The following is a 64,026-nucleotide window of genomic DNA, read 5'->3' as shown; positions in this document are numbered from 1 at the left end:
CATCAAAAGGATTTTTGTCCCACGCGTGATGCTGAAGAGATCAGTTGCTCTTCAAGACTGCAGCAAGCTACAGGCTAAATTAATTAAGAGTTCAAAAGAGAACATAAGAACATAAGAACATAAGAACAGCCCCACTGGATCAGGCCATAGGCCCATCTAGTCCAGCTTCCTGTATCTCACAGCGGCCCACCAAATGCCCCAGGGAGCACACCAGATAACAAGAGACCTCATCCTGGTGCTCTCCCCTACATCTGGCATTCTGACTTAACCCATTCCTAAAATCAGGAGGTTGCGCATACACATCATGGCTTGTACCCCATAATGGATTTTTCCTCCAGAAACTCGTCCAATCCCCTTTTAAAGGCGTCTAGGCTAGACGCCAGCACCACATCCTGTGGCAAGGAGTTCCACAGACCGACCACGCGCTGAGTAAAGAAATATTTTCTTTTGTCTGTCCTAACCCGCCCAACACTCAATTTTAGTGGATGTCCCCTGGTTCTGGTATTATGTGAGAGTGTAAAGAGCATCTCCCTATCCACTCTGTCCATCCCCTGCATAATTTTGTCTCAATCATGTCCCCCCTCAAGCGTCTCTTTTCTAGGCTGAAGAGGCCCAAACGCCGTAGCCTTTCCTCATAAGGAAGAAGAACTTGAAATTTTAGGTAGCACAGAAGCACCATACTTCATACCATGAACTGGAAAGCCAATGAATTTTGTAGAGTTGAAATGCAAGGCTCCTTCAAAGATTTGGTTTTTGCATTCACAGAATTATTAATAATGGCAATTATTAGAAAGTTCCAGTTCATTTCAGAGCACTTAGCTAAAACTGGAGTGAGCAGCATCAGCACTAGTCTAGGATACAGTACCACCGCAGCTGTCCCTGACCCAGCCCAGAAAGGTGTGGCTTCCATTTAGTCCTCTACGCTTGTTTTGTTGGCACAGTTGGTTTAAGCAGCATGCTTTGGAAGACCTGTGTGGAGAAGATCACTGCCAGGCTTGTGGTTATAAAGAAAGGAAAACACTTTATTGAAGGAACTGCATAACTGGATAGAAGAGTGAAAGGGACAGAGACCTTGTTTATCTAGCTGAGGGGAGGAGGAGGGAGAGAGAGATAGAAGGAAGTCAGCTTGACAATAGCTATCTGCATACTAAAGAGAACTAACTGGAAAGAAAAAAAAACAAGACAGGAAACCCCTCATGGCCCCTCCAACTAGCACACTTTCCTCCAACAGAGCAGAGGATACAGACCACATTTGACAGACAATCACAGCACATCAACCCTAGGACTAAGGCCCTAACAGGACGTAGCAGTAGGCGCCCTGTGTCACATGCCAGCCCAGTGACTGGCCCATGCAGTGCTCCTTCCTTCCAATAGGCCCCTGTGCTGCAGCAGCCCAGCCAGTTGTTCCTATTTGCAGTGATTCATGGTGTTAAATGCTGGATGAGCAGTTCTTTGCCTGTCTCCTGCTGTGGCTGGGTGGTTAGAGAGCAGGTTAGTGGAGTAGCTGGTGTGGGTTCTGGATCTGACTCCACCGCTTCTTTTTATCCCTCCTGTGGGTGTTTCTGGCAATTCAGGCAACAGGTGAAACAGGTGTTTCTGGCAATTCATGCAACAGCCTGCACCTAGAAGGGTGCAGGCTGTGGCAACTCATGAATTTCACATGGTTGTCCTTTTCCAAGCAAGCTTTCTTTCCACCCTTGCTATGCTCTGATAAAAAATGTATTCTTGGGATGAGTGGGATGAGAGGACTTAAATGCTGAGCAACTCTTTCCTTTTGCCCCTTTGCTTCAGATGCCATTGTCACTCCTGTAGGAGGTGAGGATACTGTGGCGTCCTTGTGTTATGTTGTACCTGGGGCATCTCCCCATGGTTGGAGATAGTGCCTGTTGCTATGTTGTTCTGGCAGAAGGGTGACCCCTCTTCCCAGCACAGACCACTCATTAGTCCTGCTCCAGCCCCTGCCACCTGCTCAGTTCACCATGGTGGCACTTCTCTAGCCACCACTGCTGAAGTTGATTGGATGTGATGATTGGCTCTGGAACATCATACCAATTATGTACCAATATCAGAATGCTGCTCTGTGGATAACAGGCTGTGTCTTTGTTCCATGGGCTCTGGAGGTGTTACTGGGAAGGGCTGCACCAACACTGCTTTGCCAGGACAGACTTGTTTGCACTGGCTGTTGTTGTGCTGGTGTTCGTGCACAGTCAGCAAGACCAGGGCAGGCTTAGGATAAGACAGATATCATACCAGTGTGCATTGGTACAACATCCAAATAGGATTAGGCCACAGATGCTATCAGCTAATGCTAGGAAAAAATAATATCCAGGAACAGCTTCAGTCTGAGTTGGTGGCCTAATGCAGCAGCAGGAAAAAATGCAGGCTTCCTGTGCTTGATCAGGCTGTTGCCACTAATCAACATGAAACCTGTCCATTTTTTGATCCAGCTTTACCACAGTGATGGTTAATTTTAGCTGCTGCCAAGCTTTTCTTTCTCCTGACTTTTTCTTTCTGTCTGCCTCTTTCTAACTAGGTCATCTCTTCTTTTGTTTCTTCCAGCTTCAGGGTGTGCAAGAGATTCGCACTTAGCTGTGCCCTAGAATTTTTTGGTAGTTTAGAAATCATAAACACATCTTCCCATTCGCAATTAGGCAGCACCTGAGCTCATTGCTCCCCCTACTGGCAAAAGTGTGAAAGAAAACAATGATGACATTTTCACACATGGTGACAACCTTTTTCATCTTGTGGCACACTGACAAGGCACTAAAATTGTCAAGGCACACCATCACGTTTTTGACAATTGACAAGGCACACCATGCTGCCAGTGTGGGGCTCACATCCCCATTGGCCCTACTTCATTGGATTGGTTGGCACTGAATCCAACACTTAATGGACCAAAATTAAGGGCTCCCTAGAAGAGTCTCTTTGTCTATTGCTCCAAGGCTGAGAATTCCAAATGAATGCTGCACATGAATGCAATGGTCTCATTGTAATTGCTTGTTTCATCTGAAATGTTTCATTCTGAGTTCTTGCTGACTAAAATTTTTGGTAAGGAGAAGCATGGCAACAAGAGGGCAGGAATGATCACGTGAGAACAGTCAGAACAAACAGGCAGGGGATGAGAACTAGATGCCAGAAACTGGTGCCCCTATTGCCCTGTTAGAGCCTTTTGCAGAAGTCAGTCCTTCTTGATAAAGCATATGTTTTGCATACATGTTTTCCCAAGTTCAATCCTTGCATTGCTGACTAAAAAACAAACAAAATTGCTATATAGGGTTGGGAGAGACGTTGCCCACATACCCAGGGGCATTGCTGCCACTCAGAGCAGATCATAGCTAACTATGTAGGCAAAAGCAAATCCACTTCTGCACATTTTAAAAATATTGCCACAAGCCTGAGGACTAGAAAGCTGAAACCAAAATTGCTCCCAGATCCTCAGATGCATGCAGAATGATGCTTGCAAGAATTGCAAAATAGATAAACCCAAAAGAGCCACAGTGAGTTAGAATGTCCTTCTCACCCTTCAGGTCCAGTGCAAAACCACTGATCTGAGAGCTCTGCAAACTGACTTGGAGACACGCTCTGAACTGAGAGTATGAAACATTGGAAATTGGTGCCAGGGAAGGGCTGACAAAACCGAATTGCAGCCTTGCTCTTACCCATGCAAACTTACTGCTAGTCCAGGGCAAACAAGAGTTTCTCAGCTAGGTCTGTGCAAGGTCATGAGTGTGGGGGAAATGACCTTGGGCAGGAGCACCTGCTCCCATTTCATAACCTGGAACAAGACGTTTGAGGGTGTGTGTGTGGAGACTGACGGCACCTTTACTGCTGCTTCTCCTCATCACCTGCTCCCTGTGTGCACATGCCTTGCAGGAACCATGCTGTTCCATGGACTTTTACCCTCCTGTGCAAACAGGCAGAAGCCTGACAGAGTTTCGGTTGGAATGCCATCCTCACAATACATAGGAACTGCCATGGAGCCAATGAATCTTTTTCTGTTAGTGGTAGCAACTGTGCAAGTCTTTCCCTTCCTGGCTTTTCAGTATAAGCTTCTTCTAACACCTGCTCGGTATATGAATTGCCTCCATTTCCTCTGCTAACCCAGAATCCTCATATGCTCACACAAGCACATGGAGAGGCCTTCCTGTGGTTTGTGAGGGTGAGTCATGATAAAACACAAGCTCACCTAGCTCCACTGGGAGAAAGATTCAAGAAGTGAGCAAAATTATATGACAGGACCTTTCCAGCTACAGCCACTGGCCTTTGAAACTCCACACCCCTGGAGGCCTGCCAGCTCTCACTAAAGCTAATCTTGGAGATCTTTTTTCTAACACAATTTAATGTTGAAAATTGCTGGAGGCTCTGTTAAAATCTCCAGGATTCCTTTTAGTAGTCACACGGAGATTGATGCTGATCCCTGGAGACTCCAGGCCCATCCTGAAGTGAACTTTCACCGGCTGGCAAAGTCTTTTTTTTCTGTTTAGGCAGGTGTTTCGGTTAAATTAACACTCCCATATGAGTTTGCTTTCCTTGCTTCTCAGTGAGTCTTTCGGTTCTCAGTTGGTTATTGGGTTTGGGGGTGACTGTTCTGGATTGTTTTATGACTTTTGTTTATTGTGATTATGGTAGAAGTGTTTGTTTCCAGCGAGTAAGATAGGATTCCAGCCTATGTCTTACTGAACGGGCTTACTTCTGTAAGATAAATAACAGTTTTCAAACACCTCCAACTATGGCATAACCTGATCTTTATTAGGACATTAGCATGCAGAGAGACAGAGCACTCTTTCCTGCCAAGAATCTCACCCAAAACTATTTGTCTCCAAAGCAGCTGTTTGCAAAGGGTTGTTTGGGTGGACAAAAAGAAGTGGGGAGCAATTTCCATGGAAGCATAGCATTGGGGGAAGGATTACTCATCCTTGCATACGCTGCAATCCTGATTTCTTCTTTTATTTATAGAGGAGACACTTAAGGCCATGCCTCTTAAAAGCACAACTGGGTGACAATCGTGTTTGTCTCTCACTGTTCTCCTCTGAACACATGTAAGCTAAGGCACAGGCAATTGGTGCCAAAACAGGTGAGGTGCCAAAACAAAGGGTCCACTGAAGCCTCTGCTACAGGGCTGGCCCATCCAGGAGGCCAACTAAAATGGTTGCCTCAGGCAGCAGATTGGTTGGGGGAAGCAGAAGTGGGGAGGAGTGTATGTATTCAATGTTCCATCTCACCACTCTCCTCTCCTCCCCACTTCCTCTTCTGCTCCATCCCCCTTCCTTTTCCAAGCCAGGGAGTGGGAGGAGGAGAGGCTGACATATCACCAGATAAGAGGGGGTAGCATTTAACATGCTGACCTCAGGCACCAGGAGGTTGGTTCACTGGTACAGGTGCAGCCGATTTATACACGGATTTTTTATACATGGATTTGACTCATGAATGGCCCCTGCAAATGAGAAGGAATGTGCTGATCCCTGGAGAAGGGGAAAAATGCATCCCTTTAAAATCAGTTTAAAAAACTGAACAGTCCTTTAACAATAGCCTTGTTATTGAGAGAGAGAGGGCAGCTGGCTGACAATCCATCAATCCTTCTCTCTCCAGTCTACCCCTCCCTTCCCCCTGAGCACCTGAAAGAACATGATCACCTTGCATTGGTGAAGGGAGGGGCTGAGTGAAGCGCCTTTGTAAGTGCTTGGAGGAGGACTGATTGATGGATTGTCTTCTTACTGACTCTTATCTTACATCACAAAGGTCAGCAAGGCTGTTTTTAAATTACCAGAGCAAAGAAACTTTGTTTTTTAAATTGATTTGCTATAGTGCATTTTTTGCCATCCACATGAGTGGTTGGAATGGAACCCACGCAAATAATGAGGCTCAACCTGTATTTATAATGGGAGAAAAAAGGATAACAAATGCCTTCCCTTACCTCTTGGCTTATATGGGTAAAGGATGGAGCCACTGTTGCTGACCCTCCAGCCGTTGTTCAGTTCACAATATGACTCCTGTTAAAAACCAGGTTTTCAAAGGCTCAGCCTTTGAAGCCATTGTTAGTGAGAAACCAGGCCCTTTCTGGTACAACTCTATCAGTAGCCCTGGCAATGAGAGGCGCCAAGCGGATCATGGCAATGCTGGGAGAGCTCAATTATCATGTGGGCTGCCCTGTCAGCAGTCACTTCCACTGAGGCCTCACATGCCAATCCGATCAACATCTCCCCCCCCCCCCATGCAACTGTGCATCCTGCAGGGGAGGAGATACAGCCTTGAGGTCTCCTCCAGGTAAGGGAACATTGTGAGAAATATTTTTGGGCTGCTAGTGAAATATGAGCTACATATCTTTCAGGTTACATATCTCCCGTATCAGGGTGAACCTCCACTAAGCCAGTGGGTCTACTCAGACCTGCACCAGTGATTGCTAGCACATGATCAAATGGATCTGGGTAGGTGGATCAAGGTCAAGAAGGGGGATGGGATACTGGCAGAGCTGCTGCCACCAATAACCACCCCTTCCTGCCCTCAATTGCCTCCATCCCTACCCAGGTCCCCATCCGGTTCCTCTACCTCCCCGACCCCTTTCACTCCCCTGCCAGCCTGCCCCCACACCAGCTTAACAGCACTGGGACTCCTGCAGTGGCCACGATTACCCAACCACCACCACTCATCATTTGTGGAGGTGACCAGGCTGCACTCTATGGCACAGCACATTTTGCAGCTGCTGTGAAGTGTGCTGCACTTCCAGAACACACATTCCAGTGACACAGCTGCCAGATAAGACTGGGCTGCTAGTGGAATATGAGCTACATATTTTTCAGGTTACCCTTGAGAAAGACAAGGGCATTAACATATGCCCTTAGACAAATTTCTCAGTGTGCTTCCTACTGACCCTGATTCTTTTCAGTAAGGTCCTTTGAAAAAAGTTTCAAAGGCAGCACCTGAGCACTCCTGCTGATGATATCATCCCACCACTGCTTTGCCTCAATCCTCCTCAACGAGACACCTGGCTATGCTTAGACAAATGGATAATCTAGCTCAGAGTCATCTCTTTGGAAGCCGCTAACAAATACTAACTGCATGGATAATTTAGAAAATAGTTATTCTAGAATGATTCAGCTATCCCCTTGTTATTCATTTCCATTTTTTAGAATCTAAAGTTTAAGAGGACCTTGAGAGTTAAGATGAATTATCTGACCTACCAGGGAGTGATGAAAAATGTTCATTTTATTAGCTCCTTTGGCGTTAGGATCCAGTGTCACACTGCAATGAGTCTCACAAGTTCATTGCACATTGTGTGAAAAATCTGCTGCTGCTGCTGCTTTTAAACCTACTTTCGGTTTATTTTATCAGGTGCTACATTTGGAAAAGAATCACAGTTCCCGGAATTCATAGGTGTCTTCCACAGATGCTGAAGAAACTTCTTCTTTGCATTTGAAGTTCACTTTACTCTGTAGGATGGTATGGGGAGCTCTTTATGACCAAGGTACTCTTAACACTGAGGGCAGCTGAGGAAAGCAGCAGCAGGGAGGGTTTGTTTCCAAATCGAGGGCCAAAGACCAAGGCCAGCTAACCAGAAACTATCTAATCTTAGTTTATGACTGTCCACGGCTGACAAGCCTCCCCATCCAAGAAGGACAAACAGAAAGAAGGTGTAAGATAGCAAGTGGGACAGCTGGCACTGGTGTCTATGGAAACACAAAGGAAATTTGTGAACACTTCAAGCACTGTGCATCTTGCTCACTCTCCTGTTTTCTGTGTTGCCTTGCATGATTGTTCTGTCACTCATAGTCACTCTGCCTCTACCTACTGAACAACATGCAGGTCGTGCTTCTTGTAGATGCTGCATGGAGTTGTGATGTCACTTGAAGGGGAGCAGAAGGGGGGAGGTCAAGGCTGAATGGCTATGAGGCAGTCACAATTCACTTCAGTGTTTTATTTTTCAGTCACATGATAGGTAGATCTAACCTGGCGCACACCTTGAGTGGGAGCAGCTGGCAGCCATTTCATAAACTCAGTGGGATATAACAAGGCTGTAGTATGTTGGAGGGCACAATCCTAACCAACTTGCCAGCACTGAGGTAAGCGCAGTGTAACTCCAAGGCAAGGGAACAAACATTCCCTTACCTTGAGGAGGCCTCCGTGACTACCCCCCAACTGCAGGATGCAGCACATGCCCCACTGGCACAGCTATGCCAATGCTGGAAAGTTAGTTAGGATTGTGCCCTAAGACTCCCAAGATGGAGATAGGGCAATTAGTTTCAGAAGGGATGGGGTAGAGGAAGTAGTTTAGCACAGGGGAAGGCTTGTTAGTTCACAATATTGTAGTGGTGAGAATAGCTGTGTACAGAGCTGCCTTACACTAAGTCAGACCACTTGGCCATCAAGCTCAGTACTCTTAAGTCTCACAGGTTTCAAATGGACCTTTCAAAGCCTTACCTAGAAATAATGGGGATTGAACCTGGGCCCTTCTGCAACTATGGTTTCCAAAGTTCCCTTTTACACAGCAGCTGTTCATCCAGCCATGCCCTCTGTTTCATCTGGTTACCGCAATCCTAACCGGCACTTCTGCCGGCATAGGAGCCCCAGGAGGGTCGCAAACGTGCCATAAAGCAAGTTTGTGCCTCTGTGGGAGGAAGCTGTGTCAACGCATCTAGATGCGCCGATGCACGGAGGCCAGCAGAAGCCTTTGTGGCGGCTTCCTCACCATCGCTTGTGCCAGCGCACCCGTGCCGACACAAGTGGCGAAGGTAGGTGCGGGGGGCGTGGAGGAGGCAGGAGGGAGATGTTTCTGGACAGGGGGAGGGCAGGCAATGGGCGGCCCCGGGGGCGGGCGTGCGGGGAGCCAGGGGCGGGCTGGAACCTGGCAGTTATGCCAGATCCCAACCCCTGTCCCTGGGGAGAACGGAGCGGCTTCAAGCCGCTCCGCTCTCCTCGGACTTGCGCCACCTCCAGAGGTGGCGAAGGTCTGAGGAGACCCATTGGGGCAAGCAGCCCTTACCCAGGGGTAAGGGGAAGAGCTTCCGCTTGCCTCTGGCTGAGCAGCTGCAGCCAACGAACCTGCGTTGCATGCAGCGCAAGCCTCCTGGCTTGCCTGCTCCAGCACAGGTTTGGATTGTGCCCTTAGTGATTGAGGGGGTGAAAAGGTCCACCATGACCCTGTAATGACCCAAAGGGACCACTTTAGACCACAGCCTGCTGGAGGGAGAAAAGAAGGAGTGCAGTGGTGCTATAAAACATGTCACACAGAGTGACAACACTTTGAGATTTGAAAACAATGACACTTGAATCAACATAATATCAGAAGATGTGACACAGATTTAGTGAGCTGGCTAAGAAGACTCCTTGAGGCTCATCAACCCCCTAACCCAGCATTTCTCAAACTGTGGGTTGTGACCCACTAACCTCATCATTAACTGAATCAGACATTGTGACTAAGACCATGCATCATGACGTAAAGCACAATGTCCTAGAAATGGAAGCAGATATGGTGGAAGGAGGGATTTTGAATGTCAATTCAAAAACCGTCTTATAAGACCATGAGAAAAGGCTAAGCAAGTCTTTAATAGGGCTGCTCCTGATACTGAAATAGGTGATGATGGCAGCAGATTTGGCCAATACTCCGATCATGTTTAAAAACTCAAGCATATACCAAGCAAGGCAATTCACTGGTCCAGACCAATTACATATTCTGCCTCCACCCAGTTGCAAATCACAATAGCTACTCTCCAGACCAAGCATTCTGTAGGTCCCTTACCCTCAAATTCAAACTGAAAAATTCATAAAACTTACCATATTGTAGGAAAGGATGGAACAATAACAAATATCTAAAACATAATTTTTATTTTTAAAGAGGCTTTAAAATCTTTTCTATACAAAAACTCTTATCCTGAGTTGTAATAATGAAGAAATATAAACATCAGTGTTTTTGCCACTAAGTACTACCGATATCTTCGTATCTTATTATAAGGTGGGAAGAACTATTAGTTCAAAGCCAAATATACAGCAGAGGTGGGGGCTGAAAGAATATAGGTTTGACCCAACAGTTGTCCAAGGTCTTCATCACGGAGACAATAGCTTCATCTCTATCTCCCCCAACCTTCTCTCTTGCCTTCTAGATTACAAGATGGCATCTTACTCCAAGATATAGTTTGAGAGTAGTCATTATATTCACAAGGAGAGATAAGGAAAACAGATGAAGTTTGTAGCAAGTCAAGGGGTGCCAAAGAGGCAAAAACAGATATTTCCCTGCTATGAGAACATCATTTGTGCAGTCAACAAGGACATACGCGTTCGAGAGTCCCTTCTCATTTCTTTCCATTTACTAGTAGCTGCTCCACTGATATAAGCCTGGTGAAGGGAAATCCTATGCATGTTATTCAGAACCCACTTGGTTCCTATCAGGCAAATATGCACAGGATTACAAACTCAGCCTCCTTCAGTTTCTTGCCCAGTCAGCTATAGCTGGCCTATTGCCTTCTATAGCTTCCTGTTTTACTCTAATCCAGTGTTTCTCAAACTGTGGGTCGGAACCCACTAGGTGGGTTGCGAGCCAATTTTGGGTGGGTCTCCATTAATTTCAATATTTTATTTTTAATATTAGACTTGATGCTACCATGGTATGTGACTGCATTTGAGGAAATGTTACAGATTTGTACTTTTAACAAGCTACTATGTATATCCTTTTAACAATGATAATAAATGGAACTTACTCCTGGGTAAGTGTGGGTAGCATTGCAGCCTAGGATTGTTAAAAATTGCCCTACTTGATGATGTCACTTCCGGTGGGTCCTGAGAGATTATCATTCTAAAAAGTGGGTCCCGGTGCTAAATGTGTGAGAAACACTGCTCTAATCTAGTTCAGAGCACAATCCTAACATGGAGCTCGAGCAGTCCCTGTGTCAGCAGAAAGTGTCACAAAAGTGCCGTAAAGCAGTCTGCGACACCTGGCAAGTAAACAGTGTTGGTGGAGTGGCCTGCAAAGCCCCACCAGTGCTGCATCCAGCCTGATGGCCGCCTGTGCAGAAAAGTAAGGCACCAAGCAGTAGAGGGACTGGGAGAGGGTGGAGAGTGGGTGGATCAGAAGTGGTGTTTCTGGGAGGGGGAGGACGGAATGAGGGTGGATTGGACCTGGGAGAGGGCCTCCTCCACCATATCCCAATCCAGGCCAGTTGGCATTGAGGACCGGCAAAATGACTGGCATAGGTCCAAGGAGAGCCATAGGTGATTGAGCAGCCTACCACAGGTTAAGTAGTTTACTTACCTCCTGCAGGCTGTCTGAAGCTTCCCACCATAGCATGCAATGCAACCTCTGTTGGTGTGGCTACTATAATGTGGTGGGGGCACAGGATTGGGCAGTCAGTATATCATGGTTTAAATGCTGTTGCTGAAGTTGTGTGTTACTTTTTCTTATGTGTGTGTATTTTAACAGCATGTTAGAGCAGAAGCATAGAAATGTTTATTTTATTAAGCTCTAGTGGTGGTCTAGTTCAGTTCCTGGTAGGTGAGACAACAGAAATCAGGTCCCCAGCAACTTGCAGGCTCATATTTGTCTCAATTCTCCATATTATGTCTTTAGTTGGATTACCAATTAACTCAGACAGGGATTTTGTTTCTTTATTTTTGCCTCTTGACTTCTTTTTCTAAGCCTGTACCTACTCATGTCAGACCATTTTCCGGTGGTTTTCAACTTGTCAAGAGCTGGAACCCAACCTCAAGCTCAGCCTGCAACATGTAACCTTCCTTCGAGAGCTAGGTGGTAGGAGGGGTAGGCAAGTGAATGGCCAGGCTGCTGCAGTTTCTCTTCCACCTCCTTTTCCTCTTTTTCCATTGTCTGGTGCAGTATGCATTCTGTCCCTTCTTTCCTTCCAGACCCACTGGAAGGAGAGGAGGGGCAATGAATGACATGGCAACAGTATGTATTCAGGTGGAGGGAAAGGTGGAGGGAGGCCTGAGGGCTGGTAGTGGCCAAAGTCAGATACTGGCAAATGATTCTGAAACACTTCCAAAGTACCCTGGTTCTCTGCTTCTTTTCCCTCAAGCATTCATGTTTGCATATTCCCCCTTTAAATATTTTCAGACGGCAACAAATCCTTCCTTGCAGTAAAATAATAATAACTAAGCTTTTATACCTAGGAACGAGTTTATGAAACCTGTCCAATGGTACTGTACAAAATACCCACTGGCTGTACAGGAAGTGGCTTCATTAGTTCACTGTGTTACTCCCTAGAGTCTGCCAGCCAGTTTGATACTCCTGGTTAATCCACATGTTTCTGCGTAAGTTTATTTGTGGATCACGTAGAAGGGCAGGACTTAAGGCATGTATTCTTCCTTGATAGTCAGTGGTGATGAGGAGATCAGATTGGTGGTACTGCTGCAGATGCCTCCAATTGGACCAGGGGTGACAACTGCAGGTGGGGTGGGTGTGGTGGTACTGGCAGGTTGTGTTTGCTGTTGCATTTTCTTCTTGTTCACCTTCCTCTCCTTGGCTCTTCGATTCTGGAACCAGATTTTTACCTGTAAAGACAAGTTGTAGAAGGTGGAAGAGACCAAGCAAAAGAAAAGGAAGACAGGCACGCACGTGCGCACACAAGAGTGGCCCCAAAAAAGAGAAGTGTGAGAAGGAGGATTGGAATTGAGCATGCAAGATTCAAGAGAAAGGAGACAGAACAAAGGTGAAAGTGATATAGAAATTGTTAGAATTCATTAAGTTGGTTCCTTTCTCCCAATCTCCACCTTTTCTTTAAACTACCTATTCAAGCACAATGCTGTCCTACAGTTCCTTTTGCCCATGTCAGATTATGATTCCATATAAGACCTTAGAAGAAATCCTGCTTGTTATTGAGACCTACCAGAAATCCAGGCAAGTAATGCTATAAAGCACTCATCACCTGCCCACTTTTTTCTTGCTTCTATCTTCAATTCTTTGGTTCATTGGAAGATCCATCAGTACAAAAGACAATTGTGTCGCTATCTGTCCTAACAGCTTGATCTTATGCACATTTACAGAAACTCCCACTGTGTTCAATTGGGCTTCCTCCGAAATAAATGTGTATAAGCAAGCAAACCTTTCATTTTACACTAGCATTTCTGCCTGCGTTCCCCCTGTACTAATGTTTTCAGAAACGTGATGGTTTGTGATCATGCTGCTCTGTTAATCATGAAGACCCTGCAGCACCAACCTGTCGCTCAGTGAGTCCTAATGTTGCAGCCAGCTCTGCTTTCCGTCGGATGGTGATGTAGCGGCTGTAGTGAAACTCCTTCTCCAATTCCAAGCGCTGATGGTCTGTATACACAACACGGTACTTGTCTTTTGTTCTTGTCTTTCCTAATAAAAGGCAACATATAGAATTAGCAGAGTGGATGTGGAATATCTGAGACAGGTAGTGCAATGTATCACAATAGAAGGGTAGTGGGTTGAAACCAGAAAAGGGGTGGTTTCAGCAGTGGGAGAACTGCTGATATCCTATCCCCTTTTTTGGCTTCATTCCCCTGACCCAAGTTCACTCATACTTGCATCAGCTTTTTTGCTGGTGCCTAGTAAAGTAGACCCATCAGGGCAGTGGAGGCTTGGCCCTGGGCAGGGGAACAAATGTTCCCTTTCCTCAAAAGACTCCAGAACCCAAACTCCCTTGTAGGATTCAGTGGGCACCCTGTTGGCACTGTTGCATCAACACTAGGAGAATTAGGTCGGATTGGGCTGCCCATATCTTTATCATTGGCATTAGAAGCAATGTTATTTCCAAGATTCTTACAGAATCTATAGTTGCCACAATCCCTCCCTGCCCCAGAGATTCTGAGGATCTACTTTTACCAGATTGGTTTACTAGATGAGAACTCAGATAATTTGCATCTGTAGATTTTTCAGAGGTACATTTCTAGAATTTTGTGAGGCATTAAAGATGTTTTAATGAAAATTTATTTTCATTTTCTAAAATCATTTTAATTTTCATATTATGCAAGTAAAACATTTTCATATGCTGTTAAATATTTTTACACTTTTAAAATCCAGGAATAGCGTTTACATTTTTAAAAGTATTTCACTTTTTAAAAAAATAAACTCCCTATAAGAGCACAAATGGAGAAGTATTTTTTGTTTTAAAATGATTGTGAAGGCCCATGCTAACTGTCCATTTGCCCAGTGGTGGGCCGGGGGAGCAGGGGGGCAAAAGCCCCAGGACTGTCACACCCCCTCCACTGCCACCTCCGCACCACTTGCCCATTGGAGCCATTCCGCGGGCAGATGAAGCTCCACGTGATGCTCCGCAGCATGCAAAAAGCCTTCTGAGGCTTCTAGCACAATCTTATTGTACTTCCGGTTTCATTGGAAAACTAGAACTCTTTAAGATCATGCCGGAAGCCTCAGAAGGCTTTTCATGTGCTATGGAGCGTCACACAAGGCTCTGTTATGCCTGGGTAAGTATCCCCTGGGGGGGCAGCATGATGGGGGGGTGGTATGTTGCCTCCGGGCACCATGGGGGCAGGTCCATTACTGCATTTGCCAACATTCCAAAATCTGCCAGTCTCATCAAAATTCAAGAGTAGAAGAACAACGACTACACAGAACTGAGGAAATCTCATTCCTACTTATTTCCAGAGCTATATTCAATTTTATAAAACCCTATGTGGATAAGGATTGAGGTCCCCCACCTCCTGGGTGCGTGTGCCCTTTCCTTCCATCCAAACAGCAGGAACCATCTAAGATTCTAGCTCCCCTCTGATACAAACAGCGGTAATTGTACCTTATTAGTGCTCTGTGTTCTTGCTTTTTCATGTAAAGATTATAGCTTTTCTATACAGTCAAGCAGTGTATACCCCCAGTACATTTTATCCATAGTTGGATACACTTTCCTCTATTATTTTTGCTATCATCTTGCAGAAAACACAAGAGTGTTGTGCTGCACAACTGTCAGCTGTTACAAAGTATTTTTAATTTTCATGTATTTTTTTTAAGACAAAAAATCTAACCCACAAGAGACTCAAGGTGGTTTACAATAATCAGTTAAAACAACAGAAAAAAAACAATAAAAGGTAAAACCGGTAGCAAGAAAACAGACACAGAAAGTGAGAAAACAATCAGAGGAAATCATAATTAGGGGAAATCAGAGGTGAGCTGCTGAAGCCAAATTTTAAGCCTGCACTGAAACAGAGACAGAGATAAAAACCAACTGCACTGCAGGAAGCAGGTACTGCCACATACTAAGAGTTATTATAGAGAAATGCAATTCTGTGTGTCACCACCAGTCAAACCCCAAAAGGTAGCAGAACACATCTTTTATCCTTTTAACAAAATGTATACAAGTATTTTTATAAAATAAACTGTTATTGAAACAATAACAGTTATTAAAAACAAGTACTACCTTTATGTTTCACCCACCATCTGTTGGCAGGCTTCTTCAGAAGCCAATGTAACTCTGCTGACTAATGCTTTACAGCCCAATCCTGAGTTGCCTGGCGCGCAGGGCTGCAGCGGCACCGAAAATGGTTGTCGCCATTCTGGGAAGCTGCCGTGGCTCCTTGGGAGAAGGGGACCCAAAGGTCGGTGGTGAATTAAGAAACTCCATGTTGGGCGGTGAGCCTAACACGGAGGCTCTGGATCCAATGGAGATTTGCTCCACCGGTCCCACCTCCTTCCCTCCCCCGGCAGGCCTCTTTCCTGTCCTCTCCCTGCCTCCCTCCTCCCTGGAACACCTCATTCCTGTCTTCCCCCATGCCTGCACTTACTTCTCCACTGCTTGGTGGTCCGCACAACCGCTGAGCAGCAGAGCTCTGGTGGCCACTGGTGGTAGCCCAGCACCAGCCAGCACTGGGCTACCACCAGCACTCACAGTAAGCCAGTGCGCACCGTTCAGGATTGGGTCCTTACTTCCTTCACCAACTCTTGCTCCTAACAGTTATTTTTATTTTTACTAACAATATCATTTATTTTTATTTTTACTAACTGATAAAAATACTAATAACTAATAAAACTAATATAATAACTAATAAAAATACTAACAAATATTTTTATTTTTATAAATCAAACATTTTTTTTTATTTTTACAAAATAAAAAGATTCACCCCAAGGGTGTGGAACATATTAATACAAGAAAACTCAAAACAAATTTAGATCTTGTTTGACCATTTCGGTCTTATTTGAGGTGTTTTGTTTTGTTTTGCCTAAGCTGCTTTTCTTGTTGACCCAGGTAATTCATGATCAAGAATATTTGCCATTATATCATCAAATTGTTTCCATTTTCATTCTTGGCTTTACTACAAAACCCTGGAAAAACAGCTGGACCTTTTCTAGTTACTTAATTTGGAGCAAGGCCTTTGTTTATTTGAGGTCACTGACACAAATTCTAGGTTTATGTCAATTTAATGTAGTATCCAGAAGGAAACAAAAATATCTTTGAAACATATAGCAAAGAAAACACCATGTGTATAAAATTTTATTGTACTGATGACTCTTACAGTCCAATCCTAAAAGCAGTGGTGTTGCCAGGTACAGTGGCGCCAAAGCAACTACCAGTGTGTCCTGTGGCCCCGCGGCAGCTGCCAGAGATCTCCTAGGGCAGGGGTGCTCACACTTTTTTGGCTCGAGAGCTACTTTGAAACCCAGCAAGGCCCGGAGATCTACCAGGGGGGAAGGAAGCGTCTGACAGACACCCCCTTTAATGAATGGAGCCCCTGCTGGAGTCTAGTCAGTTTCGTCAGTTTTGTTGCTGCATGCCTGAAGAGCAGCTAAAGTGTCAGTTTCAGTGTCAGTTTAGTGTCAGCTAAATATGTCTAGTCACTAGATGAAACTGACATATTAACAGTTTGGAGAGACAGGGCTCCGCGATCTACTCATTTTGCCTCGCAATCTACCGGTAGATCGCGATCCACCTATTGAGCACCCCTATCCTAGGGCTTTTGTCCCCTTCCACAAGGAAAAGCTTTAAGCCTCACAATGGGACTTCTCAAGCCTGCACCAACTATTTTGCCAGTGCAGACTTGAGAGACTCTATGTCAGAACTTCTGGCCCAACCCGGAGTTCAGGATCCGGCGGAGCAGAGCTCTACTGGTACTGTCCTTCTTCTACCCCAGTTCCTCCCCTCCATCCACGAGGTCCTCACCACTGCCCAGAGTTCTTACCTAGCTCCAGGTGGTGTCCAGGTGATGTCCAGGTGATGGCATTGGGCTCAGCACCGACGTGGTGCTCAGCTGACACCGGCATTGACTCAGCACAGGTGTCACAGGCATGCCTTATGGCACATTTGCAACACCCAGCTCCGGTGTTATGATTGTACCACTGTTACTAAAGAGCTCAGGCTTGGGCTCCCAGGCAGTACTGTACTGTTACATATAATAGTAACAAGATGGCATACTAGAACTAGTAGTTAAAAAAACAAGAATCAAGGAAGTACTGGGAAATGTGACCCAGACAAAGCTTCAACTGCACATTTGGGAAATAAATAGGTATCTTTTTAAAATGTGCAGAAACTGATCAGTACTCACATGACTGTACTCCTTCAGATTTTGTGGGGAAGATGCCCCATGTGGAGAAAAGTGTTCCAAGTGTAACAAAAAGGCCTCAAATCATCCCAGAGATAAGCTTGTACCACTCTAGGGCAGGAGATCCAGTCCTCTTTAAAAAATAAATAAATAAATAAATAAACCCATGTGGTGAATACCAAAAAAAGCTTCAATAGCTTGATGTCATAGACTTTTTTTTTTGCTGACAAGCTGCAAGCAAGACAATGCTAAGTAGTTTCAAGTTCTATCGATACTAATGGGGAAAGGTGCCACTGAAATCAACTTAAAACCGATTGACCTGGCAGGGCTTTGTTGTTGCTGTTTTTGGTCCTATGAATTCAGTTAAAAAAATGAATTAATGCTACTTAGCCTCCTCACTGTCTCCAACATGACACTTCAAGTTTGTTTCTACATGAAAGCTATGTTTTTATATTAGGAAATAAAATAAAATCTGAGGGTTTCATCTGAATTCTTATAAATCATGTTCTGTTTCACTTCTGCCCTGCATTCTGTTTTACAAACAGATACTGAATTCAGTGTATGCTTTCTGTGGTACCAACATAGCAGCAATTAAGAACTCAATTCTGTTAAAGAGTTGTGATGGTGCAGTGGTTGCTGCACTGGCGCTGGGTGTCATAAAAGCACCACAAAGCATTTTTTGATACTGCATGAGTAAGCAGCATGGCATCTTCTCTAGTGGTTATTGTTGGTGTCTCTTCTGCATCTTTTTTAGATTGTAAGCCTTTTGAGGACAGGGAACCATTTATTTATTTGGCAATGTTAACTGCTGTGTGTGTGTTAGACCTCATGCTACAAACATAGATATGGTCAGTGGTGTTTCAAGGGGGGCAAATGGCTCCAGAAGCAGTACCACCTTCATCTCCACCGCCGCCTCCTAGCCTCCATCCAGGTCCCTTCAGAAATCTGGGGAAACCACCTTCTGAAGCCCTTCTGGAAGGCCTTAAAGAACCCCAGTTTTCAGTCAAGAACTGGAAGTGGTGTTTAAAGGCCCTCTGGAGGCCTCCAAAGGCCCTGGAATGGCAGGGGGACTGCACTCAACAGGGGGCGACCATGCAGGCCTGGCCCCAAGTGGCATAGGAGCCAGGATTGGCTGTGGATATGGTGATGATTATCTTATCAAAAGATAAGGACTATGTTTATCCGATCTGATTATTTCTAAGCATAATTCTCCATGAAGCTAATATCCTACTGTTTTTGATGGAACATCTGTTCAAACGAACGTGCACAGAATTTCTGCTAAGAATATTACAGAACAAGCACAACATATCCAACAGTTGCATCTTGGCTTCACTATTTTAATGCAAACAAAATACAGGTTCGCTTTATGATGTGTAACCAAAACACACGAATCATCCTGAGATCAGGCAAATTAAAGCCAGAGAGCGTGCAGAATCAACGGTTGTTCGTAAACTCAGAGTTTATATGAGAGATACATAAAGCGTATCTGGTAAATGGAAATGTCCACATGAGATGCAGGGATAAATGAATTTTTAATGGTACATGCAAATAGTACAGTGTTAGCTATATTCACTGGGATCTTCCATTTACATAGGAAAGATCAGACCAAAGGCTCGGCAGCATCCTATTTCCCACAGTGGCTCACCAACTGCCTTGAGAAAATCCTCGAGAAAGACATGCCCCACTCTGCCCTCTGTGCTCCTGCAGTTTGTATTCAGAGATATTTCACCACTGAACCTGAAGGATGTGCATATAAATATCATGACTAGCAGTCATTGATAGATCTGTTCTCCATGGTTTTGTTCAACCTCTTTTTAAAGCCAGTCAGGCATGTGGCCACCACCACATCTTGTGGCAATGATTTCCATAAATAAATTGTGTGGTGTACGAAGAATGCCTTTTTCAGCCCAATCTGAATAGGGCTTTACACTGCAGCAACTCTAGTTCCTGCAGTGCAGGACCCTTTACAGATGTTGCAAAGCGTTACATGCTGTCCCAGTGGCATAGCTAGTGAGGGGCAGGGGGGCAGTCTGCCCCAGGTACCAGCCTTGGGGGGGGTGACACTACAAATTACTCAACATTGCTAACAGCGCAGAGGTTACAAGTAACCCCATCATGCTATATACCGTTGGATGCGGAATTTCCAACTGAATGAAATTCAGGAATTGTAAAAAACCAGAGGAAATTATCTCCTTTCCATCAAAAGTTATAGCCAAAAAACTGGAAACAAAAATGCATGGAGCCCTATGGAAAGAGAAACCGAGCCATATTGTGCTTTTACTTGCGAGTAGTCCATTGGAAAGGGCAGGCTGAGAGGAATCCAACGACAGCAGAATGGTTCCTATCCAATTAAAGCTTCCCCAAAAAAACACCCAAGAAGGAAGTCCCTCCCTCCAAGCAGATGGATGTGTTCAGCCCTATGGAAAGCTGAATTCAAAAGTAAGTCACTTGGTCACATTTACTCATGAGTAAGCAAATGTGCCTTGGCTGCTAGTCAAGTCAGGCAAAGGGGAATGCAAGGCTGGCTGCATGGTCCCAATCTGATGAAAGTGGAGCTCAACAAATGCTCCAGAAGGCAGCACCCCCCCCCCCAAAGAATAAAACAGAGGCTTGAGCTGGTGAGGTGGGCATTGGGGAGGGCTGAAAATCTCACTGATTTTGTGTGTGTGTGGGGGGGGGGGTGTTATTGCAGGCAGGCTACAGAAGAAATTCACTTGGTGAAACGATTGGATTCCCCTTATTTAATTATCTGTTTTTCTTTAATTTATTTATAATTATTAATTTTATTTTGCTTGATGATGTCACTTCCAGCCATGACACCACTTCCGGAGGATCCTGGACAGATTGTCATTCTAAAAAGTGGGTCCCAGTGTTAAAAGTTTGAGAACCATGGTCTTAACTCAAAATAGGCCAATGAGACATCCTGGGGGGGGGGGGGTGACATCCTAGTGACCAAAATTCTTGAAATTGTGGCTTTTAGGAATAATACGATCATGTTATATACCATGTGATGCAGAATTTCATCCATTGCTTGTGGGGAAATATTCACTGCATTTATTTTCTGGCCATGATTATTATTTCATGTCATGACTATACTATCGCTGTCTCACCTACCTCGCAGGGTTGTTGTGAGGACAAAATAAGGGGAGGAACCATGTACACCACCCTGAGCTGCTTAGAGGAAGGGTGGTATAAAAATGTGAATTAATTAATTAAAAAAAGTCAAATAATATAATTAATTAATTATGTTGTATGGGGTGACAAAAATTTATGGGCCCTGGGTATCAAATAACCTAGCTACACCTCTGTGCCGTCCCATGCAGTCTGGCCGCTGCCGAAGCCAGCAGCAGGTGGCAGTGAGAACAGGGCTTAGGAGGGAGGCAAGCAGTTCGAGGCTGGTAAGGGGCGGTAGCAGCGCTACCTATCCCCCTTCCTTGTCTCGATCCACCTTCCTGAGTCAATGGACTTGCGCTAGCTGTATAGCTGGCACAGGTCTGAGTACACCTATTCAGGCAGCAAGGTCTTACTCTGAGGCAAGAGAACAAATGTTCCCTTATTTTAAGGAGGCCTTTGTGGCCTGAAACTCATCTGCTGGTGCAGCTGCATCAGAGCACAAAGGTAGGATTGGGCTGCCCACTGTTTAACCATCTAGACCAGGGGTGTCAAACATAAGGCCCGGGGGGCCAGATGCCGCCCCTAGAAGTTTTTGATTTGGCCCTCAGGCTCTCGGCTGCTGAGCAGTGTATTGCCATTCTGGTTTTGCCATCCAGAAAAACCTTTGAGTAATGGAAGTTGCATAACAAGAAAATAAGTTATTCATCTTTTGAGTCCAGCATTGTGGAATGCTGCAAGCAGCCTAATAGATTTGCTAGCATTGAAGACCAATTAATGTTAAGAGCCCTCAAAAGAACTGAACCAAGTTCTATGGGCAACATGACATTCACCTCAGCTGTTCCACTTGGGTCCCTGCAGACAAGTTATGAGTCATGCACAATAGGACTCTTGTTTATAGCACAGCAGGAGACAAAAAGGCAAATGAAGCAGCAGATACATTCTGCAGCAGTTCTTGCATTTAACTTCTTACAGCCCTTCATCATTACATTTGCATCCTATTAGTCAAGTGTGAGCACCATATGAAAGTTTGGCTCTCGTCCACAAATAAATACACCCTTTTCAGAATGTCAGGAGGGACAAGGTAAGATATCAGTCATCATCCTTTGGAATAGGAATCATTCAATTTGTTTTCCAGCAAAACACAAAGTAGAGCAGATGCCCATGAGCTGTCTTTTCCTTAACTTTTGCCAATGGAGCTTGGAACTGAAACAGAAACCCAGTGGGTGAGAAATTCCAAGCATTTGCTCATTAATTTTAATGCCCTGGATCAACATCAGTTGTCAATGAAAACTAAGGGTTGGCAGTGAAATTGCTGGTCTCCAACTGCTCACCAGATGTGGAAGCAGCAATAAGTAATGAGAATCATGGTTCTGGCCGTACTAATATATACTGTAGCGGAGGTGGACCAAATTATACTCTCAACAAAAATATGAAGAAACATTTTACAAGAACCAGGTTACTGCTTTGTAAGGCCGAATCCTATCCTCAAGTTACGCCAGCATATCTCCATGTACACCGGCACAACAACACCCCACCCACGGACAGATATGCCATGGTCACCAGTGCAATGCCAGAAAAACACTGTGCCGTCATGGCTCCGATCTCAGTTGGGCTCTAGTGCAACTCTGATGGTGGAAAGGCCAAAAGAGGAAGGAGATTGGGGCACGAAGGAGGGATGTTGGAGGAGCATGACACAGAGGAAGAGGAGTCAACAAACCCCACATTGTAACCCCCTTCGAACAACGGGCATGCCTCCAACGCAGGAAAACGTGATGCCAAGACAGAGCTGGCACAGGTAGGAGTAACCCCCTAAGGAACAACAGAGAAAGGAAAAACAGCAGAAAATTTTCACATCCTGCAATCCCCTTACTCAGCCCACTTCCATATCATGGAGCTTAGGATACAGACTACTACACAGCAAATCATCGCACACCAATCCCAACACTACAGTTACTTCCAGAAAGACTACAGCTCAGATGATCAGACATGCAGCATGAGGCTGGGAACTTTGGGGATGGGACCCATGGGAAAGGCTACTGGAGCACAAAGGATCCAGGTTCAAATCCCCCCTCAGTCATGAATTTCCTGGGTGACCTTGGGCCAGTCACTTTCTGTCAGCCTCACCTACCTCACAGGGTTGTTGTGAGGACAAAAGGAGGGGAGCAGCTGTGTACACCGCCCTGAGCTCTTTGGAAGAAGGGCAGTATGAAAAATGTGAATAAATAAATACCTCAACAGGGGAAGCAAGCACAATGCACCCCACACAAGTAATCAAGGGGTGGGGGCAGGAATTCCATGCTGAAATGTGAAAATCCAGTCCTTTTTACTTGATTTGTTCCACACGTGACCTACTTTTAGTTCAAAGATCTCTTGATTTGTAAAGCTTTTCTATTCCATTATATGAGTTGGTCCTTGAAGGTTCACTAGAGAACAAATGGCTCCAGCCTTGTGCAGCTGCTGTGGCACCCTCTGCTTCTTAGCAAGGAAATCATTCTTATTAACAGGACTTGTTCACAGAAGCAGTGGGGTTCAGGAACTCTCTGCAACTAATCCAAGTTATAAGGATCACACAGATGGAAAGGCATCATTTCAGAACAGATCTATGGATACATTTCTGGTATGGTACTCATGATTGTGGCAGCACTTTCGGGGAGAGCTACTACAATCATAGTTTTTCTATGACATGAACATTACAAACATATCCTTCAATGTCTTTATCCTCACAGAAGCCATTTCTATCTGTGAACAGCTCACAGTTAAGCTGCACTCCATGAAGCCAAGGGGGACAAGTGGCTCTTAAGAATGATATGTACGGTAACCATATGTGGCTCTTCCCCCCCCCCCCTTTGTATTTATCACAGTAAGGAGGCAGGTCCTGACACAAGACATGGAGAGATTTAAAATGAGACCAAAAAAGTGAAGAAATTGAAACCATGCAGACCTTTTAGCCAGAAGGAACAGAAGGCACAAAAGTTTAAAAAAAAAAAAGTGTCAAACTCACTCTATAATATACTACTCGTATAACTAATAATAATACATTATATTTATATAGTACTTTTAGTACTCCAAATTGTAACATACATGGTAAAAGTTGCAATATCCATCATCTCCAGAGCTGATGAGATGCTGCATATCATATTTTTCCAGATATGAGAGTGTCTCCATTGCTGTAGCTGTCAGTTTCACTTGGGATATTTATTGTCAATTTTCTGTAATTGCCAGCAGCATTGCACACAAACAGATAGTAGGGGCTGGTGAGATCACTTACAGCCCAATCCTGAGCTGCCCGGGGCACCCAGCTTCTGTGGTACCAAGAACGGCTGCTGCTGGATCCTGTGCACCTCGGGCAACCACAGGCAGCACCTTCTACCCACCCTCTCTTCGTCCTCCCCGCCCCTGCTTACCGTGAAACCATCGAGCAGCAGAGGCTGGGTGCCTGCCCCACACCATTCCAACGCTAGCCCAGCGCCGGCTGGTGCTGGGCTAGCACACGCAGTAGCCCAGCGGTTATGCTCACAAATGTGCCTTATGTTACATTTGCGACAATGCATGGCGGCACGAAGCTGCGGTGCCAAGCCCAGGATTGCGCTCTGAGCCAGTTAATAGAGTTTTCCAGATCATTAAGTGTTTGCTATTGCAACTTTGACTGTATTTGGACACAATCCTAACCAACTTTCCAGCACTGGCATAGCTGTGCTAGTGGGGCATGTGCTGCAATCCTGCAGTTGGGGGGCAATCATGGAGACCTCCTCAAGGTAAGGGAATGTTTGTTCCCTTACATCGGAGTTGCATTACCCTTATATCGGTGCTGGAAAGTGGGTTAGAATGGTGCCCTTGTCACAATATGTTGGGAAAAAAAAATTTTGTTTTATTCATAAATATCAGTCTTCCTATGCCTTGTTTACTTTTATTTAAAACAGTATTTTTTTCAACAGGAAATTTCATGCCTTTCTTTTTACCTTATTACAGCTATCTGTGCTGAGAGAGGTCATCTACCATTAGCAAATACTTGAGAGGTGTAATAGGCATGTACAATTTGCTGTTCTACAGCTGGGCTTAATTCCAAGCCAGGAAGTAAAACTATATTATTGCCGGTCAGGAAAGCTTAAGGGAGTTTGTCTGCGGTTTTCAAACTCACAGGGAGTTTGAATCCCGCAGTAAGTCTTTGCGGGGGCGGGGGGAGGCAGCAGCACAATCCCCAGGATCGTGCCGCTCAGAGGGGCTGCTGGGGCTTGGTGCACTTGCCCGAGGCTCCTGCAGCCCCCCGGGAGTGCGGGGAGCCCTGCACGACCTTCGACAGGGCTCCCCGGGTCAGGGAAGGTGACAGCGGAGCGATCGCACCCTGCTCCACTAAACCGGAAGCAGTGCGCAATTGCCCCCACTTCCTTTTTTGACCAGGCTGCAGGGACTGGGGTGCAACCTCCAGTCCCTGCAGCAGCCGTCCCTGGCTGCGGGGAGCCGGGCGCGAGCGCCTGCAGGGTTCCTCGGGTCAGGGAAAGTGAGAGTGGGGCGATCACGCTCCGCCTCCAACAGAGTTTGTAATAGGCTATCAGTACTCACAATATGCCATTTTATGCATTGAAGCTATTTTGTGCAGCATACGTAAAAAGAGGGGCAGTGAAATAATCAACATTCTTAATATTAGCAAGGCAATTATGATGGAGCTGACCAATTTCAATCACTCCTCAAAGTGATTGACCGGAATAGGAAATGGAGTTCCACTATGCACACACCACTTGAAATAAGCCTCACTGAACTCACGACAGGCATAGGATATGGAGGAAGCTGCAGCATGACACTTTAGGATATGTATTTTCTCAGAACAGAGGACTCCATCTTTTTAGGGCTGTCATTCTAAAGAGAATACACAACTCTGGATGTGAGAGTCCAAATATTTATTTCCTTATGGCCCAATAATTGTTAGAATAAACAATGCTACCAAAGGAGCTGCATGCTTTGGTGGGGACAGGAAAAGGGGGACAGGATCTTGGCATGTGTTGCTACTGACAAGATCTCCCCCCCCCCGCCCTGAACTGCCAATAGTTTGGCCCACTCCCTGCCCCAATCCTCCCCCACACCATCCTCACTGCCACTTTACCTGCTCTGGCAGGGACTGGGAGTTGGTGCCGTGGCAGGCAGCACAGCTTTGGTGCCACAAGAACACAGCTTACACTGAGAGTTCATGGGACTCATCAGCATACACCCAGCATTGTACTGGGCTGCCTGACTCTTAGTCATGGTAACAGAACCACAATGTTTTTAATATATGCGTATATGTCACAAAAGTTGTCAGAAAATTAATGAATGACAACATTTACCATTTAGAGTTTAATGAGCAAGTTAGGTCAGAACATTCCGGCAAATCTCACAGCCAAGTTCCCAGATTTAATGTTCACATCTCTCATTTACTAATGAAGGGCGGCCATTTCCACCACACAGCCATAAATGTTAGACAAGCCAACCGTGTTACACAATTAATTATTTCTGACTATTGCATATACATCACAATAAGCATCAAGTAACCTCAAAAACCGATTTAGTTTTATTGTTATTTTCATTATTTACTGGTAAATGGCATTTACAGATAGGCTAGAAAATGCTCAGATTTATTTTAAAAAATGAACTGCCTTGCCAGATTCTTTTACATAAAATATAATTTTGCACATTTTTTTTATTTAACAGCATTAACAGGATGTTACAGCGCTACCTTGACTTTCATCCATTTGACTTTCATTGCCTTGCTCTTTCAGCCATTTTCAATTATAACCACATTTCAAATTTCATCCTTGCTTTCCTCCTTTGCCCGATTTCTTGACGTTCCTTGATGTTTGTCAGTATTCTTATGTTTATTTTTCTTTTATTTCTGCTTATTTAGGTTTCGCACACATTTGCATGTGTTATATAGTTAGTTACTTACACTTTTCGCAGACCAAAATAAATTTGCAAGCTAAATAAGGCTATGCTTTCACATTCATCCAATTTTGACTTTCATCCATGTTCTGATCCCTAACCAGACAAAAGTACAAGGTACAGGTGAAGCCTGTTCATCCACGGATTTTATACTGGTGGATCCAGCTCAATGTGGGTCCTCTGGATCTTAGTTGGGTCAGACTTGAGCCACTGGAACCCTCTGAAGGGGACTGGAGTTCTGCTCTGGTTGCCTCTGGAGAGCTTTCTGAAGCCCACAGAGGCCATGCATGTCCACCCGCAGCCTCTGAGGGCTTCAGAATGGCCAAAAAGGCCAAAAAAAAAACTATTTCCAGTTTCCAGAGGGCAATACCAAGGCTCCACCTGTATTAATGTCGTGGATACCTGTATTACTTTCACAGATACTGAGGCCCCACCTGTATTGCTATAATTGTTTTGAAGGATATCATACTCTAAACATGTGATAGTACAATGAAACTGTGGCTTTGATTTTATGCTTAAAATCCTGCCATTGATCCTAGTTCTTTCCCCTTCCCGCACATTACTGTTGTAGATTTTCACAGAGCCCAATATAAAGGATATAGTAGAGGAGGCATAACATGATACAGCAAAACATTGCATGGTACAGCAAACAGAGGAGGCAGAGAAGCTGGTAGAGGAGAAGCACAAAACATGAATATGTACAAAGTTTCAGAGAGGTGATGGAACATTATTGTGTGCAGTCTAGAAAGAGGTCAGAAAGGATAGATGCTTGACATATAGTTGCAACTTACAAACTTATCCTGGACCAGTTTTGGAAAAGGTGGGCTCAGTGGTTTCTGTCCCACTTGCCGCAATATATCCTCTTTGTCATGAAAATCTTAGGCACAGCACATATGAAGCCCAAACCTAACCTGTGCTGGCACAGTGAGGCCCAATGGCCTCTGCTATATCCAGCACAGCTTAGGAGCAGGCTGGAGGGATTTTTTCCCCCCAGCCTGGGGGGATTTTTTGTGGGGGGAAGGAGGTCCCCTGGGGGCTGGGCGATAAGAATAGGCCCTCAGTTTGACTGTACTTGTCGTAAGAGGCGACTAAACAGCCAACGGGTAGGTGGGACTCGTTAGCCTGGGAAGGCAGCTCATTTCCAGCTCAAAGAAGGAAAACTCTGATCCCAAACCTCCACTGCCTTGTGGCTACATCCAGTTATGGAAAGGGCTTCAGGAGTCAACCTCCAGGCAAAATCAGGAGCCAGAGTCCCTGAGGCAGTTCGTGGCTGTATACAGTCACATTCTGGCAACTCCTGCAATGCCACTGGAACCAACCGTATTGGCCTCTGCCTTTCCATTGGACCATTTCAGCGACGTGGAGAGGGGGGATTTGCTGCATGGGTAACAGCCTATCCTCCATACCTTCTTTACCCAGGCTTCGCGCACTGGAGAGGACACTCCAACTTTGCCATACGGCATCGGCACAACACGGGAAGCAGCAGTTTACCGGTTATAAGTCTTCGCGCGATTGGCACAGAGCGTGACACCAGGGGATGCTTCTGACAGTGGGAGAGATCATTGTATCTCATTGGGCAGCTATCGCCTGCCTTAAACTGGGCAGTCCCCAGCCATTAAGGTGCTGCCTCGCCACGGTCCGTTAACCTTATGGGGTGTGTGGGGTTTAGGGTGAAAACCAACAAGCGGATTGACAACTCTGCACCAGGCAAATTGGCCTCTTCAGCCACACTAGACGCTGTTCCAGAACCACTTTTCAGAGCACGATACCACAGTCTCCTGAGAATGAGGGATGCCAATGAATGATTATTATTACATATTATTATTCAGAATACTTAGAATTTCAAATCTATTTTCCCCATTTCTACAGACAAAAGCTTTCATAATGTAAAGTCAATCTTTACAGTCAATCATACTTGTAGCACCAATTTATTTCAGCCTAGGCTATCATGAAATACAGTCCACTTCATCAGATAAGATTTACTGACCACTTCATCCAGTATTAATAAGAGTCTTTGTTGCAACAGACTAATATGGCTACCTCTCTGAATACTGTAAAGCGCTGGGCTTTATTTTTTTCTTTTTGGATATCAGTAAGTAAAAAAAATAAAGCAAACAAAGGTGGTGGTATCATTAGATAGAAGAATGTCAATGATCCAGCTCTTGGTGCTAGCATGTGCCCTGGCACAGAGTTCCTGAGGGACTGGGAAACAGTGTGCCTACAAGAGAAATGAGGTAGTGTGCCCCACTGAGTAATTTATGAGTAATTTAATTTATCGCCCAGTGGTGATAAGAGGAAACAGCAGCTACAGCAGGTGGTTTGTGAATGCCCAAGCAAAAACATGTTGCTTTAACAACCAGGCTCAAGCACATAAATTCCTGTTTTCTATTTTCCACCAAGAAAAATAAGTACAGTATGTCTATAAACATGTGTGACTGAGTGTATATTTCTGGATGCATGGATGACTCTTGTAGATACATGGTGCATATAGGGTGAAGCATCCCACTACATCTTGACTGTAAAGGAGGTAATCTCAGATATAAAAGCTTCAGCTATTCTCTGTGAATGAAAAGAGAATTTCCAATAGCTGCCATACAATTAGTGGCATTTAGTTGCAACATCCTAGAGCCTTTAGCAAATACCACTCCTTAACAATACTTGAAGCAAGCAAACAAAAGGATGAGTATAGAAAATGTACGTGTATATGTAAATAAATAAATGCTTATATTATGGATGTTCTCCATGTGCATGCACGTATAAATGCAAAGTAATACACTGCAGTTGTAGATAATATAATGGCTGACTATCTTCATGCCAGCTGCAACCATACTTGAGTTGATCGGACCTGACCATTGTGGTCCATGTCTCATGGTTTGGGTCCAGGTTATCTGAGGGACCACCTTCTCCTATACATTCCGGCCTGCCCTCTTAGGTCATCTGAGGGGCCTCTCCTTCAGAGGGATGGTGGCACGGGGGCGAGCCTTCTCTATAGTGGCATTGCAGCTATGGAATTCCCTTCTGGGGGAATTAAGAACCACTCCTTCCCTTATGGCTTTTGGCAAGGGCTCAAAACATATCTGTTTTGTCTGGCATTCAGGTGATGGATTGATGTTTGTGCTTCTATTATAGTGCTGTGGCTTGGCTGCTTCTTTCTGGACAAAATAATTACCCCCATGGCTCTACTGTATTTGTGTGTGTGTGGGGGGGGGGGTTAATGATTTTACTTGTTGTCATATATTGTACATTTTATTAGGTAACTTTGAAAGCCGCCTTCAGCATGGGGAAGTCAGGATATAAATTTTTCAAATAAATAAATTTTGTAAACAGACACATTTCCCATACTTATGGACCTTATCTTAAATTGTCTCGTAACCTGCAATTTGCAAATACCTATCAAGCCTCAGCATCTGTATGGAGCAGTAAAAAACATCTATAAACCTGCATGATATTGAAGGCCACACTCACATACCTGTGCTGCAGTCACTAAGGATGTTTCTGGTTCTTATGTGATTTTCTGTCGCAATACTATGATGGGAATACTGACTGGGGGGAGACATTCTGCAACAACAAATGCGTCATGTATCACTATGCTTCCAGCTCCCACTGCCATTATTTTTGTATCTTGCCAAGCTGCTGTTTCTGGATGTTTGCTGACATGACCACAGAAAGGTGGAAACCGATCCCTGCGCACCCCAAAAATAATCACCAGTAGCTCAAAGCGAACATGTTCCAGATCTAGCAGGCATACTCTCTTCAAATGGATGTGACCAATTCTGAAAGTGTTCTGAACAATACTACAGCAGGTATTTTATTTGTGTAGTAGGATAAAAGGTTTTCCTCAACTCACACTATGATCAAGGATCACTGCCTTGGTTATATTTTTAAAGAATTGCTACAAGAAGTCACCCAGATCTAAAAGAGCTGGGTGGCACAGTGGCTAATGGTCCAGTCCTATGAGCTTTTGACAACAGCTTATCTCCCAATAGGCTGTTGTAAAAGCCCCGTGATTCATGAACATCAAGCCACTGTCAGGCTATTCAGGGATGCTACCACCAAGTGGCAGCAGCTCTGCACCCCACCAGCATGGAGCCTGGGCTGCACCAACCCTGATAAGTCAGCAGAGGGGTTTGTCATGGGTAGAGAGGGGGGCAGAGGACGGGGAGCAGTTGAAGGGAGTGGATCCCAGTGGCAGCAACTTGCACCAAGCTCTGATTCCCCCATTTTTTCAACCTGCCCCACCCCCTCTCTCCTCAAACTTATACCAGCTACAAAGCTGGCATGGGTCCAAGGAGACCCAAAGGCCACCAGATGGCTTACCCAGTCATAATTAAAAATGTTTATGTCTGGTTGGGGTGAGCAGAACCAGGCAGGGAGTGGGCAGAATGAGATGGTGATGGGATGGAGATGAGAGCAGATCTGGACTGGGAAGCAGGGAGATTCAGCAGCAGTGGTGTCTGCCACATCCAAACGCCCTTTCCAGGCTTGATCCACCTTCATGAGTCCATGTGAACTTGCACCAGCAATATCACTGGCATAGGTCTGAGTAGATCCACTGGCCCAGCAGGGGATTACCTTGTTCCAAGGAGGTCTCCAGAGGCCAAAACTATCAAAAACAAGGCCAAAAACAACACAAGTTAGTGACTACCTTGGGCCATTCACTATCTCTCAGTCTCATGTACCACTCGGGGTTGTTGTGTGGATAAAAGGAGAGGCGGAACTATGTACACTACCCTGAGCTCCTTGGAGGAAGGGCAGTATAAAAATGTGAAATACAAATAAATAAAACTTCCCTGTGGGGTGCAGTGGAGGCTGCATTGGTACTGCTGCATCGTCATGCGGGAAGTTTTGTTAGATTGGGCTGCCTGTACATCAAGTTAAGTGCAGGGAAGATACATCCACTGGATGATAATGTTGCACAAGCCCCCTGAAAGAATAACATGAAACACTCTATCCGGAAGTGCCCTAGGTCACCTTTCCATCCAAAAAAGGCTCTTAAGGTAGCATGAAAGAGAAGACTCATAAGCCTTTGGGCGCAATCTAGAGGTGCCCTTGGGCCAACGCAAGTCTCTTGCACTTGCCCAGGAGGGTCGCAAATGTGCTGTAAGACATGTTTGTGCCTCCTCAAGAGGAAACCGGGCTGGTGCTCTGAGAAGTGCCAGCATGCGGAGGCTGACACAAGCCTCCGCGCCAGCTTCTTCTTCGACTCTTGTATCAGCCTGGGTGGGCCAATGCAAGGATAAAAGGTAGGCGGGAGGAGGCAGGAGGGAGGCGTTCCTGGGCAGGGAGAAGGCAGGCAGTGGGTGGCCCCAGGGGCAGGCGGGTGGACGGGGAGCAGGAGGCAGGGCTGAGATCTGGCAGTTATGCGGGGTCCCAACCCCCGTTCCCAGAGATAATACAGCGGCTCCAAGTTGCTCCGCTCTTCTTGTACTTGTGCCACCTCAAGAGGTGGTGCAAGTCCCAAGAGACCCATAGGGGCCAGTTTCCCCTTGCCTCTGGCTGAGCCGCTTATAGCCACAATGCTGCGGTGGATACAGTGCAAGCCTCTTGGCTTCCCTGTTCCAGCGCAGGATAGGTGTGCCTTTTGTCTTTAAAATGTTCTTTAAAACAGGAAGTAGTTTTTTAATTAATCATTGTTTCATTGTTAGTAGTTTCATTTGTTTCTAAATATCTTGGAAACTTTGGAAATTATTTTCTCAAAATTTCCAATAAAATGACCCTTCATCTCAGCCGAACTAAGCAGGAACCCAGATCTAGATGCCTAGGAACACAAACTCTGTCATGCTCCCTAACTTCAAAGGCAGCCTCCTGCTATCTTTGCTTTCCAATTAACTCCTATTCTTTATTCATTAAACCACTTTTTCCTGATAGCAGGCCTGGAGCCTAATTGTCCTTTTTTTAATATTTGAAAACTGCCACCACCTGACTATCTTCAGATAAGTCAGGCTCACTTATTTTAGATTCTTTTTCAGTCTTGTCACAATTATAGAAGGTGAATGACCTCCTTGATCAGCCCAAATAAACCCATTCATGAGGCCAGAGGCAAGAGTTCAAAATGGGGATCAAGGGGAGGCTAATGTCTGTATGCAGAGAGGGTATCATTACCTTTGTTAATGTGTAACCCTAATAGCCTCAACTTAGCTATCATTAGATAAGGGATTTGCTTTAATATGCTGCACAAACTATAAAAAGCATCACCTCTGTGCATACGTACATGCATAGTCACGTTGGTATAAGCTCAGACTATTTTACGTATGACAATTCACACCAGAGCAGCAATTTCTGTCAAGAGTCAATTCTGCATTTATCTCCTATTCTCAGAACAGAACTTAGTCCAATTAATCAACATAAAATAATCGACTTTTTCCTGTCCAGCAATTCTGAAAGTAAACAATCGCATTGCATTCATGGTTTTTAGGTAATACATCAAGGCAAACTTGTACCCTAACAGAACACAAAGGTCCAAAGAAAAATGACAAAATGGAGAGGTATGTTTGTTCCATAAGCATTTTCACCCTTCTGTTAAATATATTCCCTGGAAGGAAAGACTTTTTTGCACCTGCTTACAATAGGATGAGAAATGTTTGCAAGAAGGTGAGTTTGGGGAGGGGGGCAGATAGCATACAGAACATGCCATCAATGTTGAAACCAGGCTGACATTCTCTCACTGCAGGCCAGTTGTGAAAAGCTGTTGAGCTGGGACAGAATGTGGATGGCAATGCACATCTCTTTTAATATACAGGTGTCCCCATTCCCCCATATCTGATGGGGACCCATTCCAGCCCTCCCCCTCCGGTGGATAGGGGAAACTGCAGATAGAGGGGAACACTATGTCCATGCCTCCCACAACCCCCATACCCGTGAATGTTGATTATTTGCTTACCGCTAACAAAATGTTCATCCTTTTACAGATTTCTATAAGCATGCAAGTTTATAATGACACGCAGGCAGGCTGCAGGCAGCTTGAAAAGACTAGATCGAATACGAACAAGCTGGAAGTTAACTTCTTCCTGTTAACATTTGCTCTGCAGTAGTCTCTTCAAGCATTCAGGCTGCCTGCAGATCACTATAAGCTTGTATGCTTACAGTGACTTGTAGAAGGAAGAACATTTTCTTAGCAGTAAGCAAATATACAACATTAATGGGGGGGGGGGCAGATCCGCAGATGAGTATGCACATTTGGATGAGCAAATGAATGTGTATATCAATCCACATTCTGCCCCAACTAGTTCTGTATAACTATGCATGAGCAAAGTCTTGCTATACAACACTGATGGGCAATGAAACTGTCAGCACAGCATAGCAAGGTAAAAAGTATTGGCCCAGTTGCTTGAACATAAGGGATGTAATCTTTCTCAAATGTCTCTAGTAGCAGTAAACTGGGGAACAATGGCAACAAAAAGGCACCCCCCCCCTTCCAAAGTAGGGGTTTTCACAAATATTTTTATGCCCAATGTAACGGCATATTTCACATCAAAAATTTAACCTAATATAATTTGGCACAGCACTTTAAAAAGGCAGTAGAATTTAAAAAGGCAGAAGGAAAATAATATTTGCTACTTATTTGAAGAATATATACACTTGGTGAATGCATGACAACAAGGCACAAAAGAAAATAGTGAATATATATCTAAAAACTACAAGTCTTCTGAAAAGGAGCACCTATCAATGTAAAATAAATGTTCTTATTTTGGTTGGCCAATATGCCCCCCCCTGTAATGTCCATAGCGGGCGAAGACCCCACCGCCTGGTGTGCGACAGAACATGGGGGGCTTATCCTGTTGATGACGGGCGGTTGTCGGCGGAGAGAAGGACGGGAGACAGATACGGTCGCTTTACACAGTCAGTTTACTTGAGTCAGATGCTTGACATTCATGGGGCCTGTTACTTCACAGGCCCTTTTGGCTTACACAGATTTGTGCTGTCAGCACACGCTTGGATCGTTCCCCGTCCCTTCCTGACCCCTCGAGGTTCCAGGTGGAGCTCTCTGGCAGGTACCTGATGCCCTGGGATATGGGTTCCCAAGGGGTTGGTCACCTGCTGCACTGGTGTTTGGGGTCAGCCCAGATGTCCTCAGGAGGGCCCCAGGTAACTCAGTGTTTGGACCTCGGGCCTGTGGCCTTGCTTCTCCTGGGGTCACCCCAGGGACCAGGAAGCCCAGGCAGGTCCCGGTCCTGGGGGCTCCCAATCCCGGTTCATTCCCTCAAGGACCAGAGCAGTCAAGACCCCTTTCAGGTGATGGACCAGCAGAACAAGGCCAGGGTGGCTACCCCCTCTGGCTGTCCATCTGGCGCTGCTGCCTGGAGGGGAGTGACCTCTCCTTAGGCTGCCCAGGCTTCTTACGAAACCGGTGTCTGGCTTAACCAGCCCCAGCCTTTCCAGCCACATGGCTGTTTGAGGCTCCCAGGAGGCCTGAGCCCTACTCTTGGGGAGATGCTCTGCCTGGGGACCCAGTCCTGGCAGTACTTGTGACTTACCCCAGAGGAGGCCCCTACCCGTGAGGAGACCCTGGCCACCAGGGCTGGGCCCAGGTAACACCCCTCCACGCCATGCCACAAAAAACCTTCTGGAATTCCCCTAAATTTCAAAAGTCATTTGCCATTTGGTATGGTAGGCAGACTGATAAGGGGCCATTTTACTTCTAGATCTTTCATTCAGTTCTGGGTAGCTAGACAAACTCTATCACTGACCTATGACTTCATCATCACAGACAGTGAAAAAGAAGTCATTATTTCCTTAAATGTGCAAGCTAGAATATTCCTTAGGAAAAACCCCTCCAAACTGGGCACAAAAGATGGTAACATATTATTTGTTTCAGGAGGGCTTTCTTATGAAATAAGGGGTTATTCAGAGCTGTATGTGTGATATCACAGTAACCAAAAATAAAATTCACAGGCACCTCCATTCTTATCTAACTAAAAGCGAAATAAGTCTAGAGAACTAACTGCAAACAAATCCAGTGCTGTAAAATATATACAAAGAAACTGCCATTGGCTCACAGATATTCCAGCACCATGACTGACACCGCAATCCAATCCTGACGTTAAGCTGGTGCAGTGGTCCCTGAAGATCGACTTCCAGCAGAGGTAAGAGAAGCAACAGGAGACAGGGGGGTGACAGGAGGGTAGAACAGAGGTGGGGAGGAGGCATTTCTTGGTGGGAGGAGAGCAAATGGGGCGGATCAGGCCCAGGAGGGTGTGAGATCGGTGGAGCAAGCCTCCGCCATATCCGATCCTCCCTTCTGGGCCCAAACGTCCTACACAGGACTGCTTGGACTTGAGCCAGCAAATTATCTGTTGCAGATCTGAGTAGCCCCATTGGGCAGGCTGAAAGGTAAGGGGACAAATATCCTCTTACCCTGAGGAGATCTCCAGCCTGCTTCCACTGAGCACTGTATACAGTGCAGGCCATGCAGCCCCACTGCACCAAGGCTAGTTAGGATTGCCCTGTCAATTTTTGTGTAAATTGCCTTCTGATCATTTGGTTTTTAATCCAACCTCTGAAGTAACTGTCAGTGTATGGCTGAGGAAAGGGTATATGTTTTTGAACAAAATAAACTGTTTGGAGTGAGAAAAGAGCATTTTCTTCTCGATCAGGGTAGCTGTTAGACAGAGCATGCAAAAAAAGTGGGGCCTTGGGCAAAGCGTGATTGCTGCTGTGCAATATAATCATTTGAGCACTTCTGTTCCGAACGTATGCCGAGTCTGAGCTTGTGCTGGGCACCTTTAAAAGCCTCTCAGCTCTGACTTGACAAAATGTTTCCTCATTTCATGACAGAGAAGAACAAAGACCTTCTCAGTTGTTTGGAAATCTCAAGTTGCAATAAAACTATCCAGCACAACCAACAGTGTCACTATACTTTCTACTGGATTTCCATGCTAGAACTAGACCAAAGGGACAAAGAAAGGTCTGGCTCAGTATGCCAGGATTCCATCAAGCAGGAACAGAGACAATACCGTACATGGCCAAGTGACCACAGAGGCAGGGAGATGCAGAATATGTTTCAGCACAGAGCATCATTCCAGTGACAAGTGTACATGAAAGTACATGAAAGCATCACCCTGCTTTCTTCCAGGGTGGTGCTGGTGGAGAGGCCTGTGTCAGCCCATCAGACCAACCCCCAGTCACCGGTGGCAACCAGGTAAGCGCTGAGCAGCACGGGGGCGTAGTGAGCAGAGGGAAGCATCTCTGGGTAGGGGGAAGAGCAGATGGGGGAGGGACAGGTTGAGGATAGGGTGGGACTAGCAGAAGCCTCCTCTGCCAAATCCTCTCTCCCACGTTGGACTTGGAAACCTGACACGAGGTTTCTTGAGTCTGCGCCAGAGGGGATTACTTCCAAAGAAACATAATGAAAGAATGGGCTGGAAAAGATTGTGGTTCTCTCTGATTCAAATCAGGAAATGAAGACACACATACACAAAATATTAGATTTGTTTTGTCTAAAAATCCACGTAGTTGATAGTACTGCAATAAACATCCTTGAAGGGCTCCTCTCACTGGAAAATGCAGCTACCACCACCAGAAGCAGTGTCCCTTACTGTCCATTCAGATTTATAATTTAGGGCGCAATCCTAACCCACTTTCCAACACTAAGATGCAACTTCAAGGTAAGGGAAGTAACATTCCCTTACCTTGAGGAGGCCTCTGTGACTGCCACCCAACTGCAGGATGCAGCACATGCCCCACTGGCACAGCTATGCCAGTGCTGGAAAGTTGGTTAGGATTGCGCCCAAATACAGTCAAAGTGCATTTAGGTGCAAAGTGTCCTTAGGTGCATTTTTTTAATAGTGAATGTTCAATGCATAGGTTAAATATGTATGTAGGCATATTTAAAATTAGAAGGAGGCTACTTTCTTATTGTTCTTCAAAGAATTTATGCTCCAAGGAGTATTTTAAAAGACTGTACCTTGGACACAGGACTGGCTGCTCAACAAATCTTGTATGAGGTCAGCAGCATGCTGTGGTTAATAATTTAAGAAAGAGTTGTGTGAGTACGTGCATAATTGTGTGTACATATTTCATGTCTCTTTATGTATCTGCATGTGAAGAAGAACGATCAGTTTTCAGGACTTTCACAATGATGTGTTTCATACTGTAAACAAACACAATGTGGAAATTAAAAAGGTGGAAATCAACACTGAACTAAATAATGAGAATGATACAAACAAAAATGTCCGTTTGTTAAAATCTCTGTTAAGACACTGGAATAGATAGGGCAGCAGTGTTTTGAGACTAAAACATACCTATCTCCCAGGATTTAAATACACTGGAATTTGCCTCAAGATTGCTCTACAAGAACAGAAACTTAAAAGGAAAAAGTTTCTGAGAATATTCATTTCAATTCTAATCAACTGCTTTCCAAAGTACAAGGGCATTGGCTGTCACCCGAATTCAAGCTTACCATCATTACAACTACTATTTACCTACTTCAGAGTGAACAGTCAAAAATGAATATTCTCTGAACAGAATTTAAAATCTATTATAATGCTGGAACTCAAAATTTTCAAATATTTGCCAAACCAGAGAGCAGAAATAATGCCCCGTTACTTATATAACTACCCAGAGAAGTTTCAAAACTCACAAATAAAACATGTGCAACAAACTATTCAGGAGCTATATATAAAGGTGGGGAGAAAACAAAATCACAAAGAAATCTGTGAAAAACTGCATTTAAGTAGTGAAAGACTTTCACACATTGTGAGCATTCTCTGCACAAAAAAGGGGGCCACATCAACAATTAGCTTCTGAGATTTCTTTTGCTTTATAGCTACTAAGCATTTCCTTTGTTGACAAACAAAACAGTATTCAAAACATAATTTGAAGTGTTTCTTGAGCCTTTAAGCCACAGATTAAAATATATTGTAGGATCTAGACCTGACATTTCGCTTTAAGCTGTGGAAAGCATCTTCAGGGTTTACAAAGAGTTTTGAATCCTCTCTACTACGTATTAGTTGGCCACCAGTTCCTACCAGTTCCTGCTTCAGTTGTTAAAGGCATACCATCATTCTCTGCCTGTTCATCATTGCTTTGTTTTATGTTATGTTTTATCTTTTATGTTATGTATTATGTTTTATGTTTTAAATTATATTTTAAACTTACCCATCCACGAAAGCCTGAGTATGTTTGTAAAACGGTATTCCAACACAATCCAGCAAAAACCAGTTACAACTAAATTCCCTGAATTTCTATGACACGTTCATGATTAATAACTTTTCTTCAATTATGACTCAAAACTTTAGGTTGCAATCCTATGCACACTTTCCTGGGAGTAAGTCTCATTGAACACAATTGGACTTACTTCCAAGTAAGCATGCATAGACTTGTAAAAGTCTCTGGCATTATACAAAAATTTGCAGGTTTATGCAGCTGCAATCCTACACACTTTCCTGAGAGTAAGCCCCACTGAAGACAACAAGACTTACTTCTGTTTATATAAGCACAGATCTATTCTCTAAAAGTCCAATTCTATGGGCTTGTAGGGCTGGAACTAATGTTCTGCCTGTGCTACCTCTTTTACAGCTGCTGTAAAAGGCAGTCTTGCAGGATGCAAAGTAGCATACTGCCAGAGCACAACAGGAAGGCCTGTGCCACCAGGGGAGCATGCTGGACCTGCTCAGGCAGGTTGGACGTCAGGGGAGGCAAGAGGGGGTGGGGATGAAGAATGGGGGAAGGTGGGGCAATACAGGATGGGGAGGGGATGAACATGGAGGCTGCGGGCAGGGCCTCTGAGAGAAATTTTATCAGGGAGTAAAAAGTTTCTTTTGGGCCCCTTCCCAAAGAGGGATGTGGTAAAACAGAGTGGGGGGGGCGGCAATGGGGATGGGCAGAATGGGGGTAAAACAGGCAGGGGGAAAGTGGCAACAGCCAGAATAGTCTTTGGAGCAGTGGCGTCACTAGGATTCACGTCACCTGGTGCAGGAGGCCTGCGTGTCACCCCATGCAGTGGGCGGGGCAACACCCCAGGTGGTGGGCACGGTGATGTACCTTTGCCCCGTCCCCACTGGTTTTTTGGCTGTACCTTTTGATAGAACACAGATATTTCAATGTGGTTTGTTTCATTGCATTCTGCATGAAATTACACATTGATTGATATATAACATGACGGTCTTATTCCTCCAAACTCTGATTTTAGTGATTTAAACTTGTAGAGTCTCACACACACACACACACACACACACACACACAAACACACACCGTGTCAACTTACTAACACCTTATTGCAGCAGTTCTCAAACTTTTAGCACTGGGACCCACTTTTTAGAATGACAGTCTGTCCAGGACCCATTGGAAGTGATGTCATGGCCAGAAGTGACATCATCAAGCAAATTAAAATAAATAATTAAAAAAATTAAATTAAAATAAAAGAAATAATTAAATAAGGGGAGCCACTCGTGTTTCACCAAGTGAATTTTCTCTGTAGTCTGCCTGCAATAACATCCCCCCCCCCAAAAAAAGAATCAGTGAGATTTCCAGCCCTCCCCAGTGCCCAGTTAAAGTTCTTCTATTTCAAGCAGATCAAGATAAAGACCCACCTGGTTTTACAAGTCCAAAATAGAAAACATTCCCCTTACCAGTTCAACCCTCTTTTTTTGTCCTTTTTAGTGGGGGGGGGGAGGGCTGCCTTCTGGAGCATTTGTTGCGCTCCAGTTCCATCAGATCGGGACCATTCTGGTGTCCTCACATTCCCCTTCACCTGGCCTGATCATAAGCCAAGGCAGTCTGCCTACTTGTGAGTAAATGCGACCATGAGGCTGTTTCGCTTTCCATAGGGCTCAATACATTCACAGCTGGGAAGGAGGGAGGGACTTCCTTCTTGTGTGTTTTTTGGGGGCTGCATTCATTGGATCAGGACCATTCTGGTGTTGTTGGAATTCTCTCAGCCTGCCCTTTCCGACACACTAAGGCAAGTTTGCCTACTCGTGAGTAAACACACGATACGGCTCAGTTTCACTTTCCATAGGGCTCCATGCATTTTTGGGTTTCCAGTTTTTTGGCCATAACTTTTGAAGGAAAGGAGCTATTTCACTGCTTTGGAGCCCAGTCTTTCCAATGCAGAGCTCAAGTCTACCTGCCTGTGCAATGCTGGCAGCTAGATACAGTAATATAGAAAACCAAACACACTAAGTCTCTTTAAAATCTTTCAAATGTAAAAAATCATTTCAGGAGATTTGTATTTAGGTTCACACTAGAATGGAAAGTGTCCTGTGTACACTAAAACTGACTTCTGCAGCAGCTGCAGTCCCACAGCTGTGTCGCTGAGCTCCCCTACTCTCCTTCATGGTTAGCGGATCCACAAGCCAAACAGCTACTGCAGCAGGTTGGTTTCCTCCCAGGTGTGACACTATTCAGGAATGTATGCATTCCTGGGCCTGGTGTGTATGGCTTGTCTACCCATGGTAATGCCCCCAGCTTCCTGCATGGGCAGTGAGTCTGGGTCAAATTGGAAAATGTAAGATCCTAGAAAATTTCTGGGCTTCCTTCTTTGGCTCCTGGGACCTGTTTCTGATCCGGGACCCAGGTACAAATTACCCCCTTTACCCCCTCTCCTAGACCCTGGGTGAAGGAGAAGGTAGATCTGGCAGCAATGGCACATGCAGGACCCTATCCCCTCCGCAGGCAGCCCCCCATCCCCTTCCTTCCTTAGACTTGCAGGTGCTAAAGAACTGACACAGGTCCAAGGAGACCATTGCAGAACAGGAGGCTTATAGAGCTGTAGGGAGATTTAAATCTCCTCCCCCCCCCCAAGCCTCCTGATACACACACACACACACACAGAGAGAGAGAGAGAGAGAGAGCGCCTGATGCAGCGTGCTCATTTTTTGTGCACTTGCACCACCAGGGGGAAAAGGAAAGGATTGGGCCCTAAAATCTGCTATCAACTCACAGTTTAAGTACAACAAATTTATCAGCTTTCATAAAAATATGTTGCGCATACTGGCCATTTCTACATATTTTGCTATGATTTTGAGGAGTTAGGGCCCAACCTTATCGAACTTCCCAGTACTGGTACAGCGGCAATGCAGCCCCAAGGTTCCCATATCCCGAGGAGGCTTCTGTGACTGTTTCCCCACCATAGGATACAGGGCATACCCTATTGGCACAGCTGCACCGGCACTGGAAAATTGAATAGGATTGGGCCCTTCGTCTTTCAACATAAAATTCCAGTCCAGGTTTAGTTCCATCAGCAGCTTTATCATTCTTCTGCTTTGAGTATTGTATCCCAAAGCACAAACACACAATAAAAATGTGAAGAGTTCATCCAGTTTTCTAGGTTTATTTGTTTTCTTCTCAGAGTGCATGTTATCCCAACAACTCAGAAAAGTTTTAAAACTTGAATTAATTTTATCGCCTTGGAATTATATTTCTATAATGGCTGTCTCATTGTCTGGAAATGGGATTTGAAAACTGAATTCAAGACACCTCAGATCTCTTGTAGTTTAAAAAAAATGTAAAGGGCAGTAATGGATGGGAGGGGAATCAGATAGGTGAAGGAAAAGGTGGTAATGCTTCCTATGAACGCTTTCCTCAGTTGAAATCCACTCTTCTTTCCAAATCTGCTATTTGCCCTACATGACAGTTTCATGGGAAGCAATTTCAACCAGGAAAACAGTAAGGAAGGATTCTCCTCACCCCAGCACCACTGACCTGACCCAAAACACCCCCATCCACCCATTTTTTTTTTTAATCACAGGATACCCTGTTCATCATCTCCCGTGTCACTTCTTGTTTGGGCCTGAAAGTAATGTTTGTAAAAAACAAAAATGTGAAAAATAACATTGCAAAAGAGGATTTCCACTTTCTAAAGTACTGTAAATTAAATGATAATTTAATTTGTTAAGGCCCCTCTGAAAAGGATTCTCCTTGGAGGAGTTCTGCCTCATGTACATGGTACTATTCATGTAGTCTCATGAGATTGGTGTCATTGAAAACCTTTTACCATTGATGGTAAAACTTTTTACCATTGATGGTTGCAATACTACACTCTACCTAGGGAATGACCCCCATAAAACACAGTGGGACATGAAACATAGTGGGACTTGGCATGCAAAAGATCAGGCTGCATGACATAAATCAGACATAAACCAAGACAAGATCTTGGGCTTCCGCTTTAGCAATGATCTTGCCCTCAGTCAGTCATACCTCAGTCACCTCTCATCAAGATTTTTATAACATGCTGTACATGACGCTGTCCTTAAAGGTTGTAAGATGTTGCAGACTGTGTAGAATGGGATTGGAAAGAATCACAGGACACGTATTTAAACTGATTTGGGTTCAAGTGCACTAGCTATGAATAAATGTTGGTGTCCACTTCGAGATGCAGATATTTTTACCACCCAAAGCAGTCTGGTTCTGGTTTATATGGCAGAGTATGCTTGCCGATGTGTTCCTCTTCACTCTGTAAGTTCTGAGGTTGCAGTCTTGCTCTGCGTCCTTTCAAGTAAACAAGTTTGTCCTGTAGGGGCATGGTGCACAACACAAATCTTTCTTGGCAGTGCCCTCACAGTGGAATCCCCTTTCCAGCAAAATACATAAGACCACTTCTCTACTGGTTTTTTGGGCACACAATACTGACTTTCTAAAATTTAAGAATGCATTTCTGACCACGGGAGTCTTTTTTTATTTCTTCCTACTGAGATAGAAGTTTCTGCTGATTCTCTCTATGTTTTTGACTGATTTTATTAAGAGGAATTTTTAATTGCTTTTATAGATTTTAATTCGTTTTAAATGTAAGTTAAGTTGTTAAATTTCGCTCTGCAGGTATCGCCCCCTAGTGCTTAGCCAGAGCACTTCTTAAATTTTGACTTCTAAGCACATATCTTGATATGCTTGGAATACTGATTGGTGGATTAAAATATACTGCCAAGAAGGGCCTTTTCTTGTTTTCTTGGCAGGTTATTTTTTCTTTCAGTCTTACATGGAAATAAATTTCATTAAAATCAATTGGATTGAAAGTGGTGTAGAATCATGGTGATACATGCTTTTAATAATTTCATCTTCTGTACCTTGACCATATGCAAAGCATGCTTATGCTTATTTACTCAGAAGTCCCACTAGACTCACAGAGCTTACTCCCAGATAAGCATGCACAGAGATACAGCCTAAATAACCTCTAAAGTTTCCAATTTCTCCCTCAGTAAGATGTGATAACATTAGAACACTATATTGCAGCAGCCCTCAGAATACATCCTAGTAGATGTTTATTCAAGGAGAGGTTGAGCAGCAGCCTTTAATTTACAGCCTTCAGAGTATTATGATTTATAACTAATTAAACTGTTCATACTTGTAGGGAAAATTCTAATTTCCTAATCCTGTTGTAGTAAAGTGCCAACTGTTAATTCAGGATGATTAATTATTTCATCATACCATTTCACTGAAAACTTTTCCCTCTGTGATGCTTGTTAACCATATGCCTGAGCAGGTTACTTTATTAATATTTTTAAAAATCTTAAAACATTAAAGGCTTTAATAGAAGAGCATGTACACTCTGTTCCAGAGGTCTGTCCAGAAGCTGAAACTTAAATACCCTGGATCAGCCAGCTCTTGCCAGCGCAAAGCAAAAGCATCTGCACAAAAGCACCACAAAGACATACTCCATGAAACTGCTATGAAGTTGTTTTTGCTTTTATTGTTTTTCACCACAGCGCAAAATAACACACTCTTTTCTTTTCTTCCCCAAGATCTTAAAACATAATCTGGCTCCAGTTTTGATGAGCAATATCAAGTATTATATCAGGACCCAATTCTAACCAATTTTGCAGCGCTGATGCAGCAACAGTGCATCCCCAAAATGTTCCCTTACTTTGAGGAGACCTCCATGACTGCCCCCACCACCACAGAATGCAGTACGCACCCCATTGGCATGGCTGCATTGGCACTGGAAAGTTGGATAGGCCTCCAACTCTCCAATGCCTCAGACTCTTTACTAGTTAAAAAGAATACTTAACCACCCGGATTAATTATTTCATGTTCTCTATGTGCCACCTACCCTGAAGATCCTTAGTGAAGTAAGCATGATAAACAAGATGAACATACTATTCATGAAAGGCCCAAAATGTGTCACAACTGCCCAATTTTATCTAAATTCCCGTACGGTGATGCAGGGCATGGCTACCACTGTATCCTGCAGGGGATTTTCAGCTGCTAGAGGTCTCCCTGGGGTAAGAGGACATTTGTCCCCAGGACAAAACCCAGCAGCATCTATGGATTAATTCAGACCTGTGCTAGCTGAATCGCTAGTACAAGTCTGCGTTGACCCTGGAAAGTGAATTAGGCCTGGGTAGGGGGTTGAGATTTGACAGGGCAAAGAGTTCAAAAATGCCCTCCTGCCACACTGCTTGAATTCAGATCGAACTGTTACTTAGGCTGAAAAACTAAGCATGTAAGTCTGATTATGTTACTGATGTACCATGAAGTATGGCCAAAAGGTAAAGAACATTAAGGGCCAAATCCTGAGAACATAAGAACAGCCCGACTGGATCAGGCCATTGGCCCATCTAGTTCAGCTTCCTGTATCTCATTGCGGCCCACCAAATGCCCCAGGGAGCATACCAGATAACAAGAGACCTGCATCCTGGTGCCCTCCCTTGCATCTGACGTAGCCCATTTCTAAAATCAGGAGGTTGCACATACACATCATGGCTTGTAAAACGTAATGGATTTTTCCTCCAGAAATTTGTCCAATCCCCTTTTAAAGGCATCTAGGCCAGATGCCATCACCACATCCTCTGGCAGGGAGTTCTGCAGACCAACCACTGAGCTGGGCCAGTGCTGGCGCTGACCATCAGCACTAGCACTGGGTGTCGCAAACATGCCATACGGTATGTGAACATGTTGTATAGTAGTGAACCATCATGTACCTATGCTGAACTGCTATTCAAAACTTGCCTTTTGTGCAAGCCAAAGGCATCTTAGCTCAAGTCATCCAGTCACGATAAACTATTAGTACAGAGAAGTCATATACTGTATATGACTCACACACACACACACACACACACACACACACACACACACACAAGTCAGTATCTAACAGAAAGAACATAACTATAACATATGACTCTATTCATAGCCCCATTAATTAGAAGCAAGGACTGTTTCCACCATACCTCCTCATCATTCATATGACAGACAGTAGTAAAAGTGCATTCATGTTATTATGAAGCAGAGAATACTAGCAAAGAAATCAGCCACTAGGATGGTATATTTTGTACAACTGCAAAAAAAAAAGAAAAAGAAAAAAGAAAAAAAAGTTGCAGTTTGGTACTTCTGCTTAATTTCAGTTTTCACCTGTTCTGCTTGTTTGTTTGCAAGTTTTTAGCTCTTGCAGCTGGGAAGATTGGTTTTAAAATGTGTAGACCATATCTGATGAAGGGCCCAATCCTATCCATATCTACTCAGAAGCACATCCTATTGTAGTCAATGGGGCTTACTCCTAGGTAAGTGTGGATAGGATTGCAGCCAAAGTCTCTGAACCAAAAGAGGTTGTGATGGAATTCCCATTGGTTGGAAGTCCAGACTTCAATCCCAGTAAAGCTGCTTGCACCTCCTCACAACTAACATACACAGAATACATTGTGCAAAATAAACAGGATGCAGAATCCAAAATTTCTTGGTGCAGGGTTTTATTTTTAAGCACAAAATACACATCCTTTGATCGGCTTTATAATGTGGTAGCTGTAGCATAGCTGAGGGGGCCAAAATGTTAAGTGTTGCAGCTGCTGCAATGCACCATGTAATTGTCCTCTCCCACTCTCTGTCAGAGCCACTCTAAGCAGCAACGTGAAGGTGCTTGCCAAACCAAAGCATATCCTGCATGTTGCTGTCGCTGCCCCTAATGGCTCCAACAGCAAATGGGAGGGGATGCTTACACAGTGCTTTGTGGGCCTGCAGTACTTACCATTCCCCCCCCCTCCCCACATCGCTACTGTGTGGTGGATCACCACAGCCTTCCCTTCTCTGACTCAATTAGCAAACTGGGTAATCTTATTTACTGTAATACTTTCCAGAATGCTCCCAGTGTTAGTTTTCCATGTTTGTGTTTTTTAAAATGATATTAGAAAGTGGAAAACATGTATCTTTAGAAAACATGTAAAAGGTCAGATCTGAGATGTGTGAGTACCAGAGATCCCTGAACCTACCAGAAATTTGTCTCAGACTTGATTCTAACATCCATTCACATATTATCTGCAGAGGCAGCCAATTTCTTGTTGGTTTCCTACAGCAGTTTACAGTATGTGAGTAAAGAATTGTTTGAAGCTCCTGTAGGATCCAGGTTCAAGGCTGTACTTTAGTAGCATGGAGCTCTGTATACCTCCTAGACCAGTGATTTTCAACTTTTTCCATCTCAGGGCACACTGACAAGGCACTAAAATGGTCAAGGCACACCACCAGGTTTTTGACAACTGACAAGGCACACCATGCTGCCGGGGTGGGGGGGGGAGGCTCACATCTCCCATTGGCCCTTCTAATAAATGACCTTCCCCCAAATTCCTGTGGCACGCTTGTGGATCAATCACGGCACTCCAGTGTGCCATGGCACTTTGGTTGAAAATGGCTGTCCCAGACCATGAAAGTACTGTACTGTAGTAGCATTTTCAGGAAGACCTACTTCACTGCAAGCAATGAGACTGGCTAACCTACATGTTCAGTTCAGATTCCTCATACTATGAATCTAAATGATGTCTTGGATAATTTGTTTTCCTTTCATGCTTGCCAAGAAAGCCATGTGAATTATATCTGGTTAAAGCCAAGACTCAAGAACCATTATTAAAATAATAAAAATCTTCCTGTCTCCTACACACCAGCTTTCATTCAACCCACACACAAATAGAAAATCATCAGCCCTACATGAAATGCGAAGCAATTCAAAATCTGCTTTGGTTGTTAGTATATTTGCTGTCATTTTACTTTTGTTTGATACGTTTGTGATACAGCACAAAATTTGACTGAGCAGTCCTCACTTTGCTAAACCGGTGCCGATTTTGTGATAAGTGAAAGCATCCTTATTTGGGGGAGGGGTGGAAAGGTGAATAAAAAGCGCCTCATTTTCTCAAAACGAGAAAGGTTTGGACGTTGTGGGTTGCAGAACGTTTTGCCAGATGCACTGAAGCCAACAGGGCTTCAAAGTGCCTCATTTCCCTGGTCTGTCCTTAATGGGAACTTGGATGCCTGGTTTATCCTGCAACATGTTCCAAACATTCTGGATTTTCAAAGTCATTTTTCCAAACAGATTTGAAGGGGGGGCAGCTTTCATCCCCTGAACCAGCTTCCATGTACGAGCTGATCCAAATTATGTCGGAATTGACAGCTGACACCCAGCACCTGTAGGTCACTGGGGTGAAAAGAGCAGCAGGCGAGGCCTCCCATGCTTGGAGAGGTAGGAAGCAACCCAAGGCCTGCTCCACGGCTAGGCTTGCCTGGATATACCCCCACTTCAAAGGGCAGCTTCCTAGCCCCCCAAGTGGGGCCGCTGGGGGCAGCACCAAGGCCCCTGTGCATGACAAAGGGGCACGCTTGCAAATGGAGGGAGGCGCTGGCACCCCTTCCAGGGATTGACTCCGTCTCCTCCCTGCCGCCTTTGAACTGCTCAGCGCTGCAGGCCTTCCCCCAGCCTGTTCATTTGCGTTTCCCTGGGGAGAGACTTCCACTTTCCCACCGAGCAGCTCCTGCCCGCTCAGGGTTCAAGAGTTCAGCACTGACCACAGCACAGGAGGGGAGAGGCTTTGCCCAGCACGCCAAGGAGCAGGGAGTTCTCCTCCCCAGGTGCCAGCTGAGGAGCCAATCTGGAGTGTCGGGAAAGGCCTCTGGCAGGGGCACGCGCACCCTTTCTGTCCTATGCCTCAGGACATGCTCTGTGGCTTGCAAGCATTTTTATTTACCATGGCATTGATATATCCCACCCTTCTCCAAGGAGCTCAACAGCCCAGTCCTATGAGTGTCTACTCAGAAGTAAGCCCCATTAGAGTCAATGGGGCTTACTCCCAAGAAAGCAAGGATAGGATTGAGCTGCAAGTCAGCATAGATTATCCTTCTCATCCCCATTTATTCCAACCACAGCCTTGTGAGAGAAGGGCCCAATACTATCCAACTTTCCAGCACCAGTGCAGCCGCAATGCAGCCCCGAGGTAATGGAACAAATGTTCCCCCACTTTGAGGAGGCCTCTGTGACTGCCTCTCGACCACAGGATGCAGTGCACACCCCATTGGCATGGCTGCACCGGCACTGGAAAATTGGGCCTAAGTTAGGCTTAGAGATCATGATTGACCCAAGGTCACCCACTGACATTCATGGCTGAACAAGGAGAAGAATCCAGGTTCCCCTCAGTTGTGTTGGCTTTTCCCACCCACAGAAAATAATGGAGAATTCGCTTATGAAGTGTGTATAGTACCTTTTGCCATGGATCGGGGCATTCTGAAATCTCAATCTCATTTTAGATGACTAGAACCTGTGTAAGGCACTGGGCAGAGAGTACTGGAGTTGGTTGGATCAGGGAGACCTGTGCTCACCTACCTCATCATGAGGTTGTGGAAGAAAATGGGATAATCTGCATGTCCACTGCTCTAAAGTCCGTGAAGGATAACAAAACAACTAGCAAAGCAGGACAAATCCAAAAACGCAAATCACACATTGAGAGTTCCACTTTCTTCGACTCAAATCCACAAAAGCTTACGTCAGTGAATTTGTTAGACTAACTGTGGCATAAGCATTCACACCTTGAAGAGGTTTCTACATCTCACACTGAGAAGCAGCTTGAGAAACTGAGAAGCGCACTGAGAAACATCCTTCTCTTACAATGCCCCCCGATTTCCCACAGAAAATCACACTCTTCTACACCACTGACACATCCCTCTCTGATATTCTCAATTAACACAGAACAACCTCCACGGTTTTGTACTTAATATTCACTGATGTGGATTAGAGAATTCCCACTTCACCTCATGTATTGAAAAGTAGGAAAATCCTCCCCTTTAGTACTTTGACTGTGAATACAGCAGGATGATTAAAGACTATTAAAGGGCACGTAATCTGCATTTAGTGATCTTAAATATGTGCATTAGGTATTTGCAGTTTCTTGTAAACACCCACACACACACTGTGTGGTATATTTATAATTTTCACAAAAAATGAAGCATACCCTTGGATATCCACAGGGCCATTCCTTTCATAAACAGGTGCTACCTATTTTTCAAAGCAAGCAGGTCTTCCATACAGCAGTGCCAAAGCCACTTATATTTCTTTGCACACAAGGAGATTCCATGTATACAGCTTACAGCAATCACCATCACCCAACACATTTTTTTTCAGATTCCAGTCAGTTGATCAGTCCAGGCTGGAGTGAGCGCATTAACAGTCACTGAAACAGAATGAGGGTGATGAAGACTAGGATTTAAGTATCCCAAAATTCCTTACATGCTACCAGAACTGTAGTTGAAGATGCATTATGCAGTGACCTTCTCTAGGTTAAGCAAGTCTGAGTTTGGTCAATAACTGTACTAGGAAATGCCTGAGAATCTCATGTTTACCACCATGAGTTACATTGAAGAAAGATGGAATACATGTAATAATGATGTAGAAATCCCCTTACATCTTATTCCCCCTATCCTTTTGTATACATTTGCAAAAGCATCTCATCAATGGAATGGTTCCATCAATTTGTGAGTATTCATCAGGAGAGCTAGTTTTCCTCTTGCTCAGTCTTACTTAAACTAAGTCCACGTTTTTACGTGCATTTCCATGAAAACAAAATTAGGAAATTTTAGCCAATTCCATCCATCTACCTCAATTCACTGTAAAAAGCTAGTTTGCCATACTCTCACCACCTCTAGTAGGTACCTGAAAAAGAACTATAACCTCAGCTCAGAAATAGGAAAAATGTTCAATGATAAGGCAACAGTTTCTACAGTCACTATAAATTAAATAAACCATTGCACTCAAATGAATATCATATTAGAAGCCTGCCTAGGAGCCCAATCCTCTGCATGTCTACTCAGAAGTAAGTTCCATTATAGTCAATGGAGCTTACTCCCAGGAAAGTATGGATAGGATTGCAGCCTAGATTCCTTGTAACAGAGCAAGAAGAGATGGGGTATGGCTATTTAAGGTTATGTCCGCCATCATGTTTTATAACTCTGCCTCAGAATTCTTTGCATGTTGCACACAGACAAATGAATGCGTGCATCTTTCTGTGTTCACACAAAGCCACTTCACAAGTATGCAAAACAAAAAGATGTACTTTAAAATATGTGTGCATCTAGTTGGAAACTGAAACATGAATACTTTGACCATATTTTTCAAAACATGTGTTTGTCTCCCTCACACTTTCAGCAAGAACAAAACTACAAACACAATGCCCCAGGGCCTGAGGAATTAATAAAGTCATCAGCTGTATGACTGATGAACGTAACAACCAAACGTGCATTTGTGCATACCTTTCCAAACATGGACCGGTTTCATTTCCTTATATTAATAAAGTAATGTGTAAAATGGCCTTTCAGATGTATGGCCTTATTAAGACAAGAAGGGATTTTTCACCTTTTCAATTTGATGAGAAAAAGTTAAATCATTCACCCTGATAAGGGTGCTAACCTGCACTCTGGGGCCTTTCTCCTGGATGTTCCCAAAAAAGGGTTTGTGATTGCTTTCCAAGTTTCCAAGAGCCTTTGCAATCTCTGTGATTTGATTCTGCCTTAGAGAAGTCACACTGAATGACAATATTTACTTGCAGAAACTGTCAGTAAGCTAGAGCAGGAATGATGCTGTTTACTGCCATTGACTGTTTGAGAGAAAAATTAACTTGTGTGACTCAGTGCTTAGTAGTTCCAGAATCTGGGTGAAGTGTTTGTCAAAGATACTGAAATGTCTGAGACAAAACATAGGTTTTGGGTAGTTTCAATTACCCCTTAAAATGCAGATGAGCATGAACAAAGCAAGTGGCCCAAGACCACAATCCATAGAAGGGTATTCATTCATTTTGCTTTGTAAACCACTTTGTGAATTTTTTTCTTGAAAAGTGGGATCTAATTATTCTTAATATTAAGAGCCATTTTACACTTCATTGTTACTCCATCTTATTGCTTTGGAACTCCCCTAGCACCTATTGCCAGGAAAGCCTGCTTGATGCTAGGGTTACACCCAAGTACTATATAATGTCTATAAACGTGGCTATATAAAGTCTACAAATAAGACTTGCTTCCAGGTAAACATGCTGTGTCATATTCAAAGAGACTAACATGGATCCTCTACATGGTGACCACCATCCGGAGATCACCGCTTAAGATCCTGACCACATTGCACTGCTTGCAATCCAACGACAGTTAACCAGGGAGTGAGCCCTACTGACTACAGTGGGACTTAATCCTGAGTAGACATACATAGGACTGGGCTCTTCATCACACTGGAATCAAAAGGACTTAACCATTCCTACCAGTTCTGGGTTATGGCCCTTGGCTTGAATCAGGACCATAGCTGGGGGGGGGGGGTCAGGGGTGAGCATAGCCCACCTTGAGTCAGCAGTTTGCCCACGCTCCCATTTTGCACACCAGTATATACACCTGACCTAATTGCCCACCCTGAAAAAAAGAGTTGCCCACCCACCTCTAGAATCCTGACTGTCGGCCTGGCTTGAATCTAGCCATGGTGAAGCTTATGCTCAGCTGGAATTAGGTTATGTGGAGATAAATGGGACATATTCCCAGCTGGCTTAAACGGAGGCAGTTTAGGGCGCAATCCTCTGCATGTCTACTCAGAAGCAAGTCCCACTGTGTGGGGTTTACTCCCCGAAATGTGCGCCTAGGATTCCAGCATCTGAATCCATGAGGCACATCAGGTCTACCGGGGAGGCCATGAGTCATGAACGGAGCAATCTTTTATCAGTGGTGAAGATGAGGTGGGCGAACTGCACGTGACGCTCTACACGCGTTCGCACCGCGGAAGTGCTCTCTGTGCAGGAATGTGGTAACGTGTGAAGGCAGGGGCCCTGGGTTTGCAGTGGAGCCTGCTTCCTTGCCCGTTCGCCCACAAACTCTTGTGTCTACAAGTTGACGGGCGAGCGCTAATGCAAAGTCAATCCTATAAAAGTCGCCGGCCAAGGCTGCTGCTGCTGCTGCGGGCAAGTGGCAGAGGCAGAGCGGATCCCGCCTGCGACCCGCGGCCCCCGCCCCCGCGCCGCAGAGAGGAGCGATTCCTTACCGCTGTTGCTGCCGCCGGCGGGCCCGCTGCGCCGCATCCACTCGTAAGGCGTGCGCCTTTGCGCGCTGGGCGAGAGCGGCGGCGCCGAGCCGCTCATGGGCGGAGGCAGCAGCCCCGAGCCCGGCGGCTGGATGGGGCTGAACTCCGCAGGGCCGTACGCGAGCTGCCCCTGGCTGGCCACGGCCGAAGGGGCTCCCGCGCCGTAGGAGTGCCAGTCCTCCTTGGCCGGGGTGTAGGGGGAGCCCCAGGCGCCCGCCGGCTGCCCGTGGTGAGGATCGCCGCTGATGCCGGGCACGTGGTGGTAGCTGGCAAAGTCCGGGTACTGGGGAGGCACGGGCACGTAGTTCTGCGGGGGCAGGTTCAGGCCGGGGTGCCTGACTGGGTTGGGGTACATGTTGCCGGCGTCCTTATCCAACAGGTAGCCCACATACATCATCCCCGGCTGGCCCTGCGCGCATAGTGCGTGTGCCTGAGCTCTTCCCGGGCCTGCCTCTTCCTGATCAGCCCTTCACCTGAACCTCTTGGGCAGGTTTCTCTTCTCCCCCCCCCCGCAGGCACCTCCCTGAAGAAAGGCCTTTTTATTGGGCCAACCTCTCGGGAGTATTTGCATCCAGGGGCAGGTTTGCATTTCAAAGTGCAGGAATCAAAGTGGGAGCCACTGGGGCGAATTCAAACGGGGCAAATTACTCAGCAGATAGTAGTGACGGGACGGGGGGGAGGGAAGGCGAAAGTCCTTGAAGAGGGTTTGTTTTCCATGGAAAGGAAGGCCTGAGAAATTCCCAGGGAACACAAAGGACTCCAGGCACAATAGGACCATCAGGTAAAGGGCCCAGCAAGAAGTGGGGTTTTCCCATGAACTGGAAATAAGGGACTCTGGGCAGGGAGCTCCACCAGTGTCCATCTGGAACCTCGTTTCTAATCCAGAGAAATCATGCTGGATATTTCGGATCTTTTCTAATCCAGAGAAATTGATGGAGAAATTGTTCAGCAAGAGACAACCACTGACGTGAAAAGTGACCATGGTGGAGGATTTTTGCCTTTTAATTTGTCATCTCCAGCTCCTTGAAAGCACCAACATTTGTGTGAAAAGCCTGTTCAGGGTCTCATTCTTCCAGCAAGAACTGCACCGAAACTCCTTCTTAACCTCCCCAAAATCACCAGAGTGGCGGATTGCAACTGGCTAATAGTTCAGTTTAAAGGATATCAACTCTGGGCACCTGAGCATGCCTGGACTGGATATCCTGGAAATTTGGGCCTGAATATACTGAGGTCATTTGAGAGATGGGGCGGGGGGAGGCAGAGGGAGGTGATGATTCTGACTAATACAGGTAGTATTACCATAAATAATCAGATTATTCTACATTTCCTGAACAGAATTTGTTTTCATGCCTTTCTTGTTTCAAGTTGGTATAGCAGAAAACGCCCCCACCTTGCTTGCAAAACTTATTTATTTATTCTTCAACAAATTTCTTAGTTTATTTCTCCATTTCTCTTAGCCTTAATCCACTCCTTAATTTATTTTTAATCCAAAGGTTTTGATTTCATCAAAGACTGCAACTGCAGCCCTTCAGCAGGAAGCTGCATTCGGAAGGTCTCCCCCCCTCCCCTTTTTAATTCCGAGAGATCCTCCTGGTACATTTTTACTGCCCTTCGGGAGTGTCCAAAGACTGAGAAGAGCGGCAGGCAGCTCGTCCAAGCGCCAGGGCTCTTCCTAGAGGCGCATCCAGACACAGAAAGGAAGACTGGTTCCAAACCCTGCCTGGTCTTTCGCCGCGCCCTCAGGCGGCTCTTAGGGGTCGGAGCTGCGTTCAGACCATCGAAATCAGTTCCAGGAGGAGAGGAAGGGGAGAGTAAAGACCGATTCTCTTTCCTTCCAGCTGCTAACCGCAGTGCGTTTATTTCCCCGTCTCTGAAGTCTTTGCTGCTGGCTCGTGAGACTGAGATTTTCGAAAGCCAGGGTTGCACATCATCGCCCCCCCCCCCCAAAGTCTCTACCTGAACAAGTGCCTGGCATGGGGGCAGCATGTGTAGTCACTGGAGAGTATGCCTCTTTGCAACAACATGCAGACCTGCTTATTTCGAGTTTCAGTTTTAAAACCAAATATCTACAGGAGGAAGGAAGAACAGAGTCCCTGGTCAATGAATCTTCCTCTGAGGACCAGAAACACGATGCAGGGTTGCGTGAAACACCTAGGCAGGCGGCTGCCAGGCAGACTAGATAGATAGATAGATCTGTCTTTTGCCTTGTCTAGGAACTAAAGAGGACCTTCTCCATCCACTGGCTCCTGCTGCAACAAAGTACAGCACGGATGGAGTCATTTCCATGTCTTTTTAGCTGAGCACCTCAAGGGGCTTGCTTGCAAAGAAATTCAACTTGAAATCATAAGGAACAGGACATCCATGATGGGATATCAGACTGGGATGGGACTTAGATGATTTCTTGCATGATGCCCAATCCTAGGCATGTTTACTCGGAAGTAGATCCCCTCACATCCCCCTAACTGCCCCCACGAAGCAGCTGCCAGGAGCCACAACAGGATCAACCATGCCAAAAGACAGTCTTCCCGTGCCACTGACTACCTACTACATCGGCCGCCTTCCATCCTGACAGCCTTCTCCAGATCCCTACGCCCGCCCTGCCTTTTATCCTTTGCGTGCCAGCTCGCCCCTTCACAGTGGACAGTGCTCGGTCCCAGAAGAAAAGGAATTCCCCCCCCCCATGGGAAAGAGGATCGCTAATGACAAGAGCCAGGCAAACGGGGGACGCAGAGTGGGGTAGGAAGGTCTTGCCCAGCTCTCGCTTTCTTCCCCGTGCCTGAAGAAAGGGACAAGCTCCGCGATCGAGGGTTGACAGAAAAGCTTGAGAGATGCCTGCCTGCCAACTCGCGATCCCACGAGGTTCCGGAGCTCCATCAGTTCCCCTCCCCCCCCCAAATAGGGTCCCATCTGTGCTCCTCCGCCAAACTGGCCTTTCCAGCGCACCCACCCACCGCCCACTGGTTGGAATGGGAGGACGGGGAGTTCGCGCACTTGTGTGAGGGTTGTGGAGGGAAGCTGGTGCTGGATTGGCTCGCAGTGTGCCTGTGCACGGTGAGAGTATTCCCGATCATGCGCCCGCACAGCAACTCAGTATGTTCAATTAGTTTCAGTCCTGTCTACGAAATCTCTTCTGAGATCACTAGAGTACAGTACAGTGCAGCACTTTCTTCCGGGGTGGGTGTCAAAAACCTTTCTCCACAGTTTCCCGGAGGCAGAGACGTCTATAAACATGGTAAGGAAACCTGGGTGAGAAGTGACGTGTCCGGCTGCCTTTTATGTGTTGTAATTCTCAATGCAACTACCTTTAGAGTGTATCTGTCAATACTCCAATCATGGGGGAAAGGGGGGAGCTGTCAACACAGACAGATTTTACTAAGCCTACCATGATATTTCATAATCAAAGTAATTTTCTCAACAAAACTGCACTCCCTCAATCAGAAGTCATTCAGTCTGTGCTCACTTGGACTATTAAAAAGGTTGGGATATTGGGAACAGTGTTACTTTGTCTAGGTCAGCAGTTCTTAGGGCCCAATCCTCTGCATGTCTACTCAGAAGTAAGTCCCATTAGAGTTAATAGGGCTTACTCCCAGGAAAGTGTGGATAGGATTGGGCTGTCACTCTCTTGTTCCTCTTGCACCCTCAGAAGAATTTTGAGCTGCTCACACACGCCTGCAAAATAGATTTATTTTATTTCTATCATCATTATATTATTGGTCTATTTTTCTGAAATTACATTTGAACATAGAGTATGAGACAAAAAAAGTGGAACTTCAAAAATACAACATTAAATTTTAATCATTTACAAATATTTAATTTTTGAAATATATTGCTTCATAGGATCTGAGGACATTAAAAAAACAACTCACAAGGAAAATCTGTGAAAACAATGGAAATAAATATTGTGGCCAATCAGGAAATAGATCATCAGTAGTCAGGGCCAAATTCAAACCAAATTTTAAAAAAAATTGTCCTTGCCTAGTTAAAAAAAAAAAAGTGTATCCAGGCAATTTTTTTCTTAATTCAAGAAGCACTTCATGCACCACCTAGACCCCAGACCACCACCTGCACATCCCTTGGGGTGCAGATGCAACAGGTTATGAACCCCTGGTCAAGGCTGAGCATAATACTTGCAACTGCCAAGCAAGAGGAAGTCACACACAGTTACCAAACTGATGCATTTCTGGTGACAAAAGAGGCTGTGGATTGTATAGCAGCACTGATTATATCTGCATTTACACTCCCCTGTGTTTAAAAAAATAGTTTGACTTGCCTGCCAGTGAAAAGAATGGCATGAATGAAAGTGTTGTAAATATTGGCATCAATGGAAGATTACGTTTTAAATTAATTTTTTTTAATTAAAAGAAAATATGTCATTCATCCATAACAGGTGAATATTTCAGCATCAAAATATAGATGGAAAAATAGTGGTAGAAGCATTCCAATTTACAGAGGTTTAAGAGTATTTATTTCAGCATATTACAGATTCAAAGACACTTGGCTCTCCCAAATAGGCTCCCACTACCCCTGCCACTGTTAGTTATGTAATTTTTTGATTAACTAGCAATGCAATCCAAGGCATGTCTACTCAAAAGCAAGCCTCACTATGCTCAATGGTGCCCACTCACTTGAAGATCGTAGCCTAAGGGCCCAATCCTATCCAACTTTCCAGCATCAATGCAAGCACAATGCAGCTCCGATGTAAGGGAACCAACATTCCCTTACCTTGAGGAAGCCTCCATGACTACCCCACCACCAAATGTAGTGCATGCCCCATTGACATGGCTGCACCAGGGCTGGAAAACTGGATAGGATTTGGCCCTCGATATTTTAGTGCTTCCTTAGCTCCTTCTAAAGAAGCTGCTAGATGCTTAATTAAAAGCAAACATTTATCTCCCATGATAGCTAATTTGTTACAAAATCTTTCATGATTGATGTAACTAACACTACAGGTTGGTAGAGATAATTATAAGAAAGATAGGTTGAGTCACAAAACAGATACGGTTATCAGAGAGCACCTAAAGAAATAGCCAAACAGCCTGAAGGTTGTATATTGCTGCTGCAGATTACATATAGTATTACTTATAATAAGAGAAATACTTAGTTTTACAAAAGAAATTTCTTTGTTTTGGATAAATTGAGGAAAATAAAAGGTCATAAAGAACTAATAAGTTTTCTATAGTGATGCATTTTTATGAGCGAAGCATTTTTAGAATTTTTGTAGAATTTTTCATTTTCTAATGACCCAGGAAAGAGATCTCTGGGTTGTGGCAGAAAACTTGTTGACAATGTCAGCTCCAGCATGCTACAGAAAAAGGGGGGAGGGGAGGCAAGTTCTGTGTTGGAAATTATTAACAATGGTATTGAAAATAAAATGAAATGTATCTTAAGATAATTTATTGCCAAGTTTGGTAATTAATGAGCAAGTGTAATGCAAAATCAAATGTGTGGACACACTCAGAAGACTCTGCGTAGTTCTGGTAGGCCTCCATCCGGGTTCTGGAACAGGTACCGAAAAGGGCAACATGCACTGAGAAGGATGTGGAACAACTTCTTTAATAGGGAAGGCATTAAGAGGGCATGGTTAAAGACTTCTAGAATTGTGAATGTTGTAGAAAGAGGATTTCTGTGTCTCTCTCATAATGCTAGAACTTTGTGTCACCTAATGAAACACGCAGTGCAATCCAATGGCTAGCTACTAAAAAGTCTCATTAAATTCATTCATTCATTTACTTACTTAGGGCCCAATCCTATCCTACTTTCCAGCACTGGTGCAGCTGGCACAATGGGGCATGGTCTGCACCCTGTGGTTGGGGGGGCAATCACCGAGGCCTCCTCCAGGCAAGGGAATGTTTGTTCCATTTCCTTGGGGCTGCATTTCGGCTGCACTAGAAACTTGGATAGGATTGGGCCCTTACTTACTTATAATAATAAAGGAAAGGAAAAATAAGTCTCATTAAATTCAGTGAGGCTTATTCCCAGGAATGTGTGTATAGGATTGTAGCTGAGTGGATCAAGACTAGATCAAGATCAAGACTGGATCAAGATCAAGATTAGGGAGTACTTTGATTAACCCAAATTCAAAATAACTGTCCTTGCCTACTTTAAAAAAATGTGTATCAAGGGAATTCTTGATGTATGGTATTGGCAAGGAGTGACACAGCATCAAGACCAGCCCCTCACATGCTCCCTCTTCCTTACTTGCCCAGACCCAGTTGTGCTATCCACTCTACAGCATCCCTGCTATTCCCTTCCATTGAATTATTCCTTTCTCCACCAGACCACACTTATACCATCTTTGGGCCCAATCCCAACCAACTTTCCAGCATCAATGCAGCTGCAGTGCAGCCCTGAGATAAGGGAACAAATGTTGCCTTACTTTAAGGAGGCCTCCATGACTGCATTTCCACTGTGAGATACAGTGCATACCTCATTGGCTAGGCTGCATCGGTGCTGGAAAGTTGGATAGGATTGGGCCCTTGGTCTCTATTATTCTTAATATACTGCTTTTCAACAAAAAGTTCATTCTATTCTTTTGCCATCCGCAACCCTGCTGCTGCACTTGTTTTCTCCCTGGACCCAAAATATACTTGCATCTTCCCTTGTCCTCCTCCTTAGTTTCTTCCTTATCTCAGACTGACAAAACTGCACATAGGAATGGCAACAAGAAGGGCTGCCCAATGACCACATAGACTGAGGAATCCAAGGGATACAGAATGACACAGTACAGAATGTAGGGTGTGGATTCGACCATAGCAATGTAGTAATTCATTCTTTTGTAGCCCCTAATCCATGTATTTCTGAGATCTGTTTTCTCTCAAACTCTTAGTCCTGAATGAGTGGAAATACTTTGCATGCATGGAAACAGATTTTCTTTATGTCCTCTTCCTTCTTTTTGAGACTGTGTAAGCTGCTTGTGTTTCCCTTGCAGCAGGGTGAAAGGTCCAGTCTGAGATTGTGGGGAAATATGAGCATAAGATAAGGGAAGGCAAAGCAGGAGGAATCTTTCAGCACAACAAGTAGGGTCTGCAGTGAAAGAAATAGTGAGAGAAAATACAAATGTTGTTGGACTAAAGCCCTGTGTGGTCATAAAAGTTCAAACCAAACCTAATTAAAACATAGGACTGGGAATCTTGACTCCAGTTTGTTTTCTATGCTTTAGTGTTCAGGCCTGGTTCAAGCATTCAACCCAGCAATCTTTGTACAGCAGTGGTTCCCAACCAGTGGTCCATGGACCACAGGTGATCCACCAGAACCTGAAAAGTGGTCTGCAAATTCTCAACCCTCCCCACCAAAAAGATCTATATTCTGTAATAAGTGCTTCTGATCAGAGGTGTCCCAAGGGGATGTAAGACCCAGTACAGTCATTGCCCTATGGCATAGTGTCACCTCATGGGCCAGCCCCACCCCTTCTGGGCCTTGCCTGTGTGCCAATGATTTCTTGGGCCACCTGGCTCTTGCATGAACTCCAGCACAAACTCATATGGCTGGGAGATGAATGGGGCCTAGGTTGGCACATCATGGAAAAATCTGCTGGCAGCTGCAGAAGTGCAAGGCTGCTAGCATGCTCCTTTGCCAGTTTATGAGAGGCACATGCTCCTGCAGCTGCTGGCCAGCTCTTCTGGGTCGTCCTGCCTTGGCGTCAGCTTCCGTGCCATGCCACACTGGGCCTGCAGCACCACTCAGGGTCTGCATTCAGCCATACAGGGAGGGGGTAAGGATGAAGGGGCAAAGGGTTGGATGCTATACATGAGGATTCTAATTTGTGTCTCAGTGGTCCACAGTCTTCTAAAGGTTGGGAGCCTCCTAAAGCCACTGTTGTACAGTGTCCTTATTTCCTGTTTTGAGGTTCTCAGTTTCTAGCCACCCAGATGAAAAGGGAATGTTTCACAGATGCACCACAGGATCATTCCCACCCAGAAAGATCCATACATTCAGCCCTACTGTAATAATGATGTAACTTTACCAGATAAATATTAGCTGTCTGACAGATGGTAAGCTAGAAAAACTTATGAGACCTGGCATGGTACAGTGGCTGAAGGCCAGAACACCATATACCTAGTTTCATGATTCTTTCCTCAGCCCCTTTTCTTTTATCAGGTGATGCAATGTGGAGAAGAGGTGCAGTTTAACGCTTTTCTTTCTAGACATTTGTCTGCTCAAAATGACACACACACCCCAGCAGTTGCTTTAACCTTGAGAGAGAAAACATACAGTTAGCCAGATCTGTATCTCTCGGGAAGAAAAGAAGCTGGGGGGTGGACAATTTTGAGCAGACAAGTGGTTAGAAAGGAAAGGATTCGATAGTCCCCCTCCCTGCAATCCTCTGCTTAATCTGAAACAACCTGCTGCTACTGTGAATCAAGAAAATTCCTGGGGGAAAAGTATTATGGAAGTTTCTACACATTAACATCATGCATAGTTCTGCCTTAAGAGTGCGAATTGCGCACATTAAAGTGTCTGGAAGAGGATCCTTCAGTGAAAACACAAAACTCACCACCATATTTCTCCACCTATTGCAGTCATTTGTCAGCAGAGATCTATGTGGATCCCATAGCCCAGCAGTGTCCAACATAAGGCCTGGGGGCTGGATGTGGCCCCCCACCCCGAAGCTTTTTATCTGGCCCTCAGGCTCTCAGCTGCTGAGCAGTGCTGAGGTGTTACTGCTAAAAGGACAGCCTCCACGAAAATTGGGCTCTCCCATATCTTGAAATATGATCAAGATTTGTGTATTTTCGCTTCTGTCATTTGCAGTTACAAATGACTGCAAAATGAGACTGCAATGAGACTACATGAGACTGCAAAATTCTACTTTGAATGAGAAAATGTGCTGTGTTTATTGAGTTTTGTTTTGGTTACCACCAGTGCTTATTCCAGAATGGAATCTCTGTTTCAGGGGAGGAAAAAGAAGAACTCAGAGTGGCACCTTGATGTAAACATTTATGGGACAGAGAATGCTGCTTTGTTATTCACACAAAGCAGTACCTTCATTTGTACACAAGAGAGGAAGGGCAGAGTGGGATGAAAGTGTTTGTATAAAGCAGGGGTGTCCAAAGTTTTTGGCAGGGGGCCACATCGTCTCTCTGACACTGTGTTGGGGGCTGGGGAGGGGAAACAAGAATTGATTTACATTTAAAATTTGAATAAATTTACATAAGTTTACATAAATGAATATATTAAAGATGAACATATGAATGAATGAAGGTCTTGCAATAGCTCAAGGCCTATAAAAGGCCTTCCACAAAGCAAGGCTGGCCTTTCCTTTGCTGCAGCTACTCCATCATGGACATAAAACAACAAGCAGTGGAGAGAGCCCTCATCCCACAGCTCACACAAGAGGTCAAACAGTCGCCCTCACGCTGAGAGCAGTTGCGTCGGGCCAGTGTGGGCTCCAACAAATATCCGGAGGGCTGGAGGCTCATTGGAGACTGGGGGCTCCCTGAGGGCTGCATTGAGAGGCCTCAAGGGCCGCAAGTGGCCCCAGGGCAGGGGTTTGGGCACCCCTGGTATAAAGTGAAGTCATAGGCCAAGCAATGTGACAGGTGTGTCACATTATTACTCAGAACACAAATGGAAATCAGATGTGTCAAAAGAGTGGAAGATCCAATCAGTGGTGTGACCCATTCTTAACTGATGGTAAAACTGGAAGAAAAACTACACCAGTTATTGAGACTGGGGACTTTGAACTTCACATGCTTTGAAATGAGTTAGCACAGGCAATTGCCCTTGCTGTTCCCACCCCAACCCTTTTGGGGAATTACCTTTCCAAAAGATAAGTCCTTAGCTTCATAAAAACCATGGAAGTTCAAATGGCGTTCAAATTCTGTCCTTGCTTCCCATAATAGCCTCACAGACATATTAACAGCCCAAAATCCTAGTTGGACACCATGCCAATGGTGCACTGATGACAGTACAATGACTGCTGAATTCTGTCAATCCAGGCACTGCCACACTGGTGCAGCCCTCCCAGTAAGCCGCCAATATCCATAGAAACCCCAGCTTGTCATCCATGGAGTAAGGTTAGAATGGAGCTCCCTTGGAAGAGGACATCGTGTGAAACCAGCACATAAGTCTTTCAATTGTGAGTCTCTATGGAGACACTCACCAGCTGAAAGGTATCCTTTTGCCAGTGAAGGGACTGGGGTGAGAGAGAAGGGGAGTCTCCACAGCCCTCAGGCAAAGGAGGGTGCCAAGAGCCCACTGCACATAGGCTGGGAGTCAGGCAAGATGGGTTTGAACCTAGCCGAGGGGCTTGGTCTAACCACCAAAACACTCTCCTTTTGCATGACTGGCCAGAAATGCTTTTGGCAGAGAAAAAAGAAGAGGTGGGAGCTGAGGCAGGTCTAGAACCCACACCAGCTACTTCACGAAGTTGCTTTCTCAGCACTCGGCCACAGCAGGAGAGAAGCAAAGTTCCCCTTTGAGAAGCCATAGACCTATACTGTGTAGTTCAATACTCATACATCAAATAATCTGAACTGAAGTTTTCCTGTCAGGAGCTTATATCCAGGGATTGGAATGCTATGATTGGTTGTACAATGTACAATTATTTTAATTATTTTAATTAATTAAAATAGTAATTATTTTATTATTAATAAGAATATTTATATACTGCTTTTCAGCAAAAAAAAGTTCACAAAGCATTTTACTGACAAAATCAAATCAAATCATTAAATATCTCTTTGTCCCAAAAGGGTTCACAATCTAAAAGATGCAGAGCAACACCAGTAGTTTAGAGCTTACAGTGGGTGGATCTTAATGATAGAGTTCCTGAAAGGAAGGTGTATCCACTCAACATGACATAATAAACTTTAGTGGAACCAATTTTGCTTTCTCATTAGGTTAGGTGCTCAGTGAAAGACCTGGGAATGGCACAGTTCACAGTACAGAACAGTTGTAGTTGACATATGCAATCCAGTAAGAAATGTAGTTTGTGTAGCTACAGTTACAGCTACAGATAGTTATGGGCTCTCATTTCTGGTGAGATTGTCTCATAGAGATCTGCAGTATGAAAGGGGATACACTGGAGCAGTGTGACCAGCATTTGCACTAGTTTGCTATACTGAATAGAATGCCATGTTTGAGTCCGGGGAAAGTGGAGGTTGAATCTCTGCATAAGGTAGCTTCATAGAGCATCCACATGTTTTCCCTTCCTCTCTATATATTCTACTGCTTCTTTCTCTTCCTATTTATGCCCAATGCAACTCTCTGAGAACATTTTGTAATATATCACCACAACTCAAACTCTTATATACCTTCATTCCTTACCAAACACATCCAATCTTCTTTGAGGGACTAAACTGACACCAACTTGGCCACAGGATTACTGCTTG

The 64,026-nt window shown here is 44.8% G+C and overlaps 1 protein-coding gene across 1 annotated transcript; it reads right to left on the bottom strand.

The window, feature by feature from the left end:
* Positions 1 to 12,288: 12,288 nt before the first annotated feature.
* CDX1 (caudal type homeobox 1) lies at positions 12,289 to 53,090 on the bottom strand. The gene is made up of 3 exons (XM_066616986.1): positions 52,658 to 53,090; positions 13,158 to 13,303; positions 12,289 to 12,492 (listed from the first exon to the last, which is right to left on the bottom strand). Exons 1-3 carry the CDS (start codon positions 53,088 to 53,090, stop codon positions 12,289 to 12,291), a joined length of 783 nt encoding a protein of 260 aa, XP_066473083.1.
* Between the last annotated feature and the right edge of the window lie 10,936 nt (positions 53,091 to 64,026).

Source organism: Tiliqua scincoides, chromosome 2 (assembly GCF_035046505.1).
Source record: "Tiliqua scincoides isolate rTilSci1 chromosome 2, rTilSci1.hap2, whole genome shotgun sequence".
Taxonomy (NCBI): Eukaryota; Metazoa; Chordata; class Lepidosauria; order Squamata; family Scincidae; genus Tiliqua; species Tiliqua scincoides.
The sequence above is the reverse complement of the archived record's forward strand: the minus strand, read 5'-3'. Positions and strand labels throughout refer to the sequence as shown.

What these genes read in the sequence shown, in the direction of transcription:
- CDX1 (XM_066616986.1), bottom strand. Translation starts at nt 53,090, where the DNA reads ATGTATGTGGGCTACCTGTTGGATAAGGACGCCGGCAACATGTACCCC. An exon ending in CGCCGGCGGCAGCAACAGCG is followed by an intron (nt 13,304 to 52,657) that starts GTAAGGAATCGC and finishes GCCTTTTATTAG; the next exon opens with GAAAGACAAGAACAAAAGAC. An exon ending in TAGGACTCACTGAGCGACAG is followed by an intron (nt 12,493 to 13,157) that starts GTTGGTGCTGCA and finishes TTGTCTTTACAG; the next exon opens with GTAAAAATCTGGTTCCAGAA.